Source organism: Nerophis lumbriciformis, linkage group LG15 (assembly GCF_033978685.3).
Source record: "Nerophis lumbriciformis linkage group LG15, RoL_Nlum_v2.1, whole genome shotgun sequence".
NCBI lineage: Eukaryota > Metazoa > Chordata > Actinopteri > Syngnathiformes > Syngnathidae > Nerophis > Nerophis lumbriciformis.
The window spans coordinates 22248516-22320604 of NC_084562.2; the positions used below are offsets into that span (position 1 = coordinate 22248516).

Consider the following 72089-nt stretch of genomic DNA (forward strand, 5'->3'; position numbering starts at 1 on the left):
CATTTGATCTTGGCGACCAGTAATTATGTTACAGTCGTTTATAACAGTGGTTCTCAAATGGGGGTACGCGTACCCCTGGGGGTACCTGAAGGTATGCAAAGGGGTACGTGAGATTTTTTTGAAAATGTCTGTCAAAAAGAACTGTGAAAAGAAATGCAACAATGCAATATTCAGTTTTTTGTGGACATGTTCCATAAATAAACGGAAAAGGGTGGAATGCCATCTTCGGGTTGGGGAGGAGATCTTGCCCCAAGTGGAGGAGTTCAAGTACCTCGGAGTCTTGTTCACGAGTGAGGGAAGAGTGGATCGTGAGATCGACAGGCGGATCGGTGCGGCGTCTTCAGTAATGCGGACGCTGTATCGATCCGTTGTGGTGAAGAAGGAGCTGAGCCGGAAGGCAAAGCTCTCGATTTACCGGTCGATCTACTTTCCCATCCTCACCTATGGTCATGAGCTTTGGGTTATGACCGAAAGGACAAGATCACGGGTACAAGCGGCCGAAATGAGTTTCCTCCGCCGGGTGGCGGGGCTCTCCCTTAGAGATAGGGTGAGAAGCTCTGCCATCCGGGGGGAGCTCAAAGTAAAGCCGCTGCTCCTCCACATCGAGAGGAGCCAGATGAGGTGGTTCGGGCATCTGGTCAGGATGCCACCCGATCGCCTCCCTCGGGAGGTGTTTAGGGCACGTCCGACGAGTAGGAGGCCACGGGGAAGACCCAGGACACGTTGGGAAGACTATGTCTCCCGGCTGGCCTGGGAACGCCTCGGGATCCCCCGGGAAGAACTGGACAAAGTGGCTGGGGAGAGGGAAGTCTGGGCTTCCCTGCTTAGGCTGCTGCCCCCGCGACCCGACCTCGGATAAGCGGAAGAAGATGGATGGATGGATGGATGGATGGATGGATGGATGTTCCATAAATATTGATGTTAAAGATTTCTTTTTTTGTGAAGAAATGTTTAGAATTAAGTTCAAGAATCCATTTTATATCCAATTTATATATTTACACATTGCTTTCTTGCATGCACACATCACACTGTATGGAACGGCCTCAATCTCGTTACCCTGCGTAATGACAATAAAGCTGATTCTGATTTCTGACTTCTGAGATGGATCTCTATTACAATCCCCAAAGAGGGCACTTTAAGTTGATGATTACTTCTATGTGTAGAAATCCATCCATCCATCCATCCATCTTCTTCCGCTTATCCGAGGTCGGGTCGCGGGGGCAGCAGCCTAAGCAGGGAAGCCCAGACTTCCCTCTCCCCAGCCACTTCGTCCAGCTCTTCCCGTGGGACCCCGAGGCGTTCCCAGGCCAGCCGGGAGACATAGTCTTCCCAACGTGTCCTGGGTCTTCCCCGCGGCCTCCTACCGGTCGGACGTGCCCTAAACACCTCCCTAGGGAGGCGCTCGGGTGGCATCCTGACCAGATGCCCGAACCACCTCATCTGGCTCCTCTCGATGTGGAGGAGCAGCGGCTTTACTTTGACCTCCCCCCGGATGGCAGAGCTTCTCACCCTATCTCTAAGGGAGAGCCCCGCCACCCGGCGGAGGAAACTCATTTCGGCCGCTTGTACCCGTGATCTTGTCCTTTCGGTCATAACCCAAAGCTCATGACCATAGGTGAGGATGGGAACGTAGATCGACCGGTAAATTGAGAGCTTTGCCTTCCGGCTCAGCTCCTTCTTCACCACAACGGATCGATACAGCGTCCGCATTACTGAAGACGCCGCACCGATCCGCCTGTCGATCTCACGATCCGCTCTTCCCTCACTCGTGAACAAGACTCCCAGGTACTTGAACTCCTCCACTTGGGGCAAGATCTCCTCCCCAACCCAGAGATGGCACTCCACCCCTTTCCGGGCGAGAACCATGGACTCGGACTTGGAGGTGCTGATTCTCATCCCAGTCGCTTCACACTGGGCTGCGAACCGATCCAGCGAGAGCTGAAGATCCTGGCCAGATGAAGCCATCAGGACCACATCATCCGCAAAAAGCAGAGACCTAATCCTGCAGCCACCAACCCGGATCCCCTCAACGCCTTGACTGCGCCTAGAAATTCTGTCCATAAAAGTTATGAACAGAATGGGTGACAAAGGGCAGCCTTGGCGGAGTCCAACCCTCACTGGAAACGTGTCCGACTTACTACCGGCAATGCGGACCAAGCTCTGGCACTGATCATACAGGGAGCGGACCGCCACAATCAGACAGTCCGATACCCCGCACTCTCTGAGCACTCCCCACAGGACTTCCCGAGGGACACGGTCGAATGCCTTCTCCAAGTCCACAAAGCACATGTAGACTGGTTGGGCAAACTCCCATGCACCCTCAAGGACCCTGCCGAGAGTATAGAGCTGGTCCACAGTTCCACGACCAGGACGAAAACCACACTGTTCCTCCTGAATCCGAGGTTCGACTATCCGGCGTAGCCTCCTCTCCAGTACACCTGAATAGACCTTACCGGGAAGGCTGAGGAGTGTGATCCCACGATAGTTAGAACACACCCTCCGGTTCCCCTTCTTAAAGAGAGGAACCACCACCCCGGTCTGCCAATCCAGTGGTACCGCCCCCTGATGTCCACGCGATGCTGCAGAGTCTTGTCAACCAAGACAGCCCTACAGCATCCAGAGCCTTAAGGAACTCCGGGCGGATCTCATCCACCCCCGGGGGTACATCACTGGACCACTGGTTTATAACAATACCACATTTGATCTTGGCGACCAGTAATTATGTTGTTTCTAAAAAAAAAAAAAAACTTAAGTAACGAGCCGGACTTTTGAACGGTTCTTTTAAAAGATCCGGATCCTCAAGATCCGGCTCCCTTCAAAGAGCCATAAATCTCTCTCTACTCAATACTTGACAGCTGCGAAATGTCAATAATGTGTTCTTCTAAGTGTGTCAATATTTGATCTCATGTATCTAAATAAGAATATATTACGTCAAGTGTGATTTGCTAAAAGCGAGATTCTGAAGGCTCTTAATATAGCACTTCCAGGAACAATATGCCAGCTTTTCTTTCAAAGAAGTCACACACGTATACAACTTTAGAAAAAAAAACACACCCTCATTTAATTATTATCCATTTCACTGTGACACCATGTTGAAAATACATTTATTAATCCATCCATCCATCCATCCATTTTCTACCGCTTGTCCCTTTTTGAACTAAACCAGGGGTGTCCAAAGTGCGGCCCGTAGCACAATGCTAATATTAGCATTCTAGCTTTATCGCTCATTTTGCGTCAAATATTTTGTTACTTGACAAATGATACCTATTAGCACTTCAATGTTAGCAATGTGCTATTTTTCAAGCTAATTTTCCAAGTCGTATGTTGGTACTTGATACATGCTAAGGTTAGCATGCTAGCATATTAAACCACATTTTTCAAGAACACACTTGGGGTTAGCATACAATTACAATTTTAGCATGCTAACATTAACATGCTATCTTTTTTTTTTTTAAATCTAATTTAACAGGTATACACATCAGTGTCATATTTTGGTGTTTCACTAATGCTAACTGTAAGCATGCAATCTTTGTTTAGCTCATTTTGCAAAATGTATTTATTTCACAAATAATACCTGTTAGCATGTTAACGTTAGCATTTTTTAAGGTAAAGACCTTAGAGTAAGATACTTTGGTAATTGGCGCATAGTTAGCATTTTAGCATGCTAGCTTTTTTTTGTAGCTGGTATAGACGTCAATGTCATATTTTGGTATTTCACTGATGCTAACTGTAAGCGGGCTATTGTTAGCATAGTACTGTTAGTATGCCAGCTTTTTGTAAAGCTAATTTTTAAGGTAAACACCGTAGAGTAAGATACTTTAGTAATTGGCACTTAGTTAGCATTTTAGCATGCTACCTTTTTTTTAATTTATTTTTTAGCTAATTTAGCTGGTATGGACGTCAATGTCATATTTTGGTATTTCACTGATGCTAACTGTAAGCATGCTATTGTTAGCATGCAATCTTTGTTTAACTCATTTTGCAAAATGTTTTTATTTCACAAATAAGACCTGTTAGCATGTTAACGTTAGTATTTTTTAAGGTAAAGACCTTAGAGTAAGATACTTTGGTAATTGGCGCAGAGTTAGCATTTTAGCATGCTAGCTTTTTTTTGTAGCTAATTTAGCTGGTATAGACGTCAATGTCATATTTGGGTATTTCACTGATGCTAACTGTAAGCGGGCTATTGTTAGCATAGTACTGTTAGTATGCCAGCTTTTTGTAAAGCTAATTTTTAAGGTAAACACCTTAGAGTAAGATACTTTGGTAATTGGCGCATAGTTAGCATTTTAGCATGCTAGCTTTTTTATTTTATTTTTTTAGCTAATTTAGCTGGTATGGATGTCAATGTCATATTTTGGTATTTCACTGATGCTAACTGTAAGCATGCTATTGTTAGCATGCAATCTTTGTTTAGCTCATTTTGCAAAATGTTTTTATTTCACAAATAATACCTGTTAGCATGTTAACGTTAGTATTTTTTAAGGTAAAGACCTTAGAGTAAGATACTTTGGTAATTGGCGCAGAGTTAGAATTTTAGCATGCCAGCTTTTTTTTAATAGCTAATTTAGCTGGTATAGACGTCAATGTCATATTTTGGTATTTCACTGATGCTAACTGTAAGCGTGCTATTGTTAGCATAGTACTGTTAGTATGCCAGCTTTTTGTAAAGCTAATTTTTAAGGTAAACACCTTAGAGTAAGATACTTTGGTAATTGGCGCATAGTTAGCATTTTAGCATGCTAGCTTTTTTTTTTATTTTATTTTTTTTTAGCTAATTTAGCTGGTATGGACGTCAATGTCATATTTTGGTGTTTCACTGATGCTAACTGTAAGCATGCTATTGTTAGCATGCAATCTTTGTTTAGCTCATTTTGCAAAATGTTTTTATTTCACAAATAATACCTGTTAGCATGTTAACGTTAGTATTTTTTAAGGTAAAGACCTTAGAGTAAGATACTTTGGTAATTGGCGCATAGTTAGCATTTTAGCATGCTAGCTTTTTTTTGTAGCTAATTTAGCTGGTATGGACGTCAATGTCATATTTTGGTATTTCACTGATGCTAACTGTAAGCGGGCTATTGTTAGCATAGTACTGTTAGTATGCCAGCTTTTTGTAAAGCTAATTTTTAAGGTAAACACCTTAGAGTAAGATACTTTGGTAATTGGTGCATAGTTAGCATTTTAGCATGCTAGCTTTTTTATTTTATTTTTTTAGCTAATTTAGCTGATATGGACGTCAATGTCATATTTTGGTATTTCACTGATGCTAACTGTAAGCATGCTATTGTTAGCATGCAATCTTTGTTTAGCTCATTTTGCAAAATGTTTTTATTTCACAAATAATACCTGTTAGCATGTTAACGTTAGTATTTTTTAAGGTAAAGACCTTAGAGTAAGATACTTTGGTAATTGGCGCATTGTTAGCATTTTAGCATGCTAGCTTTTTTTTGTAGCTAATTTAGCTGGTATGGACGTCAATGTCATATTTTGGTATTTCACTGATGCTAACTGTAAGCGGGCTATTGTTAGCATAGTACTGTTAGTATGCCAGCTTTTTGTAAAGCTAATTTTTAAGGTAAACACCTTAGAGTAAGATACTTTGGTAATTGGTGCATAGTTAGCATTTTAGCATGCTAGCTTTTTAAAAAAAAATTTTTTAGCTAATTTAGCTGGTATGGACGTCAATGTCATATTTTGGTATTTCACTGATGCTAACTGTAAGCATGCTATTGTTAACATGCAATCTTTGTTTAGCTCATTTTGCAAAATGTTTTTATTTCACAAATAATACCTGTTAGCATGTTAACGTTTGTATTTTTTAATGTAAAGACCTTAGAGTAAGATACTTTGGTAATTGGCACATAGTTAGCATTTTAGCATGCTAGCTTTTTTTTGTAGCTAATTTAGCTGGTATGGACGTCAATGTCATATTTTGGTATTTCACTGATGCTAACTGTAAGCGGGCTATTGTTAGCATAGTACTGTTAGTATGTCAGCTTTTTGTAAAGCTAATTTTTAAGGTAAACACCTTAGAGTAAGATACTTTGGTAATTGGCGCATAGTTAGCATTTTAGCAAGCTAGCTTTTTTTGTAGCTAATTTAGCTGGTATAGACGTCAATGTCATATTTTGGTATTTCACTGATGCTAACTGTAAGCATGCTATTGTTAACATGCAATCTTTGTTTAGCTCATTTTGCAAAATGTTTTTATTTCACAAATAATACCTGTTAGCATGTTAGCATTAGTATTTTTTAATGTAAAGACCTTAGAGTAAGATACTTTGGTAATTGGCGCATAGTTAGCATTTTCGCATGCAAGCTTTTTTTTGTAGCTAATTTAGCTGGTATAGACGTCAATGTCATATTTTGGTATTTCACTGATGCTAACTGTAAGCGGGCTATTGTTAGCATAGTACTGTTAGTATGCCAGCTTTTTGTAAAGCTAATTTTTAAGGTAAACACCGTAGAGTAAGATACTTTAGTAATTGGCACTTAGTTAGCATTTTAGCATGCTACCTTTTTTTTAATTTATTTTTTAGCTAATTTAGCTGGTATGGACGTCAATGTCATATTTTGGTATTTCACTGATGCTAACTGTAAGCATGCTATTGTTAGCATGCAATCTTTGTTTAACTCATTTTGCAAAATGTTTTTATTTCACAAATAATACCTGTTAGCATGTTAACGTTAGTATTTTTTAAGGTAAAGACCTTAGAGTAAGATACTTTGGTAATTGGCGCAGAGTTAGCATTTTAGCATGCTAGCTTTTTTTTGTAGCTAATTTAGCTGGTATAGACGTCAATGTCATATTTGGGTATTTCACTGATGCTATCTGTAAGCGGGCTATTGTTAGCATAGTACTGTTAGTATGCCAGCTTTTTGTAAAGCTAATTTTTAAGGTAAACACCTTAGAGTAAGATACTTTGGTAATTGGCGCATAGTTAGCATTTTAGCATGCTAGCTTTTTTTTTAATTTTATTTTTTTTTAGCTAATTTAGCTGGTATGGACGTCAATGTCATATTTTGGTGTTTCACTGATGCTAACTGTAAGCATGCTATTGTTAGCATGCAATCTTTGTTTAGCTCATTTTGCAAAATGTTTTTATTTCACAAATAATACCTGTTAGCATGTTAACATTAGTATTTTTTAAGGTATAAAGACCTTAGAGTAAGATACTTTGGTAATTGGCGCATACTTAGCATTTTAGCATGCTAGCTTTTTTTTGTAGCTAATTTAGCTGGTATAGACGTCAATATCATATTTGGGTATTTCACTGATGCTAACTGTAAGCGTGCTATTGTTCGCATAGTACTGTTAGTATGCCAGCTTTTTGTAAAGCTAATTTTTAAGGTAAACACCTTAGAGTAAGATACTTTGGTAATTGGCGCATAGTTAGCATTTTAGCATGCTAGCTTTTTTTCTTTCTTTTTTTTTAGCTAATTTAGCTGGTATGGACGTCAATGTCATATTTTGGTATTTCGCTGATGCTAACTGTAAGCATGCTATTGTTAACATGCAATCTTTGTTTAGCTCATTTTGCAAAATGTTTTTATTTCACAAATAATACCTGTTAGCATGTTAACATTAGTATTTTTTAAGGTAAAGACCTTAGAGTAAGATACTTTGGTAATTGGCGCATAGTTAGCATTTTAGCATGCTAGCTTTTTTTTGTAGCTAATTTAGCTGGTATAGACGTCAATGTCATATTTTGGTATTTCACTGATGCTAACTGTAAGCGGGCTATTGTTAGCATAGTACTGTTAGTATGCCAGCTTTTTGTAAAGCTATTTTTTAAGGTAAACACCTTAGAGTAAGATACTTTGGTAATTGGCGCATAGTTAGCATTTTAGCATGCTAGCTTTTTTTTAAATTTTTTTTTTAGCTAATTTAGCTGGTATGGACGTCAATGTCATATTTTGGTATTTCACTGATGCTAACTGTAAGCATGCTATTGTTAGCATGCAATCTTTGTTTAGCTCATTTTGCAAAATGTTTTTATTTCACAAATAATACCTGTTAGCATGTTAACGTTAGTATTTTTTAACGTAAAGACCTTAGAGTAAGATACTTTGGTAATTGGCGCATAGTTAGCATTTTAGCATGCTAGCTTTTAAAAAAAAATTTTTAGCTAATTTAGCTGGTATGGACGTCAATGTCATATTTTGGTATTTCACTGATGCAAACTGTAAGCGTGCTATTGTTAGCATGCAATCTTTGTTTAGCTCGTTTTGCAAAATGTTTTTATTTCACAAATAATACCTGTTAGCATGTTAACGTTAGTATTTTTTAACGTAAAGACCTTAGAGTAAGATACTTTGGTAATTGGCGCATAGTTAGCATTTTAGCATGCTAGCTTTTTTTTGTAACTAATTTAGCTGGTATAGACGTCAATGTCATATTTTGGTATTTCACTGATGCTAACTGTAAGCGGGCTATTGTTAGCATAGTACTGTTAGTATGCCAGCTTTTTGTAAAGCTAATTTTTAAGGTAAACACCTTAGAGTAAGATACTTTGGTAATTGGCGCGTAGTTAGCATTTTAGCATGCTAGCTTTAAAAAAAAAAATTTTAGCTAATTTAGCTGGTATGGACGTCAATGTCATATTTTGGTATTTCACTGATGCTAACTGTAAGCATGCTATTGTTAGCATGCAATCTTTGTTTAGCTCATTTTGCAAAATGTTTTTATTTCACAAATAATACCTGTTAGCATGTTAACGTTAGTATTTTTTAAGGTAAAGACCTTAGAGTAAGATACTTTGGTAATTGGCTCATAGTTAGCATTTTAGCATGCCAGCTTTTTTTTGTAGCTAATTTAGCTGGTATAGACGTCAATGTCATATTTTGGTATTTCACTGATGCTAACTGTAAGCGTGCTATTGTTAGCATAGTACTGTTAGTATGCCAGCTTTTTGTAAAGCTAATTTTTAAGGTAAACACCTTAGAGTAAGATACTTTGGTAATTGGCGCATAGTTAGCATTTTAGCATGCTAGCTTTTTTATTTTATTTTTTTAGCTAATTTAGCTGGTATGGACGTCAATGTCATATTTTGGTATTTCACTGATGCTAACTGTAAGCATGCTATTGTTAACATGCAATCTTTGTTTAGCTCATTTTGCAAAAGGTTTTTATTTCACAAATAATACCTGTTAGCATGTTAACGTTAGCATTTTTTAAGGTAAAGACCTTAGAGTAAGATACTTTGGTAATTGGCGCATAGTTAGCATTTTAGCATGCTAGCTTTTTTTTATTTATTTTTTTAGCTAATTTAGCTGGTATGGACGTCAATGTCATATTTTGGTATTTCACTGATGCTAACTGTAAGCATGCTATTGTTAACATGCAATCTTTGTTTAGCTCATTTTGCAAAAGGTTTTTATTTCACAAATAATACCTGTTAGCATGTTAACGTTAGCATTTTTTAAGGTAAAGACCTTAGAGTAAGATACTTTGGTAATTGGCGCATAGTTAGCATTTTAGCATGCTAGCTTTTTTGTAACTAATTTAGCTGGTATAGACGTCAATGTCATATTTTGGTATTTCACTGATGCTAACTGTAAGCGTGCTATTGTTAGCATAGCACTGTTAGTATGCCAGCTTTTTGTAAAGCTATTTATTAAGGTAAACACCTTAGAGTAAGATACTTTGGTAATTGGCGCATAGTTAGCATTTTAGCATGCTAGCTTTAAAAAAAAAATTTTTTTTTAGCTAATTTAGCTGGTATGGACGTCAATGTCATATTTTGGTATTTCACTGATGCTAACTGTAAGCATGCTATTGTTAACATGCAATCTTTGTTTAGCTCGTTTTGCAAAATGTTTTTATTTCACAAATAATACCTGTTAGCATGTTAACGTTAGTATTTCTTAAGGTAAAGACCTTAGAGTAAGATACTTTGGTAATTGGCGCATAGTTAGCATTTTAGCATGCCAGCTTTTTTTTGTAGCTAATTTAGCTGGTATAGACGTCAATGTCATATTTTGGTATTTCACTGATGCTAACTGTAAGCGGGCTATTGTTAGCATAGTACTGTTAGTATGCCAGCTTTTTGTAAAGCTAATTTTTAAGGTAAACACCTTAGAGTAAGACACTTTGGTAATTGGCGCATAGTTAGCATTTTAGCATGCTAGCTTTTTTAAAAAAAAATTTTTAGCTAATTTAGCTGGTATGGACGTCAATGTCATATTTTGGTATTTCACTGATGCTAACTGTAAGCATGCTATTGTTAACATGCAATCTTTGTTTAGCTCATTTTGCAAAATGTTTTTATTTCACAAATAATACCTGTTAGCATGTTAACGTTTGTATTTTTTAAGGTAAAGACCTTAGAGTAAGATACTTTGGTAATTGGCGCATAGTTAGCATTTTAGCATGCCAGCTTTTTTTTGTAGCTAATTTAGCTGGTATGGACGTCAATGTCATATTTTGGTATTTCACTGATGCTAACTGTAAGCGGGCTATTGTTAGCATAGTACTGTTAGTATGCCAGCTTTTTGTAAAGCTAATTTTTAAGGTAAACACCTTAGAGTAAGATACTTTGGTAATTGGCGCATAGTTAGCATTTTGGCATGCTAGCTTTTAAAAAAAAATTTTTTTAGCTAATTTAGCTGGTATGGACGTCAATGTCATATTTTGGTATTTCACTGATGCTAACTGTAAGCGGGCTATTGTTAGCATAGTACTGTTAGTATGCCAGCTTTTTGTAAAGCTAATTTTTAAGGTAAACACCGTAGAGTAAGATACTTTGGTAATTGGCGCATAGTTAGCATTTTAGCATGCTAGTTTTTTTTTTTTTTAGCTAATTTAGCTGGTATGGACATCAATGTCATATTTGGGTATTTCACTGATGCTAACTGTAAGCATGCTATTGTTAACATGCAATCTTTGTTTAGCTCATTTTGCAAAATGTTTTTATTTCACAAATAATACCTGTTAGCATGTTAACGTTAGTATTTTTTAAGGTAAAGACCTTAGAGTAAGATACTTTGGTAATTGGCGCATAGTTAGCATTTTAGCATGCTAGCTTTTTTTTGTAGCTAATTTAGCTGGTATAGACGTCAATGTCATATTTTGGTATTTCACTGATGCTAACTGTAAGCGGGCTATTGTTAGCATAGTACTGTTAGTATGCCAGCTTTTTGTAAAGCTAATTTTTAAGGTAAACACCTTAGAGTAAGATACTTTGGTAATTGGCGCATAGTTAGCATTTTAGCATGCAAGCTTTTTAAAAAAATTTTTTTTAGCTAATTTAGCTGGTATGGACGTCAATGTCATATTTTGGTATTTCACTGATGCTAACTGTAAGCATGCTATTGTTAGCATGCAATCTTTGTTTAACTCATTTTGCAAAATGTTTTTATTTCACAAATAATACCTGTTAGCATGTTAACGTTAGTATTTTTTAAGGTAAAGACCTTAGAGTAAGATACTTTGGTAATTGGCGCATAGTTAGCATTTTAGCATGCTAGCTTTTTTTTGTAGCTAATTTAGCTGGTATAGACGTCAATGTCATATTTTGGTATTTCACTGATGCTAACTGTAAGCGGGCTATTGTTAGCATAGTACTGCTAGTATGCCAGCTTTTTGTAAAGCTAATTTTTTAAGGTAAACACCTTAGAGTAAGATACTTTGGTAATTGGCGCATAGTTAGCATTTTAGCATGCTAGCTTTTTTATTTTATTTTTTTAGCTAATTTAGCTGGTATGGACGTCAATGTCATATTTTGTTATTTCACTGATGCTAACTGTAAGCATGCTATTGTTAACATGCAATCTTTGTTTAACTCATTTTGCAAAATGTTTTTATTTCACAAATAATACCTGTTAGCATGTTAACGTTAGTATTTTTTAAGGTAAAGACCTTAGAGTAAGATACTTTGGTAATTGGCGCATAGTTAGCATTTTAGCATGCCAGCTTTTTTTTGTAGCTAATTTAGCTGGTATAGACGTCAATGTCATATTTTGGTATTTCACTGATGCTAACTGTAAGCGGGCTATTGTTAGCATAGTACTGTTAGTATGCCAGCTTTTTGTAAAGCTAATTTTTAAGGTAAACACCTTAGAGTAAGATACTTTGGTAATTGGCGCATATTTAGCATTTTAGCATGCTAGCTTTTTTTTTTTAAATTTTTTTTAAAACTAATTTAGCTGGTATGGACGTCAATGTCATATTTTGGTATTTCACTGATGCTAACTGTAAGCGTAATATTGTTAGCATAGTACTGTTAGTATGCCAGCTTTTTGTAAAGCTAATTTTTAAGGTAAACACCTTAGAGTAAGATACTTTGGTAATTGGCGCATAGTTAGCATTTTAGCATGCTAGCTTTTTTTTTAATTTTATTTTTTTTTAGCTAATTTAGCTGGTATGGACGTCAATGTCATATTTTGGTGTTTCACTGATGCTAACTGTAAGCATGCTATTGTTAGCATGCAATCTTTGTTTAGCTCATTTTGCAAAATGTTTTTATTTCACAAATAATACCTGTTAGCATGTTAACATTAGTATTTTTTAAGGTATAAAGACCTTAGAGTAAGATACTTTGGTAATTGGCGCATACTTAGCATTTTAGCATGCTAGCTTTTTTTTGTAGCTAATTTAGCTGGTATAGACGTCAATATCATATTTGGGTATTTCACTGATGCTAACTGTAAGCGTGCTATTGTTCGCATAGTACTGTTAGTATGCCAGCTTTTTGTAAAGCTAATTTTTAAGGTAAACACCTTAGAGTAAGATACTTTGGTAATTGGCGCATAGTTAGCATTTTAGCATGCTAGCTTTTTTTCTTTCTTTTTTTTTAGCTAATTTAGCTGGTATGGACGTCAATGTCATATTTTGGTATTTCGCTGATGCTAACTGTAAGCATGCTATTGTTAACATGCAATCTTTGTTTAGCTCATTTTGCAAAATGTTTTTATTTCACAAATAATACCTGTTAGCATGTTAACATTAGTATTTTTTAAGGTAAAGACCTTAGAGTAAGATACTTTGGTAATTGGCGCATAGTTAGCATTTTAGCATGCTAGCTTTTTTTTGTAGCTAATTTAGCTGGTATAGACGTCAATGTCATATTTTGGTATTTCACTGATGCTAACTGTAAGCGGGCTATTGTTAGCATAGTACTGTTAGTATGCCAGCTTTTTGTAAAGCTATTTTTTAAGGTAAACACCTTAGAGTAAGATACTTTGGTAATTGGCGCATATTTAGCATTTTAGCATGCTAGCTTTTTTTTTTTAAATTTTTTTTAAAACTAATTTAGCTGGTATGGACGTCAATGTCATATTTTGGTATTTCACTGATGCTAACTGTAAGCGTAATATTGTTAGCATAGTACTGTTAGTATGCCAGCTTTTTGTAAAGCTAATTTTTAAGGTAAACACCTTAGAGTAAGATACTTTGGTAATTGGCGCATAGTTAGCATTTTAGCATGCTACCTTTTTTTTTTTTTTTTTTATAGCTAATTTAGCTGGTATGGACATCAATGTCGTATTTTGGTATTTCACTGATGCTAACTGTAAGCGTGCTATTGTTAGCATAGTACTGTTAGCATGCTAGCTTTTATAGCTTTTTTTTTTTTTTTTACTTGACGTTATCTGGCTAGCGTGTTAACTGTTAGCATTTCAGTTCGGCTTTGAATCTTTAGCATTCACAATACATTTCTACCAAAATTGCATTTTTTTAGTTCTTTGAAAAAAAAAGGTCTATATTTTGTACTGGTTTTGGAGTTGAAAATACCAAAAATGGCCCCCACATACTTTGATTTCTCAGTCTGTGGCCCTTTATGGAAAAAGCTTGGCCCCCCCTGAACTAAACTAGAATAAAATGTTTCAATAATGACCCGTGGGCTATGAGGGGAAAAAAAAGGAAAATAATTACAAACCCCGTTTCCATATGAGTTGGGAAATTGTGTTAGATGTAAATATAAACGGAATACAATGATTTGCAAATCCTTTTCAACCCATATTGTCTTGCTGAAATAAGCAGGGGCGTCCATGGTAACGTTGCTTGGATGGCAACATATGTTGCTCCAAAACCTGTATGTACCTTTTCAGCATTAATGGTGCCTTCACAGATGTGTAAGTTACCCATGTCTTGGGCACTAATACACCCCCATACCATCACACATGCTGGCTTTTACACTTTGCGCCTATAACAATTCTTTTCCTTTTCCTCTTTGGTCCGGAGGACACGACGTCCACAGTTTCCAAAAACAATTTGAAATGTGGACTCGTCAGAACCACAGAACACTTGTCCACTTTGTATCAGTCCATCTTAGATGAGCTCAGGCCCAGCGAAGCCGACGGCGTTTCTGGGTGTTGTTGATAAACAGGTTTTCGCCTTGCATAGGAGAGTATTAACTTGCACTTACAGATGTAGCGACCAACTGTAGTTACTGACAGTGGGTTTCTGAAGTGTTCCTGAGCCCATGTGGTGATATCCTTTACACACTGATGTCGCTTGTTGATGCAGTACAGCCTGAGGGATCGAAGGTCACACGGGCTTAGCTGCTTACGTGCAGTGATTTCTCCAGATTCTCTGAACACTTTGATGATATTACGGAGCGTAGATGGTGAAATCCCTAAATTCCTTGCAATAGCTGGTTGAGAAACGTTGTTCTTACCTACTCAGTGGCCTAGTGGTTAGAGTGTCCGCCCTGAGATCGGTAGGTTGTGGGTTCAAACCCCGGCCGAGTCATACCAAAGACTATACAAATGGGACCCATTGCCTCCCTGCTTGGCACTCAGCATCAAGGGTTGGAATTGGGGGTCAAATCACCAAAAATGATTCCCGGGCGCGGCCACCGCTGCTGCCCACTGCTCACCTCCCAGGGGGTGATCAAGGGGATGGGTCAAATGCAGAGGACAAATTTCACCACACCTAGTGTGTGTGTGACAATCATTGGGACTTTAACTTTAACTTGTTCTTAAACTGTTCAACAATTTGCTCGCGCATTTGTTGACAAAGTGGTGCCCCTCGCCCCATCCTTGTTTGTGAATGACTGAGCATTTCATGGAATCTACTTTGATACCCAATCATGGCACCCACCTGTTCCCAATTTGCCTGTTCACCTGTGGGATGTTCCAAATAAGTGTTTGATGAGCATTCCTCAACTTTATCAGTATTTATTGCCACCTTTCCCAACTTCTTTGTCACGTGTTGCTGGCATCAAATTCTAAAGTTAATGATTATTTGCAAAAATGTTTATCAGTTTGAACATCAAATATGTTGTCTTTGTAGCATATTCAACTGAATATGGGTTGAAAAGGATTTGCAAATCATTGTATTCCGTTTATATTTACATCTAACACCATTTCCCAACTCATATGGAAACGGGGTTTGGAATTGGACAGCACTAGTATAAAAAAATGATTTATGCATATGGTTATCATTGGTGGGAAGCATGTGAGAATTCTTTCTTTGACCAAGACACACACACACACACACACACACACACACACACACACACACACACACACACACACACACACACACACACACACAAGGCTGCAAAGTGCATGCATTGTGGTTAGTCAGCTGACACTTTCATCAATTCACGAGGGAGTGTAAAACCCCAGCAGGAACGCAGAGGCCACACTAATAGTGCTCTCCGACTCTTGTCAGAATCCTGCAACATTCTCCTCTCACATCTCGACCACATTTTAAACAGCAGACTGGCTGCCGCTTGTTTGAAAACACTTAAAAAAGCTCCTTAAAGAGCGATTTTACGCACTGCGCTGACAGCACCGACACTATTAATCATGCTGGATGCCCTAACACTTGCTTTAATAATTATAATAATAACTAGAAAATGAGCTAACCTAAAACATTACATTAAAATGTAACATTTAGCACGTGTGCTAACAATGGCATGCTAACAGTTAGCATGCCTCACATATCAAGTAACACGGCTGTAGGGTGTATGGCTGCGGAAGTAGAGGAAAAAAGTGAAAAAACAGCAAAAAAAAGTTAGCATGCTAATATTAGCTTGCTAGCATGCAATGTAACATTTAGCATGTGTGCTAACAATGGCATGCTAACAGTTAGCATGCCTCACATATCAAGTAACATGACTGTAGGGTGTATGGCTGCGGAAGTAGAGGAAAAAAGTGAAAAAACAGCAAAAAAAAAGTTAGCATGCTAATATTAGCTTGCTAGCATGCTGACTTTTGCATGCTAACGTATCACGTTATTTCTCTCTGGGGTAAACGGAAGCATATTTAGCTCAAAAAATATCATGCTTACGTTAGCATGCCAGCAAGCTAACATTAGCATGCCATCAGTTAGCCTGCGTCGAACGTAGACAAGTGTGCGAACAAAATGGGACGTTAAGAACCGAGCCACGTGAAAGTATGGCTGAGCTACAAGAGGAGGCAATCGTCCATTAAAAGGGTATGTAACCCATTAAATTGGCCCATTTTTTGTATTTATTTGCGAATAGCGTCACCGTGGTAACACGAAATGTTGCCAACTTAAAGCACCGCCGTAGTGGCGAGTGAGACCTTTCCGATGGTATAACATATGTGGGGGTTTGTTGGCCGATCCGCCTCGTATTAATCGTAAGAGAAACGTGCGGAACTATGATAACAAAAGTTGAAATATGAGGAATAATAATACGGTCTGCTTACATTGCAGCAGGCCCATAATGAAGTATACGGAATAATATGGACTGCTTGCATTGCAGCAGGCCCATAATGAAGTATGAGGAATAATAATGTGGGCTGCTTGCATTGCAGCAGGCCCATAATGAAGTATGAGGAATAATAATATGGGCTGCTTGCACTGCAGCAGGCCCATAATGAAGTATGAGGAATAATATGGGCTGCTTGCACTGTAGCAGGCCCATAATGAAGTATGAGGAATAATAATGTGGGCTGCTTGCATTACAGCAGGTCCATGATGAAGTATGAGGAATACTAATAATATGGGCTGCTTGTATTGCAGCAGGCCCATAATGAAGTATGAGGAATAATAATATGGGCTGCTTGCATTGCAGCAGGCCCGTAATGAAGTATGAGGAATAATAATATGGGCTGCTTGCATTGCAGCAGGCCCATAATGAAGTATGAGGAATAATAATATAGGATGCTTGTATTGCAGCAGGCCCATAATTAAGTATGAGGAATAATAATATGGGCTGCTTGCATTTCAGCAGGCCCATAATGAAGTATGAGGAATAATAATATGGGCTGCTTGCATTGCAGCAGGCCCATAATGAAGTATGAGGAATAATATGGGCTGCTTGCATTGCAGTAGGCCCATAATGAAGTATGAGGAATAATAATATGGGCTGCTTGTATTGCAGCAGGCCCATAATGAAGTATGAGGAATAATAATATGGGCTGCTTGCATTGCAGCAGGCCCATGAAGTATGAGGAATAATAATATGGACTGCTTGCATTTCAGCAGGCCCATAATTAAGTATTAGGAGTAATAATATGGGCTGCTTGCATTGCAGCAGGCCCATAATGAAGTATGAGGAATAATATGGGCTGCTTGCTTTGCAGCAGGCCCATAATGAAGTATGAGGAATACTAATATTGGCTGCTTGCTTTGCAGCAGGCCCATAATGAAGCATAAGGAATATTATGGGCTGCTTGCATTGCAGCAGGCCCATAATGAAGTATGAGGAATAATATGGGCTGCTTGCATTGCAGCAGGCCCATAATGAAGTATGAGGAATAATATGGGCTGCTTGCATAGCAATGGCCCATAATGAAGTATGAGGAATAATAATGTGGGCTGCTTGCATTGCAGCAGGCCCATAATGAAGTATGAGGAATAATATGGGCTGCTTGCATTGCAGCAGGCCCGTAATGAAGCATAAGGAATAATATGGGCTGCTTGCATTGCAGCAGGCCCATAATGAAGTATGAGGAATAATATGGGCTGCTTGCATTGCAGCAGGCCCATAATGAAGTATGAGGAATATGAGCTGCTTGCATTGCAGCAGGCCCATAATGAAGTATGAGGAATAATAATATGGGCTGCTTGCATTGCAGCAGGCCCATAATGAAGTATGAGGAATAATATGGGCTGCTTGCATTGCAGCAGGCCCATAATGAAGTATGAGGAATACTAATATGGGCTGCTTGCATTGCAGCAGGCCCATAATGAAGTATGAGGAATAGTAATATAGGCTGCTTGCATTGCAGCAGGCCCATAATGAAGTGAGGAATATTAATATAGGATGCTTGTATTGCAGCAGGCCCATAATGAAGTATGAGAAATAATATGGGCTGCTTGCATTGCAGCAGGCCCATAATGAAGTATGAGGAATAATATGGGCTGCTTGCATAGCAATGGCCCATAATGAAGTATGAGGAATAATAATATGGGCTGTTTGCATTGCAGCAGGCCCATAATGAAGTATGAGGAATAATAATATGGGCTGCTTGCATTGCAGCAGGCCCATAATGAAGTATGAGGAATAATATGGGCTGCTTGCATTGCAGTAGGCCCATAATGAAGTATGAGGAATAATAATATGGGTTGCTCGCATTGCAGCAGGCCCATAATGAAGTCTGAGGAATAATATGGGCTGCTTGCATTGCAACAGGCCCATAATGAAGTATGAGGAATAATAATGTGGGCTGCTTGCATTACAGCAGGCCCATAATGAAGTATGAGGAATAATAATATGGGCTGCTTGCATTTCAGCAGGCCCATAATGAAGTATGAGGAATAATATGGGCTGCTTGCATTGCAGCAGGCCCATAATGAAGTATGAGGAATACTAATATGGGCTGCTTGCATTGCAGCAGGCCCATAATGAAGTATGAGGAATATTAATATAGGATGCTTGTATTGCAGCAGGCCCATAATGAAGTATGAGAAATAATATGGGCTGCTTGCATTGCAGCAGGCCCATAATGAAGTATGAGGAATAATATGGGCTGCTTGCATAGCAATGGCCCATAATGAAGTATGAGGAATAATATGGGCTGTTTGCATTGCAGCAGGCCCATAATGAAATATGAGGAATAATATGGGCTGCTTGCATTGCAGCAGGCCCATAATGAAGTATGAGGAATAATATGGGCTGCTTGCATTGCAGTAGGCCCATAATGAAGTATGAGGAATAATAATATGGGTTGCTCGCATTGCAGCAGGCCCATAATGAAGTCTGAGGAATAATATGGGCTGCTTGCATTGCAGTAGGCCCATAATGAAGTATGAGGAATAATAATATGGGTTGCTCGCATTGCAGCAGGCCCATAATGAAGTCTGAGGAATAATATGGGCTGCTTGCATAGCAAAGGCCCATAATGAAGTATGAAGAATAATAATATGGGCTGCTTGCATTGCAGCAGGCCCATTATTAAAAAAACAAAACAAGGGCACTTGGTTGTCAACAAAGAATTAAATATCCATTTATTCGCTTTTCTCATTCTTACATAAAATACAATCTGTTCTAGGAAACAAAATGTTCAGGACATGAGAGGTCATTAGAGCAGTTTGGTTAAACAAATAACAAGCAAGACGCCCCCCAAAATAGTTCTCTTCCTTTTCCAATCCGTAAATCTCAACGGTCTCGTCACGTCTGCGACAAGCGTGCCTATAAGGAAAAGGTTCTTGGACAAAAAGAAAACACTTAAAATGTGACAAACTATAAAATGAATGATTTCAGAGCCAAAGCCGTCGAGGGAACACCAAAACGAAAGCGAAAGAAAAACGCCAGAGCGGAAAAAACAAAGCAAAGTGCGAGTCATTTTTTAACCTGGGTCCTTTCACTGCCATGACAGACCCCAGGTCAGTCAGAGACATGTCTCCTGTGTGTGACATCCAGGATGCGTTCCAGGACCAGCTGTTGGCTCGCCATGAGGGCAGCGTGGCTCGACAGTGGTGCCTCCTCAGGCAACGTAGTGGTACTGGTTGGGGGTCTCCTTGTCCCGCTCCATATAGTCTCTGTCTATGAGGGACTCGATCCGCTTCTTCAGATCGCCAGGCTGGGGAGACAAGCGGCAGTTTGATATTTTTGAGTTGAAATGATTGCATTCAAACTAAGCCTGGGCGATAATTTGATTAGATTAATACACAGGTGTCAAACTCAAGGCCCCGGGGTCAAATGTGGCCCACCACTCCATTTTATTTGGCCCTCGAAAGCCTGGAAATAATATGTATCAATAAAGTACTGTAACTTTTCTTACTAAATGTATTCTTTCTTTCTATTTTAGGGAGAAAAAAATATATGTACTTCATGTAATCCATCCATCAATCCATTTTCTACCGCTTGTCCCTTTTGGGGTCGCTGGAGCCTATCTCAGCTGCATTCGGGCGGAATGTTAACTTGAATATTGTCTAATTATGCAAAAAATATATTATCAAACATGCCAACCATTTTTTAAAATATAAATAAATAATAATTTTAAAGCAGGTTATCCATCAAATAGTGCAATGTAAAAGTAGCAAAAGATTTCATGGTAAAATTGTGAAATTTACTGTGGTTTTTACAGCATTTTTCTCTAAATGAAAAAAAAAACAGTACTCTTTTTTTACTGTAATAAACTGGTGCCGTTTTGGCATTTACAGTAATACACCAAAAAAATCTACAGTTGTTGGATTGCGGTAAAAAACAAACAAATAAACTGGCAGGTCAGGTGCCAACATTTTACTGTAAAATTGCATTATTTTTATTTACAGTAAAAAAAGAAATGTAAATTTTACAGTAAAATTCTGGCAACTGAGCTGCCTTTTTTTTTTTTTTTTTTTACCATAAAACAGCAGTACTGTTTTTCCATTTATAGTAATATACACTACATTTTGAGGTGAAATTATTGCAAATTACCATATTTTTTTTAACATTTTTTGTAAATTTTTAAATCTACTATTAAAATGCATAAAAAATTGTGTAGTAATGGTATTCAATGTTAGTAGCAGCCCTCTGGGGCCAAACATAAGTGCGATGTGGCCCTTATTAAAAACGACTTTGACACCTATGTATTAATACATTTGAGTTTTTAATTGCAAACAATTAGAGATGTCCGATAATGGCTTTTTTGCCGATATCCGATATTGTCCAACTCTTAATTACCGATTCCGATATCAACCGATACCGATATATACAGTCGTGGAATTAACACATTATTATGCCTAAGTTTGTTGTGATGCCCCGCTGGATGCATTAAACAATGTAACAAGGTTTTCCAAAATAAATCAACTCAAGTTATGTAAAAAAATGCCAACATGGCACTGCCATATTTATTATTGAAGTCACAAAGTGCATTATTCTTTTTAACATGCCTCAAAACAGCAGCTTGGAATTTGGGACATGCTCTCCCTGAGAGAGCATGAGGAGGTTGAGGTGGGCGGGGGGTGCATATTGTAGCGTCCCGGAAGAGTTAGTGCTGCAAGAGGTTCTGGGTATTTGTTCTGTTGTATTTATGTTGTGTTATGGTGTGGATGTTCTCCCGAAATGTGTTTGTCATTCTTGTTTGGTGTGGGTTCACAGTGTGGCGCATATTTGTAACAGTGTTAAAGTTGTTTATACGGCCACCCTCAGTGTGACCTGTATGGCTGTTGACCAAGTATGCCTTGCATTCACTTGTGTGTGTGAAAAGCCGGAGATATTATGTGACTGGGCCGGCACGCAAAGGCAGCGCCTTTAAGGCACACCCCCAATATTGTTGTCTGGGTGGAAATCGGGAGAAATTCGGGAGAATGGTTGCCCCGGGAGATTTTCGGGAGGGGCACTGAAATTCGGGAGTCTCCCGGGAAAATCGGGAGGGTTGGCAAGTTTGACTGGGAGACGCAACTGCTCTATACTTCTCCCTACGTCCGTGTACAAATCAATACAGCGTCGTTTTAAAAAGTCATAAATTTTACTTTTGGAAACCGATACCGATAATTTCCGACATTACATTTTAAAGCATTTATCGGCCGATAATATCGGCAGTCCGATATTACATACTTGCCAACCTTGAGACCTCCGATTTCGGGAGGTGGGGTCGTGGTTGGGGTGGGGGCGTGGTTAAGAGGGGAGGAGTATATTTACAGCTAGAATTTACCAAGTATAAATAAGAAATACTTGACTTTCAGTGAATTCTAGCTATATATATATATATATATATATATATATATATATATATATATATATATAAATAAGAGGAATACTTGAATTTCAGTGTTCATTTATTTACACATATACACACACATAACACTCATCTACTCATTGTTGAGTTAAGGGTTGAATTGTCCATCCTTGTTCTATTCTCTGTCACTATTTTTCTAACCATGCTGAACACCCTCTCTGATGATGCATTCTGCTTCGTCTCCTTGTTGTGTGCACAGTTGTGCACTCCACTCTCTAAAAGCCATAGATGTTATTGTCACATATGCGTGTACAGTAGATGGCAGTATTGTCCTGTTTAAGAGTGTCACAACATTGCTGTTTACGGCAGACGAACTGCTTTACGGTAGACGAAAACGTGACTGCTGCTGTTGTGTGTTGTTGCCGCGCTGGGAGGACGTTAATGAAACTGCCTAACAATAAACCCACATAAGAAACCAAGAACTTGCCCTCCATCATTCTACAGTTATAATGTGATTGGGCAGGCACGCTGTTTATATTGTGGGAAAGCGGACGTGAAAACAGGCTGTCGACACGTCACTCAGGTCCGCATGGAGCTGGAGGGGGCGTGGCCTCCAGCTCCGGCTGAATTTCGGGAGAAAATTTGTCCCGGGAGGTTTTCGGGAGAGGCGCTGAATTTCGGGAGTCTCCCGGAAAATCCGGAAGGCTTGGCAAGTATGCGATATTATCCGACGTCTCTAATTTAGATAATGAGGTTGAGATGAAGTCACCTTGACAGGGAACTTCAGCTGGTTGTAGAGCTCCGACACTAGTAGGTTGTGACTGAGGGTCTTCCTCATCTTCATGATGCGCACCACAGCGGCGTCAATCTGATACTGCCGGTCTTGAAACACGCGCTCCGTCGTGCTGACTTGCTCCTCGACCTACGAGGAAATGGGAATGTCACGGCGAGGAAAACATGGCTTCGGGGAATGGATGCAAGAGGGAATGTAGTTCTTACGGTTTCTTTCATTTGGATCTGGTTGATTTTGATGCGGAAAAGTTTGTGTTTGAAATCAAGGTTGAAAGTGAAATGGTCGCCATTCTCCACGTCCTTCCCTCGTGGGTTCTTGTTGAGGACGCGGGCTTTTCCACAGGCCAGGGACTGCAACGTACGCTTTAGCTCGCCCTCCTCTGCGCAGGAAGGGGAATTTCATGGAACACCAAGGCTTTCTACTGACTCACTTCGAGACACAGACGCAAGAAAAACAGCGCTGACCTATTCCTGTGGCGGTGCCGATGTCTTCCACGCTGAAATCCTCTCCCTCATTGAACATCAACAGCACTAATGTCTGGAACAGGGACACCTGTAGCTCCTTTTTTCCCTGCAGGATGATCATTGTGGCGTTCAAGGTAAGCCCAGTCGTGGAAATGATGCACGGACTTACTTCTTTAAACTCGGCCTTTAGGACAGAGTGGCCAAGTGTGGGCTGCCACTGCAGCTTCCTCCCACTGTGCTTCCCCAAGTAGAACAGCTTGAACACCTCCTGGAGTTTCACCATCTCCAAATAGATACAAAAGTACATCAGAGGTAATACTGGAACAATATGCATACAGTATTGTGTTGTTGTGATTGCAGTGGTGCAGACATTGAAACATACTAATGGTTTAACCCTCACAGTGTACTCCTCCTTACTTAATAGGAGTGTTAAAAAAAATCGGTTCACATACAAATTGCGTTTTTTATTTACCTGGTATTCCGATTGTAAATCGATTCATAATTTTCGATAATCAATTAAAACAGCGATTCTCAAACTGTGGTACTTCATCTGTGCAGGCTACCTGTAGTGTGCAGGTGTCAAACTCAAGGCCCGGGTGCCAGATGTGGTTCGCCACTTAATTTTATTTGGCCCTCGAAAGCCTGGAAATAGTATGTATCAATAAAGTACTGTAACTTTTCTTACTAAATGTATTTTTTTTTCTATTTTTGGAGAAAAAAAATATGTATACCCCATGTAATCGCAAATTACCTTAACTTAAATATTGTCTGATTATGCAAAAATATATTATCAAAGATTCAAACCAGTTTTTAAATAGAAATAAATACTAATAATAATGATCTCAAAGCAAGTTATCCATCAAATTGTGCAATGTAAAAGTAGCAATAGATTTCATGGTAAAACTGTGAAGTTTACTGTGTTTTTTTACAGCATTTTTCTCTAAATGAAAAAACAATTTTTTTTTACTGTAATAAACTGTGGTGCCATTTTGGCATTTACAGTAATACACCGAAATATCTACAGTTGTTGATTTGCAGTAAAAACAAACTGGCAGCTCAGTTGCCAAAATTTTACTGTAAAATTTTTTTTTATTTTTATTTACAGTAAAAAATAATTTTATTTTACCGTAAAATTCTGACAACTGAGCTGCCTTTTTTTTTTTTTTTTACCATAAAAACAGCAGTTTTCTATTTACAGTAATATACACTACATTTTGAGGTGAAATTCTTGCAACTTACCATTTTTTTTTTCATTTTAGTACTAAAAAAATCTATAATAAAATGCATAAAAAATTGTGTAATAATAGCATTCACTGTTATAAGCGGCCCTCTGGGGCCAAACATAACTGCGATGTGGCCCTCTTTGACACTTCTGATGAAGTGGTACGCAGAAGAATCACTTGATTAAAGAACAGTGTTTTATTTTCCTATATTCAAACAGTGTTAGTGTTTAAACTGCGTGTATTAAAAATATTAAATATACTTGGTAAAAAAAATGGTTTTTAATAAATACTACTTCACTTATGGTGGTAACTGGAGAGCCAAGTTTCTTTGTAAGGTGGTACTTAGTTAAAAAAGTTTGAGAACCTCTAGATTAAAAATACATTATCAAAAACTATTATTTTTATTGTTATTGATATTGTTTTTGTATTATATTGTGTATGTAGGTTCTCAATTACAGTGTTAATTTTTTTGACAAAAAAATGTTTGTCAAAAAACAATTTTCCCCTGACCAAAACTGGTCTTGCTGTGAATTTTGTTTTTGCAGCATAGGCCCAGTGTAAGACAGACACACTTCTACTATATCGGATTTAAGGCTTTTTAATGCCATTTAAGGCCTCGATTTTGGCTAAATCCATTTGGTGACTTTTTATGCTTTTTAATGACCCACAGAAACCCTGTAATACTTGAAGCTCGTTCTTTCAAGTCTCCGCAGCCTGGCCTTGAATTTTCCTGTGTTTAAATGTATCTGCAATATTATGTTGTATTATTACAGTTTCTCAAATCTAAATACTTTTTTTTTTTAAACAAAACATTGGCTATTTCTTGGCAAATACGTAACCTGTTCTGAATTATGTTTTTTTAATCATTCATATGTCAAATATAGCGTGATATAGATCATTGCAAGAGGCTGTACAGTAAAGTTAAAGTTAAAAAGTTAAAGTACCAATGATTGTCACACACACACTAGGTGTGGCGAAATTATTCTCTGCATTTGACCCATCACCCTTGATCACCCCCTGGGAGGTGAGGGGAGCAGTGGGCAGCAGCGGTGGCTGCGCCCGGGAATCATTTTGGTGATTTAACCCCCAATTCCAACCCTTGATGCTGAGTGCCAAGCAGGGAGGTAATGGGTCCCATTTTTAAAGTCTTTGGTATGACTCGAGGCTGTATTGATGCTAGACTGTATATTGCAATATGTATTTTAGGCCATATTGCCCCTCCCCACTCCTATCATATACAATGCAGTTCCATAGTACTACTACAAACCACAATTAGACGGTTTGTGTCACCCTAAAGTTTCCAAAATACTTACCTCTGAGGGCAAGTGGACCTCCATGGGCAAGTATGAAGGCCAGTAACCCATGGTGAGGATGTTGACTGTTAGTTCTATGTTGCTTGGCTCACTCTGGTTCTGCATGTACTGAGTACAAACACCAGAACTTCATAAAACAGGCATCGCTTGGCTGCCGGAGTGCATTTTCAAGTCACATTTTTCAAGGCAACAATATGTAGAAAGAGAATGGAAAGTACTTGTTTGAACTGAATCATAACGTCTTTGGAGAGTTCCATGTCCTTAAACATCCCTTCTAGCTTGCTGGTAAATGCTGCGCCACATTCTGCAAAATGTAGGAAATGCCTTGTTAAAAATATATTGTGACAGCAAACATGAATTATAGACAATTTACTTGTCTACTAGTTAGTCTCCCACAATCCTTTTATATACAGTTATGTGTACAGTAGAGACCCGACATTTGTGAGTTTTACATTCCAAACCCAACACAAACCAAAACACTAAAGTACTATTGTTGTATAGAGCAGTGATTCTCAAACTGTGGTATGTGTAAAGAATCACTAAATTAAATATTCAAACACAGTGTTACTGTTCAACCTGTGTGTAATGTTACAGTGGCCAAAAATATTAAACATACTTGTTAAATAAAACCTGCCTGGTTTTTAATGAATATTTACGCCTACTACTAGTGTATTTAAATGTTGATGGTACTTGGAGTGAGTTTTCTGAGGGGGTACTTGGTGAAAAACATTTGAGAACCACTGGTATAGAGGAACTTGGACCACTGTAAACACATTGGCAGATCCTTGCAGTGACAGTTTAACCTAGCTAGCAAACATCGAACAGTGGGGTCCAAACTTGTGATTGACATAACTGAGGCGTTCCTCAAGGCACCCCTTTAAGTCCTCTCCTTTTTGGCAGTAACACATTTTTTCCTATGTGATTCTTGTAACTGAGGTATTGTTGTAGCATTTTTACTTCAGACACAGTCAGTTGTTCGTCATACTACTGGCGTTCCTCACAGTTTAATTTTAGGTCCTCTCTTTTTCATTATTTTGGCCATTCAATTGTTCAGTTTTTCAACATTCTTAAAAACACTTGCACGCTGTGATGGATGATCTTTGACTGGGTTTTTTGCAGTCTTTTAACACAGCAGAGCACTTCTGTGACTCTTAACAAAATAAACAGACCAAAATAAAATGTCCAATGTAGCTGGTTCTCCGGAATATAACAAATAAGATTAACAGTAACGGGTCCAAACCACTAGTTCTTAGTTTTCTGGAAATGTGGTCCCCAAAACAATTTAGTTGAATATCACTGCTCTAAGGTCTGTAATATACCTCTAAAACAGGGGTGCTCATTACGTCGATCGCGATCTACCGGTCAATCTCGGAGGGTGTGTCAGTCGATCACCAGCCAGGCATTAAAAAAATAGTTCTAAAAATGAGCGATCATAAATCTTCACTATGACGTCACTTTCGTCACTTGATTGACATTCACGGCACCCGAGGGTCTTCTGAGATGACGCTGGCTACTGCCAGCTCATTAAAATTACCGACTGGAAGGCGAGAAACACTTTATTTCAACAGACTCTGGCGCCGTACCTGTCGTCAAAACTCCAAAGACCGACTGCACAGTTGCACAATAAAAGCTCTGCTTCATCCTGCCTGCGCTACCAAAATAAGAGTCTCAGAAAGCTGGCGTGTACAAGCTAGCAAGCTACGGAGTTTGCCGACAATGTATTTTTTTTGTAAAGTGTATACAAAGGAGTACGGAAGCTGAACAAATAAGATGCCAAAAACCAACCACTTTCATGTGGTATTGGACAGAAAGGAGGACTTTTTTTCTCCTCCATTCGAAAATGCGGACGTTATCACCACAGTCTGATTCCAATCAATGCAAGTCATCACAATCAGGTAATACACCAACTTATATTCTTGTCTTCATGAAAGAAAGGAATCTATATGTGTTAAACATGCTTGTATTATCTTTAACCACCTTTAACTTGTTAACAATGTGTTAAACATGCTTGTATTATCTTTAACCACATTTAAGTTGTTAACAATATTAACTATATGTGTTAAACATGCTTGTATTATCTTTAACCACCTTTAAGATGTTAACAATATTAACTATATGTGTTAAACATGCTTGTTTTATCTTTAACCACCTTTAAGTTGTTAACAATATTAACTATTTGTGTTAAACATGCTTGTATTATTTTTAACCACCTTTAACTTGTTAACAATATTAACTATATGTGTTAAACATGCTTGCATTATCTGTAAACACCTTTAACTTGTTAACAATATTAACTATATGTATTAAACATACTTGTATTATCATTAAACACCTTTAATGTATTAACAATATTAACTATACGTGTTAAACATGCTTGCATTATCATTAAACACCTTTAACTTGTTAACAAAAACATATATTTCATAAATAAGTAAATATAAATTATATATATGAATGAGGTAGATCCCCACGACTTGATCAATTGAAAAGTAGCTCGGCTGCAGAAAAAGTGTGAGCACCCCTGCTCTAAAAGATATCAAACACATTTTAATATTCTATTTTACACATTGGCGTACACACTATTGTACGGACTCAACGTACAGTTACACAACATCACGCCTTGTCAACGCATCTTACTGCTGGAAAATCTTTGAATGTATTGACTTCCAAGACCTTCATACTGTATCTGCAGTACTGATTCCTCTGCAGATATTGCCATCAAACCACTTTCAATTTGAGTTACCATATAAATCCAGAAAATGTTGACATTTGAACACAAATTGAAGAAATCTGAGGGAGAAAATGCTAAAGTGTGAAAAGACGGGGGGGATGTAATGTGTTGGACTAGAGTTTCACCATGTTTCAGTTTGGACAGCATTGACTTTTCAGCATCGACAGAAGCACTCTTGCCCACCAGCAGACGCTTGGCCAAGTCTTTCTTGTAAAAAGCTTCAAAAACATCTTTTCCTGCGGGGAAAAATAAGAGTAAAATAAATGTTTAGTCAATGGAGACACAGGGATGAATATCACGGCTTCTTCAGCGTGTTTGTCAAAAACAATTTCAAGCCATTTTTTAGGATTGAGAAACTGTTTTTATTGGGTATTGTACTTGTTTTTAAGTTGTTGTTACTGAAACATTTTCTACATTTTTGGCCTATCACATGTTTTCATGTTAATATACATTATGTAAGGAATTTATTTTTTAATTGTGGTTTGTGACTGCTGCTGTTTTTGTTGTTCTTCTATGTATTTCTGTAACTTTGTGTTGCTGTCCTCTTGGCCAGGCACTCTTGGAAAAGACATTTTAATCTGAATGAGTTTTTTTTTTACCTGGGTAAATTAAATTAAGAATATTGATTGACTGATTGATTGAACATGACCAAAAACTGACCTGTACACTGTGTCTTTGACCTGTGTGAAGTTTGCTGCCCTTATCATTGCAAATATTAAAATAACACTACCATTCATTTGTGCCCTGACAGTTTTTATTAGGGCTGTCAATCTTTGATTCTTGGGGGTAACGATTCGATTCAGAATTGATTCTCAATTCAAAACGATTCGATTGATCTTTTTTTGTTTTTTTCCAATAACATTGGGTGCCATTTCTATGATTAACTACATTCACCCACAAAATTGATAAACAGCTGTGATGAATTTCTACTATTTAAAAGAAAACTGGTTTTGTGTAATACAATTCTCCTCAAACATTTAATAAAGTCAAATACAAATAAAGCAACAAAAGAAGTATCCAACACTTTTCTTTTCTAAAGTAAATCTGTACAGCATATATGGACATCTACATCAACTATATGATTTGTCTGTGTGCCAGGACAGGATAAATGTAAAAAAAACTATTATTATTATTTTTTTAATCTTTTTATTTTATTTTTTTAAATCGATTAAGAATCGTTCAGGTAAGAAATAGCAATTCATTCGAAAAATAATTTTCTAACTAGTGAGGACATCCAGCCCCCCGCCTTGTCAAAACCTCCCCAAGCTTGTCTTATTCAGTTGTGCTACTTACTACATTTGGGCTGCAAACATGTTTTTGTCCAACTATTACAGTTTTTATGTTATTAACGTGTTATTATTCATAACCAGCCCCATAATATAAAAACTATAAAAGGACCAAAAAAATGTTTGCAGCCTAAATGTAAGTAGCACAACTGAATGAGACAAGTTAGGGGACATTTTTGACAAGGTGGGGGAGCTGGTTGTCCTCACCAGTCAGAAAATGTATTTTAGAATGGCATGAAAACGAGGGGTGTCCAAAAAAAAAAAAAAAGATTTTCAAATGACTCGCAATTCTTACCTGTAACGATTCTTAATCGATTTAAAAAAATTATCAAAAACAATTTTTTAAAAATTACAAAAATGTATTTGCCAAAATTGTTTGTCTCACTATTATAGTTTTTATATTATTAATGAGTTATTATTCATAACCAGCCTCATAACATAAAAACTATAATAGTTAGATATAAAATGATTGGGACAAGTTTGGGCAGGTTTTGACAAGGTGTGGGAGTGGCTATGAATCATAACATGCTAACATAAAAACTATAATAGCTTAAACGTTTTTGCAGCACAAACGTAGAAAAAAATAATGCGACAATTTGTGAGAGATTTTGACAAGTTTGGGGGGGGGGCTGGTTATGAATATCGTAGTCACACGTTAATAACTAAAACTATACTACCGTATTTTTCGGAGTATAAGTCGCTCCTGGAGTATAAGTCGCACCAGCCGAAAATGCATAATAAGGAAGGAAAAAAACATATAAGTCGCATTTTTTGGGGAAATTTATTTGATAATACCAAACACCAGGAATAGACATTTGAAAGGCAATTTAAAATAAATAAAGAATAGTGAACAACAGGCTGAATAAGTGTATGTTACTGTATATGACGCATAAATAACCAACTGAGAACGTGCCTGGTAGAGATGCGCGGATAGGCAATTATTTAATCCGCAACCGCATCACAAAAGTCGTCAACCATCCGCCATCCACCCGAACTAACATTTAATCAAAACCGCACCCGCCCGCCATCCGCCACCCGTCCGTTGTTATATATCTAATATAGACGATGCAAGGCATTAGTGAGGTTATAAAGCTTTTGCCTGTTAAAGAAAGGAGACTGATCCAATTTAGCAGAGACATTCAATGCGTGCCACGCTGTCACGGCCCAGACGCACACCAGTGCGCAATCATCTGGGAGCCGTTTGAGCGCACCTCCAAGTGCGCTCGCGCCACTCAAACTGCTGCAGGCAGCTGCGTTCTATCTTGTTTTAACATCCTGTGGCACTCTTCTGGGATCACGGCGGACGAAACTGCTCATGCTCAGGGTGTTTGTGGAGGTTCGGGGTTTTGCATAAATGTGATGCACCATGTTAGATGTCCCGGTTTTGTGACTGTCGTAGACATAAACAGCGTCGCAGCTCTTGCAAATCACGTAGCCAGCATTACTATCATCCTGATTTACAACCTCATAAAAACGAGTCCACGCTGAACTTTTTTGGCCTTTTTTTCCCCTGGTCTTTAGTATTCCCTTTTTTAGTTTGTCGCGTACCACGTTTGCTGCCGGCGTTGCCATCTCTTTTTTTTTTTCTTCTTCTGTTGTGGCGTGCTGCAGGTGCCTGCTCGTTTTTCGTATGTGGGTAACAACATTTAACTATGTATATATATTTCCGAATTGGTTTAACTGCCACCCGCCTGAATCTATTTAAAATCTAATTTTTTTTTATTTCAACCGCCCGACCCGACCCGCGGATAAAATCTAATTTTTTTTTATTTCAACCGCCCGACCCGCGGATAATCCGCGGTTGTGTCCGCAAACCTCGCATCTCTAGTGCCTGGTATGTTAACGTAACATATTATGGTAAGAGTCATTCAAATAACTATAACATATAGAACATGCTATACGTTTACCAAACAATCTGTCACTCCTAATCGCTAAATCCCATGAAATCTTTTACGTCTAGTCTCTTACGTGAATGCGCTAAATAATATTATTTGATATTTTACGGTAATGTGTTAATCATTTCACACATACAGTGGGGCAAAAAAGTATTTAGTCAGCCACCGATTGTGCAAGTTCTCCCACTTAAAATGATGACAGAGGTCTGTAATTTTCATCATAGGTACACTTCAACTGTGAGAGACAGAATGTGAAAAAAAATCCAGGAATTCACATTGTAGGATTTTTAAAGAATTTATTTGTAAATTATGGTGGAAAATAAGTATTTGGTCAATAACAAAAATTCAACTCAATAACCTTTGTTGGCAATAACAGAGGTCAAACGATTACTATAGGTCTTTACCAGGTTTGCACACACAGTAGCTGGTATTTTGGCCCATTCCTCCATGCAGATCTTCTCGAGAGCAGTGATGTTTTGGGGCTGTCGCCCAGCAACACGGACTTTCAACTCCCTCCACAGATTTTCTATGGGGTTGAGGTCTGGAGACTGGCTAGGCCACTCCAGGACTTTCAAATGCTTCTTACGGAGCCACTCCTTCGTTGCCCGGGCGGTGTGTTTGGGATCATTGTCATGCTGGAAGACCCAGCCACGTTTCATCTCCAAAGCTCTCACTGATGGAAGGAGGTTTTGGCTCAAAATCTCACGATACATGGCCCCATTCATTCTTTCCTTAACACGGATCAGTCGGCCTGTCCCCAGAGCAGAAAAACAGCCCCAAAGCATGATGTTTCCAGCCCCATGCTTCACAGTAGGTATGGTGTTCTTGGGATGCAACTCAGTATTCTTCTTCCTCCAAACACGACGAGTTGAGTTTATACCAAAAAGTTCTATTTTGGTTTCATCTGACCACATGACATTCTCCCAATCCTCTGCTGTATCATCCATGTGCTCTCTGGCAAACTTCAGACGGGCCTGGACATGCACTGGGTTAAGCAGGGGGACACGTCTGGCACTGCAGGATTTGATTCCCTGTCGGCGTAGTGTGTTACTGATGGTAACCTTTGTTACTTTGGTCCCAGCTCTCTGCAGGTCATTCACCAGGTCCCCCCATGTGGTTCTGGGATTTTTGCTCACCGTTCTCATGATCATTTTGACCCCACGGGATGAGATCTTACGTGGAGCCCCAGATCGAGGGAGATTATCAGTGGTCTTGTATGTCTTCCATTTTCTGATAATTGCTCCCACAGTTGATTTTTTCACACCAAGCTGCTTGCCTATTGTAGATTCACTCTTCACAGTCTGGTGCAGGTCTGCAATTCTTTTCCTGGTGTCCTTCGACAGCTCTTTGGTCTTGGCCATAGTGGAGTTTGGAGTCTGACTGTTTGAGGTTGTGGACAAGTGTCTTTTATACAGATAACGAGTTCAAATAGGTGCCATTAATACAGGTAACGAGTGGAAGACAGAAGAGCTTCTTAAGGAAGAAGTTACAGGTCTGTGAGAGCCAGAGATCTTCCTTGTTTGAAGTGACCAAATACTTATTTTCCACCATAATTTACAAATAAATTCTTTAAAAATCCTACAATGTGAATTCCTGGATTTTTTTTTTCACATTCTGTCTCTCACAGTTGAAGTGTACCTATGATGAAAATTACAGACCTCTGTCATCATTTTAAGTGGGAGAACTTGCACAATCGGTGGCTGACTAAATACTTTTTTGCCCCACTGTAAGTCGCTCGTGAGTATAAGCCGCACCCCCGGCCAAACTATGAAAAAAACTGCGAGTATAGTCCGAACAAAACATTTTTGCAGCACAAACGTAGAAAAAATACTGGGACAATTTTAGGGAGTTTTTGACATGGTTGGTAGGCTGGTTATCAATAATAACATGTTAATAACATAAAAACTATAATGACAAACATTTTGCAGCACAAATGATTGGGGAGGCTTTGACAAGGTGTGAGAGTGGGGGATGCTATGAACATGTTAACAGAACAACTATAATAGTTTAATAAAACATTTTTGCAGCACAAAGGTAGAAAAAAATAATGCGTAAATTTTGGGGAGATTTTGACAATTTGGTTATGAATATCGTAGTAACACATTGATAACAAAAACTAAATTGTTTAACAAAACGTTTCTGCAGCACAAATGTAGAAAACAAATGTGACAAATTTGGGGAGATTTTGACTAAATTACTATGAATATCGTGGTAACACAATTACCAAAAACTATATTAGTTTAACAAAGCATTTTTGCAGCAAAAATGTAGAAAAGAAGAGACCATTTGGGGGAAATTTTGACATAGTTGGGAGGCTGTTATGAATAATAACATGTTAATAACATAAAAACTATAATGACAAAAACATTTTGCAGCACAAATGAGTGGGACACAATGTATTTTTGAATAACAAAAACCGTGACGACACAAACAAATGGCAGTGTTATTTTAATATTTTCAATGATAAAAGGCGCCAACTTCACACAGGTGTGTCTTTGTGGTAGATTGTATCATAACTTGTTCAATGCAAAAAAAATTGAAAAACAAAATACTGGCAACTCACCATGTATGAAACGGAATATTATCATTATCTTGTCGAGAATTCTCTCCAGCTCCTCTTCTGTAGCCTCCTTGTTGCCAGCTCTTAACTTAGAATCCACATATTTAGCTGAAAAGAAACAAGTGAAATAGTTGAACAAAAAGCTGTTATAAACAAGGCTACAGTCGTGCCTGTCACAACGTGTCCATTCTGAAGGCCGACGTACCAATTAGTTCTGCGGGTTTGTTGGGCCTTTTGTTGATGAACGTCTCAAAGGCCTCCTTCATGGCATTGATGAATCCCTCGTTCCGTGTAAAGCAACACTGTGTCACATTGTCCATCTTGTCCTTAAAATCCAGCAGCTCCTGTACCATGTCCTTGTCCTTCTCTGGCGTGCAGACAATCTCTCCACCAAATGTCTACAGCGATAGGCACAACGCATTGGTAGGAACAAAGAAAGAACATCTTAAGGCTTTCCGTGACAATGACGATACCTTGATGTAGTCCCTCCAAAACTGCAGTAACGTGGGCAGTCCTCCCTTCACCTTACTAAGCAGTTGGTAAAGGAGTGCCAGCTCAGCCACTCGGTTCTCATCTAACAAAACGCTCAAACCTGTAAAATATGTCACACAAAACGTCATTATAAGCTATATTTTTAGGAATGTTTCAATAAGGATTTTATGCTGCCGATTCCGATATATAGTACAGGCCAAAAGTTTGGACACACCTTCTCATTCAATGCGTTTTCTTTATTTTCATTACCATTTACATTGTAGATTGTCCCTGAAGGCATCAAAACTATGAACTATGAACACATGTGGAGTTATGTACTTAACAAAAAAAAAGGTGAAATAACTGAAAACATCTTTTATATTCTAGTTTCTTCAAAATAGCCACTCTTTGCTCTGATTACCGCTTTGCACACTCTTGGCATTCTCTCGATGAGCTTCAAGAGGTAGTCACCTGAAATGGTTTTCACTTCACACTACAGGTGTCATAGTTGTGATGCCTTCAGTGACAATCTACAATGTAAAATAGTCATGAAAATAAAGAAAACACATTGAAATGAGAAGGTGTGTCCAAACTTCTTTCATGGGTGAGATCAGCCCATACCAATACCGATCACAAGTATCAACTGTTTATGGCCTTTTAAGAATATCAACACCATATCTAAACTACTTCCTTGTTCCCTTGTATTGCATGCAAATGTTTGGGCAAAACAAAGTAAATAGTACACAACTAAAGAAAAGCCAAAACTACCATGTAGTACTCATTGAAGTCCCTTGGTTTTTGACCTCAAAATCCTCCTCTGTCCAGGAAATTATTCCCAGAGTTTGTAAACAATAAAAAAAAATGATTTTGAGAAAATAAAAATGTCAATCCAATCAGTCAAGTCAGGCCCTTCCCTTACGGGTGGTGTACTCCTGGCTGTGACAGTACTAACACACCAACAGAGCACAGTTGTTGTTGTATTAACGTCTCTTTAATCCAGACTCTTATTTGTACTTATTAATTTCCTGTTAATAGCTACTTACTTTCTGCTGTAACGCTGTTAAATCTACACATCTTAAACTCTAAAAGTTAAAGTTAAAGTACCAATGATTGTCACACACACACTAGGTGTGGCGAGATTATTCTCTGCATTTGACCCATCACCCTTGATCACCCCCTGGGAGGTGAGGGGAGCAGTGGGCAGCAGCGGTGGCCGCGCCCGGGAATCATTTTGGTGATTTAACCCCCAATTCCAACCCTTGATGCTGAGTGCCAAGCAGGGAGGTAATGGGTCCCATTTTTATAGTCTTTGGTATGACCCGGCCGGGGTTTGAACTCACAACCTACCAATCTCAGGGCGGACACTCTAACCACTAGGCCACTGAGTAGGTCTACTAAGCACTTCAAACTAAGTTAGCGGTTAGCTTAGCTATTATCCTGGCTTGCTATCGGTGTACTTAAGACATATGCCGCAATGGAGGTGATGATTATTAACATAGGGGAGCAACCCCACAGTTACACAGGACATACACAGTTTAACGGCTAGTCACCTGTCAGCCGGGGGACGAAAAGTAAATAAAATATTAGCAAGAGGGGTTCGGTTTATGTAACTGACATTGAAAAGCATTAATCGACAAAGGCCGATCATTTACTTTTTCACGAACCAGGCCGATACTGATCGGTGGTTTGTGAACTGTGGCCCTTTGCTTCGTGTAATTGCAGCCCACATGAATGTATTCTGGCAATCTTGACTCCTACTTGACAGTAACTACACGGCATCATACCTGCCAACTTTTGAAATCAGAAAAACCTAGTAGCCAGGGTCCAGGGGCCGCAGGCCCCGGTAGGTCCAGGACAAAGTCCTGGTGGGGGGTTCAGGGAAGCCCCCCGACGCAAAATGATTACCGGTATTAGCATTCAGACAGGTTAAAATGTTGCTAAAACCATCACTGTTTGGTCGACGAAAAACGTTGAAAGTTTTCCACTTGTATCGCTAGCAACGGCATTAGACTTGTGTTTTTTTGTCCCAACGTGGTCTTTTACATCGCTAATTCCTCCGCGTCCGATCGAAAAATCTTGTCTGCACAAGGTGCAATTCGCGTAGTTTTCACCCTTTTTGGAACGGATAATTATTCCCGGATAGGCTTTTGAATATTCTTCACGGAATGACTGCAGTTTTCTTTTCGGTTTAAGACTCGTTTGCGATTTTTCTCCGGCTGATTCCATGATCGTTCGCTCGTTTGGAAACAATGGCAACTGTATGGCGTCACATTAGTGCCAAAAATCCGAGCGCATAAAAACTGTTATCGCGCGCTGATTCTCCACTTCGTGCGCGCGCGCAACACCATTTTGCGCGCGCGTGGTGCCTTTCTGCGCGCGCGTGGTGCCTTTCTGCGCGCGCTACAGATGCGCGGTTTACGGGCACAACCGCGGAGTCCGCGGACTATCCGCGGATCGGGCGGATGAAATTAAAAAAAATTAGATTTTATCCGCGGGTCGGGTCGGGCGGTTGAAATAAAAAAAAATTAGATTTTAAATAGATTCAGGCGGGTGGCAGTTAAACCAATTGGGAAATATATATACATAGTTAAATGTTGTTACCCACATACGAAAAACGAGCAGGCACCTGCTGCATATGCCACAACAGAAGAAAAAAAAGAAAAAGAGATGGACACTTTTACGGAGCGGAGAAGGGACGCCTCGCCGGGGTCCGGGACCGAGGCCCCTTCCCCCGAGAGGGCCCCACCGGGAGTCGTAGCTGAGGCGATCCGCGAGAAGGGCCCGACGCACGTCCAGGGTCACCACCGCGCCCACCGCACCGACACCCCGCCTCGTCCGCCTTCGCCGCGGCCGGCGTCACGCGCAGCAGGTAAGCAGCTTACCTGCCCGCCACCCCCGTGGCCGGGGACTCGTAACAGGGGTCACTCCGCGGGGTCACTCCGCGCGCTCCGCCCGCGCAGCTTACCTGCCCGCCACCCCTGTTGCCGGGGGCGCGTAACAGGGGTCACTCCGCGCGCAGTGCGCTCACGAAAGGGGTGGGGCTCACCCTGGTTGATATAGACAGCAGGACGGTGGCCATGGAAGTCGGAACCCGCTAAGGAGTGTGTAACAACCCACCTGCCGAATCAACTAGCCCTGAAAATGGATGGCGCTGGAGCGTCGGGCCCATACCCGGCCGTCGCCGGCAGCGAGACGCGCTTGGAGGTGCGCTCAGCGCGGCTCCCATATGATTGCGCACTGGTGTGCGTCTGGGTCGTGACAGCGTGGCACGCGAATGTCTGTGCTGCATTGGATCAGTCTCCTTTCTTTAACAGGCAAAAGCTTTATAACCTCACTAATGCCTTGCATCGTCTATATTAGATATATAAAAACGGGCGGGTGCGGTTCTGATCAAATGTTACATCGGGTGGATGGCGGATGGTTGACGACTTTCTGATGCGGTTGCGGATGAAATAATTGCCTATCCGCGCATCTCTAGCGCACGCGCGACGCCTTTCTGCGCGCTCTCTGTGTACTCCTGGCATCTCTCCTCGCGCTGTCATGTTTCTTTTTGGCACTTTGGGGGCGGGTATGCTTAGACGGCCCCTTCTTTCTGATTGGCTGTGAGCATTTTTCATATGACCAATCATTCTCCAGTGTAGCAACGTTGTAGCCATCTTACCTCGGACATCTAGCCTCAATCATTACATTGATGTCAATGGTACATGTACTAATTAAATTACCATAACTTGCTCGATTTTCGACCAATTTACAAACGGTTTGCCTTGTTACAAATCTTATTACATGTAGATATGACATAGGATGCTGTACCTGTTGAAATTACCTCTTTCGCTTTAAAAAAAAAAAGAAGACTTAATTGTGCAACATAGCTGTGTAGGGTCAGTGTTAGTCAGTTCTCTGATTATTTTAAACTGTTTCAGAATACATTATTAAAAGCTATTTTTAACATTTTAAAAACAAAATTCAAAGATTATTTCATTAATTTTATGGCTGAATCAAAAGAAATTCCATAAATTAGAAAACAAATGTTCAAGAAGAAGTGAAAATATAAAATAATGTTATGGTTGGATGTTATTGCTGGTGGACCAGTTCTGGCTGAAAGATGTGATTATGGTGTTTGTTGTCTTATTATTTATTTGGGTCACATTTTGTATTACCCTGTATTGTGTTTATGTGGTATGAAATAACCTTCATCAGCGCGCGACATTTTTTTATCCACTTCTTCCTCCGTAAATCTTGATACATATTGACGATGACCCGCCCTGCTATACTTCTGATTGGCTCTGAGCATTTTTCAGCGTTTTTCGCCTGACCAATCAGAAAGGAGGGGCCGTCTAAGCATACCCGCCCCCAAAGTGCCAAAAAGAAACATGACAGCGCAAGGAGAGATGCCAGGAGTACACAGAGAGCGCACAGAAAGGCACCGCGCGCGCGAAAAATGGTGTCGCGCGCGCGCGCACGAAGTGGAGAATCAGCGCGCGATAACAGTTTTTATGCGCTCGTATTTTTGGCACTAATGTGACGCCATACAACTGGTGCCTCGTGCTTGGCAGCGGTGCTATAAATAGCCTCGCGCATGGCATTCGGAATGGCTCGATAGGAAGTTACGGGAAGCAGTGTCGATTGTCATTGTTGTTACGCGATTTCGTGAATAAAACTTTTTTTTAAATATATTTTTTTAATTAATGAAAAACCGTATTTTTTATCACTGCAACCGTAACCCGGAATAGGTTGATGAAAACCGTACTAATTACGGGAAAACCGGAGTAGTTGGCAGGTATGCGGCATCTACGTGTGGTTTTCTAGCTGCACGGTGGCAGAGAATGAGATTACAGGGGGTCATAAACGCGGCCCAGAGGATCACCGCATGTCCTCTTACATCTCTAGAGGACCTGCATAAGAAACACTGCAACAGGAGAGCAGACAGCATCCTCAGGGACTCATCCCACCTAGGTCACCACTGGCTTGAACTCTTGCCCTCAGGGAAGCGCTATAAGACCATCAAAGCAAGGACAAATAGACTGAAAAACAGTTTCTGTTATTGCCCTAAACTCTGCACTTACCTGAAAACTCACCACTTTATTACTTGCTTACCTCTGATAAAGATCTACTGTGCAATATGTTTTTAACATTTTATTATGTTTGTTAATTTTAAATTGTTTTATTATTGTTGTTGTCTTAAGACTATTTTATGTAGGTTTGTTTTAAAAGCACTGCGCTGGATTGCTGTCCAATTTTGTTGTTTCCATACAATGACAATAAAGGTATTCTGATTCTGAACTACAATGACTGTGCAAACACAAAAATGACAAAAACTCACAGTGGGCATCACAAAGAGCAACTTCCTATAAGCAAGCTGAAGTGTCTCTGATCGCCTCGTGGGAAAAAGTTTTATAATTACATTTTACATTTATATCGACTTAAAGCTCAGGGTCACTATAGCTGCTGGTAAAAGTAGCTAACAAATCTAGTCAGGTGGGTTAAAATATGATTCTGAAGGCAATACTTAGTGTGGCCAAGCCTCATCCCGACTACCTCCAGGCCATACGTAAATTAAGTTTGAGACCCCAGCTGTAGTCCCTATGATGGCAACGGCTTATCTGCAAGCCTTGATGGAGGAAGTCCACGTAATAAGTGCTTGGTTTTTCCAAATGGTCTTATGATACTGTAGGAACAAAAATACGCAGACGAAAATATATCAGAAAACTTGGGCAGACGTACCCTTTTGCAGAATTGCAGTCATGTGCTCTCCTAAAAGTTGTTTCTCAACACAGCTAATAAGAGGTTTTCTGCAAGACAGGAAAGAAAACAAAATATAAATAAAAGCATTCAGATGTGTCAAGTCAGCAGAATTTATTAAGTCAATGATAAACAAAACAGTTTAAACCAGGGGTGTCCAAAGTGTGGCCCGTAGCTAATATTTTAACAATTGTAGCATTCTAATATTAGCATGCTATCTTTTTTTCTAATTTTGCAGGTATAGACCTCAGTGTCAGATATTTTGATACTTGAGGAATGATCTCTTTTAACATGTTGACCTTAGTATGCTGGCTTTTAAAAAAAAATCTAATACTGTAGGTTTACACCTCGGTCGTATTTTGGTACTTGATGCATGCTAATAATAATAATAATAATAATAATAATAATAATAATAATAATAATAATAAATGTTATTTGTAAAAAGCACTTTACATTGAGTAAACAACCTCAAAGTGCTACAGTGTATTAAAAAAAATAAAAATAAAAATATAATAAAAAATAAATAAATAGCTAAAACTAGTATGCATATATCTAAAAAAAAAAAAAAGGCTTTTTTAAAAAGAAGGGTTTTGAAGCATTTTTTTTAAAAGCATCTACAGTCTGTGGTGCCCTCAGGTGGTCAGGGAGAGCGTTCCACAGACTGGGAGCGGCGGAGCAGAAAGCCCGGTCTAATATTATCATGCTAGCTTTTTGCACATTTTTTATTTATTATTATTGTTTTTTTTTTTTTTTTTAAAAAGGTACACACTTGACTAATATATATTGCTAATTGACACATGTTACTGTATAGATAGCAATTTAGCATGCTAGCTTTTTTTTATAGCTAATTTAGCAGGTATAAACACCAGTGTCATATATTTAGGTATTTCACTAATGCTAACTTTAAACATGCTCTTGTTGGCGTGTTAAAATATTACTGTTAGCACGCTGGCTTTATTAGCTTATTTTGCTCATATATTTTGTTATTTGACGCTATCTGGCCAGCGTGCTAACTATAAGTATTTCAGTTCAACTTTGGCTTTTCAGCATTCACACAAAATGTATACTAAAACTGCATTGTCTCGTTCTTTGAAACAAATCTGTTTATTGTACTAATTTAGAAGGTGAAAACTAGCAAAATGGTCCTCGCACCTTAATAAATAAATGTGTGATTTGCAAGTCTGTGGCCCTCAGTGTAAAAAGTTTGGGCACCCCTGGTTTAAACTGTAATGATAACATTTGTGAACGCATACAGTACAGGCCAAAAGTTTGGACACAACTTCTCCTCATTCAATGCGTTTTCTTTATTTTCATGACTATTTGCATTGTAGATTGTCCCTGAAAGCAACAAAACTATGCAAAAAGGTGAAATAACTGAAAACATGTTTTATATTTTAGTTTCTTCAAAAATGCCACCCTTTGTGTCAGAATAATTCTATCTAAATTATCACAATACTTTGTGTTGAAATGAGTTCCTGGCAAAAAGACAAAAGCTGTCTTTGAACCTACCAAGAGTAAGGCTCGTAAAACTCCACTGTGTAGGGGGGAAGCAAGATGAAGGTGTTCCTGTTTCTTTCATGTATTATAATCAAACAGAAAGATATTGTCTGACCCAAGGACTATAAAAGCCAAGTGGAAACAGGACCAGAATCCCCTCCAGCCGACCTCTTTTTTCAACTGTTTTACGAACCCCTTTTTGAACTATTTTACGAACCTCTTTTTGAACTATTTTAAAACTTCTTCTTTGAACTGTTTTATGACCTTTTCTGTGAAGTGTTTACGACCTTTTCTTTTGAACTGTTCTGTAACCAAAGGCAACGCTGTTTACGACCCACTTCCCTTTTGGAAGCAGCTATGGTCATGTGGTCAGGGAAAGTCAAATAAAGGAGGAGGCGTACAATCTTTCACCAGAGCGTGCTGGAGACTGTACAAGAGTACAGTGTCCCGGCGTCTCTCCTCAATTGAGCCAAATTGAGTAGTCTTGGGTTCAAAACCGGGCTCGGGATCTTTCTGTGTGGAGTTTGCATGATCTCCCCGTGACTGCGCGGGTTCCCTCCGGGTACTCCGGCTTCCTCCCACCTCCAAAGACATGCACCTGGGGATAGGTTGATTGGCAACACTAAATTGGTCCTAGTGTGTGAATGTTGTCTGTCTATCTGTGTTGGCCCTGCGATGAGGTGGCGACTTGTCCAGGGTGTGCACCGCCTTCCGCCCGATTGTAGCTGAGATAGGCTCCAGCACCCCCCGCGACCCCAAAAGGGAATAAGCGGTAGAAAATGGATGGATGGATGAATTCTGTCTCTGTTTGATTCTTTGCTTCTTGTCTTGTTTAATAGATGTCATCAGTGTTTCAACCTGACACTTTGCTCTGATTACAGCTTCGCACACTCTTGGCATTCTCTCGATGAGTAGTCACCTTTTTTTGTTAAGTACATAACTCCACATGCGTTCATTCATAGTTTTGATGCCTTCAGTGACAATCTACAATGTAAATAGTCATGAAAATAAAGAAAACACATTGAATGAGAAAGTGTGTCCAAACTTTTGGCCTGTACCGGTACTGTATATTGGGAGCTAAAAAAAAAATTCTAATATATTTTTTTAAATCTCTGAATATGTTGATATTGTAAGGATGTTTTTATCCTCACAGGTGGTGAGTACCGTATTTTCCGCACCATAAGCCGCCCTGGGTTATAAGCCGCGCCTTCAATGAACGGCATATTTCAAAACTTTGTCCACCTATAAGCCGCCCCGTGTTATAAGCCGCATCTAACTGCGCTAAAGGAATGTCAAAAAAACAGTCAGATAGGTCAGTCAAACTTTAATAATATATTAAAAACCAGCGTGATGTGGGCGCGCATGGAGTCGTATATCAACATGGACGGAGCTGCGTGAAAAAAGCCACCCGGCCTCTTCGCGTAAACTTACCTTAACCACTCGCTCATCTTTTCTTCATCCATCCATCCCTTCAAGTTAGCTTTTATGATGACGCCGGCTGGAAAGGTCTCTTTTGGCAAGGTCTTCCTTTTGAATATCACCATGGGTGGAAGTTTCTGGCCATTAGCATGGCAATTTAGAACCACAGTGAAGGATGACTTCTCATTCCCTGTGGTGCGAATATTCACCGTACGTGCTCCCGTTGTATCCACAGTGCGGTTCACAGGAATATCAAAAGTCAGTGGAACCTCGTCCATGTTGATAATGTTCTCTGGCCGGATCTTTTTTTCAGCTATCTTGTTTTTACAATATGCACGGAAAGTAGCCAGCTTTTCTTGAAAGTCTTTAGGCAGTTGCTGTGAAATAGTAGTCCGTGTGCGGATGGAGAGATTGCGTCTTTTCATGAACCGGAAACCTGTCGCTTAGTAGGAGCCATTTTGTGGTCTTTACAGATGTAAACACACAAAGGAAATGAAACGTAATATCCGCGCGCTTCTTCTTCTTCTACGGGGGCGGGTGGTTGCTTACAGTAGAAGAAGAAGCGCTTCCTCTTCTATGGGGGCGGGTGCTTACCTTGGCGGTTGCTTGCGTAGAAGAAGAAGCACTTCCTCTTCTACGGGGAAAAAAGATGGCGGCTGTTTACCGTAGTTGCGAGACCGAAACTTTATGAAAATGAATCTTAATATTAATCCATATATAAAGCGCACCGGGTTATAAGCCGCACTGTCAGCTTTTGAGTAAATTTGTGGTTTTTAGGTGCGGCTAATAGTGCGGAAAATACGGTATGTGTTGCATTGAGTTTTTTAGTGGTAAGTTTGTGAGTATTACTGGGTGCTCTGGTCGAGGTAGCTCACGATACGATCATTCTCCTCCTCCAACCGACGAGCCACATGGTGCAGGTACTCAGGCACCTGGTTAGATAAAAAAAAACGTTTATATTGATGCACAAGGATAACGGCTAACATTATAGATTCTGTCACTCACATCTCTTTCTTGCATCAACCGCTGTCCCTCTGTAGCGTACAGACGATTTGTCTCGAGCAAAAATCTTTCCTCAAAAGACTCTTTATACACCTTTTAAAGACACGAGACGGTCAACGGCTCAGAGAAGAAAGAAAGTCCGAGTGCTGGTTCTATTTTCGGTCAATTGTGTACCTGTAGGTCTGAAAGCATTCCCAGCAGGCTCCTCAACAGACTGCGGTCGGCCGTCTCGCCGTGGCGCTCCAGTTCGATCTGCTCCAAAATGCCGTCGACTGTGCGCTTCTGAACGGCGCTGTCACTTACAATGTGGGTCCGGAACAGCTCCAGCCCCGTGTCCCTGCGAGACACAAACAACCTAGGTCTCCGCCATTCACCTTAACAAAGTGAGTCAGACTAACCAGATAGATGGGAGCAGCGAGCTCTGCAGCACATAAGTACGATCCAGGAAGAGAAATATGCTTCGGATCATTATCTGTGCAAAAGTCGGAGAAACAAAATTAATCGAGACGTAACATTCATGCCCGTCACGACGACGTTTGAAGTGATTATCAGACATAAAATCTTACGGTTTGCCTGCAGTGATCCTGCCAGCAGCGATTCATCCTCTTCAGGTAGGAAAAGTTGTCCAAAGACTCTGTGAGCTCCAAGTTAAGGAAACATATTCTACATATTGTACCCTCTTCAAGTATATACCTTAACTGCTTTTGCAATATTACTGACAAAAATGATGTTCCAAAATACAAGAGGATCTCTACCTTGCAACTAGGGTTGTACCGGTGCCAAAATGTATTTCGATACTTTTCTAAATAAAGGGGACCACAAAAAAATTGCATTATTGGCTTTATTTTAACAAAAAATAGTGAACATATGAGCATACTTGCCAACCTTGAGACCTCCGATTTCGGGAGGTGGGGGGTGGGGGCGTGGTCGGGGGTGGGGCGGGGCATGGTTGGGGGCGTGGTTAAGAGGGGAGGAGTATATTGACAGCTAGAATTCACCAAGTCAATTATTTCATACATATTATATATATATATATATATATATATATATATATATATATATATATATATATATATATATATATATATCTCTCTCTCTCTACATCCTGAAAATATGCAAACAAAACTGTGTTTAGATAATTGATACTTCAAACTTGCATAAATTAATATTAAGGAATATAACATAACTTGGCTTCTGAGAGTTTCAAAATTTAATGAATAAAATACTAAAGTTGTTGATAAACAAGCAATTATTTTAATAATTAAATATGGTCATTTTAAATGAATTATTATGATAATTTAAAATCATGTTTCAAGTCGCCACCTCATGCGATGAGGTGGCGACTTGTCCAGGGTGTACCCCGCCTTCCGCCCGATTGTAGCTGAGATAGGCTCCAGCGCCCCCCGCGACCCCAAAGGGAATAAGCGGTAGAAAATGGATGGATGGATGGATGGATGGAATTTAAAATCAATTATTTCAAATATGTTTATTTTAATGTATAATTCTATGGCTGGATGTAATAAGGAGTCACGAAAAAATACAAATAAAAATACAATTAATTTTGATGTTTTTAGCAAAATATAAAAAAAATGTATTTAGTTTTTGTTTTTTTTAATTAATATATATATTTATTTTTAGGTAAAAGGAACATAATAATACAATTTATCTCTAGTCTGGATGATTTAGTTCTTGTCACCCTGTTGTCCTCCCGTCATGAAAAAAGGCTGTCCTCACTCAGGTCCGCATGGAGCTGGAGGGGGCGTGGCTTCCAGCTCCGGCTGAAAATCGGGAGATTTTCGGGAGAATATTTGTCCCGGGAGGTTTTCGGGAGAGGCGCTGAATTTCGGGAGTCTCCCGGAAAATTCGGGAGGGTTGGCAAGTATGCATACGAGACAACTTTTCTTTTATTACTAAGTAAGCAAACAAATGCTTCTAATTTAGCTGCTGACTATATTGTGTCATTTTCCATTTTATTTTGTCAAAATTATTAAGGACAAGTGGTAGAAAATGATTAGGAGCATTTGTTTGCTTACTTAGTAATAAAAGAAAAGTTGTCTCGTATGTTCACTATTTTATTTAAGGACAAAACTGCAATAAGAAACATATGTTAAATGTACTCTAAGATTTTTTTGTTTAAAATAAAGCCAATAATGCAATTTTTTGTGGTCCCCTTTATTTAGAAAAGTACCGAAATACATTTTGGTACCGGTACAACACTAGTTTTTTTTTAACATGTTCTATCTACGCTTCTGTTAAAATGTAATAATCACTTATTCTTCTGTTGTTTGGATGCTTTACATTAGTTTTGGATGATAACACAAATTTGTGTATTGATCCGATACCAAGTAGTTACAGGATCATACATTGGTCATATTCAAAGTCTTCATGTGTCCATGGACATATTTCCTGAGTTTATAAACATAATATACATTTTTTTTAAAAACGAAAAAAGATTTTATGATGCTAAAAAATATCGATGTAATCATAGTATCGACTAGATACGCTCCTGTACTTGGTATCGTTACAGTGGATGTCAAGTGTAGATCCACCCATGGCGTTTGTTTACATTGTGGCGCCGGTGAGCTATTGTATCCTACTATGGTGTGTAGTGAAGCATGTTTAGCTATTCCTCGTCCTCCAGTGATAATATTACTTGTAAGAAACGTACTTTATTTGTCATCATGGAGGCGAGGATTAGTGATTTAGAAGTAGCTAAAACACTGCAGACTGCGGCTGGACGTTAGTTGCGAGCTAGCGAGCCATGTCTTAAAGCACCTCTTCCTGAGGGCGTTTCAGTGTTATAACTTCACCTTTATCGTCAGTTTTTAAGCCAAAATGCGTTTGCTCTCCCTTTTCTGTCTACACACTGTGTCTGCTTGTACTCCGTGATTGTGGGCTGCCGAACATGCTCCTCTGCTCGTAAAACCAGCGATATCGCCGTCTTTAGAGGAGGTAGAGTACCGAATATGATTCATTAGTATCGCGGTACTATACCATACCTGCCAACTTTTGAAATCAGAAAAACCTAGTAGCCAGGGTCCAGGGGCCGCAGGCCCCGGTAGGTCCAGGACAAAGTCCTGGTGGGGGGTTCAAGGCCCCCCCGACGCAAAATGATTATTAGCATTCAGACAGGTTAAAATGTTGCTAAAACCATCACTTTTCTATCAATCACAGTGACTTTTCAAAACAAAAATATTACAGCAAAAACCATATGGGTTGATTGACATGTTTATTCTGTAAGCTAACCTCAATAGTTTGAAATTATTTTGGCAGTTAATGCCAGTTATCCTGTCAACCTTTCACAAGACTTCAATTTGTTAATTGAAAGTATAAACAGTATAAACACTTTTTACAGTAAACAAATGGTAAAACAGTACTAAACAATTCCATTAAAAAAAAAATTGGTGTCATTATTAACTTTCTGTCCAAGCTTGTATAATCTACTGCCTTGTTCAATTGTAAAAAATATTCTGTGCCTAAAATTCACATTTCTATCACAATTATCATACTGTAAACATGGTAAGCTAACTTCATTAAAATTAATAGTCCTGTCAATAGCATGGAATTACAATTCAAATGTAGTTTTTTTGTAAGCCTTTCAAAAGATTTCAAAATATGAAAAATTAATGAAAATTAATTTAAGCCATCAGACACTTGAAAAGTGGCACATCACATCTCTAATGTAATCATTTTAACTTTTCAACAGAAATAGCACTGCAAAAATATTAAGGACATACTTCTGTATTTTGGTAGTTATGCTGTCAACATTTAACAAGATTTCTTCAACTTGGACTTGAAAGCATAAATAGTATAAACACTTAAAACAGTATAACAGTACTAAACAATTCCAATAGATAACATTGGTGTCATTACCTTTTTGTGGCTAAAATCCAAATGTATTCTATCAGATTGATCATACTGCAAAAATGATATGGTAACTTTATGATAAGTTTACTTAATTAAAATGTAATTCAATAGCATCATAAATAAAACTTCGGCATTTATCACATCCAAAGAATCTGTTTGGGCGACGAAAAACGTTGAAAGTTTTCCACTTGTATCGCTAGCAACGGCATTAGACTTGTGTTTTTTTTGTCCCAACGTGGTCTTTTACATCGCTAATTCCTCCGTGTCCGATCGAAAAATCTTGTCTGCACAAGGTGCAATTCGCGTAGTTTTCACCCTTTTTGGAACAGATCATTATTCCCGGATAGGCTTTTGAATATTCTTCACGGAATGACTGCAGTTTTCTTTTCGGTTTAAGACTCGTTTGCGATTTTTCTCCGGCTGATTCCATGATCGTTCGCTCGTTTGGAAACAATGGCAACTGGTGCCTCGTGCTTGGCAGCGGTGCTATAAATAGCCTCGCGCATGGCATTCGGAATGGCTCGATAGGAAGTTACGGGAAGCAGTGTCGATTGTCATTGTTGTTACGCGATTTCGTGAATAAAACTTAAAAAAAATTTTTTTTTTTAATTAATGAAAAAACGTATTTTTTATTACTGCAACCGTAACCCGGAATAGGTTGATGAAAACCGTACTAATTACGGGAAAACCGGAGTAGTTGGCAGGTATGCTATACTAACACAACCCTACTTGCAACAAACAACAGAGACAATGTTTTTGCATGTTGAGCACTTCAATTAAAATGGATATTCTCTAAACTGGTGGATCTGGGCCCGCACGTGATCCTCGCAGACTTGCCGTAACTGCTTGTACAGCGTGGGCGACACTTTATACGAACACAGGTTCTCCACAGCCTGCGAGAAGAAAAGTGAAAGGAAAAATACAATTCAATTGGACAGTACTGAAAACAATGACGACATTAATCATATGGGAGGTACAAAGATAAGTCATCAGATCATTTATAATGAAAATTTTACTTGACTAAGTTGACGGACACAATTAGTGGCGAGGATGGATAGTATCTGTTAATTGTGTACATGCCAATGAGAAGGATGCCTATCAAACTATTTGTTTAATAAATATGGCTGTAATATTGCATAATACATATTTTTGTTGTTCGCGAACCACGATTTAAAAACCACTGCTACACAGTTGTCACACTAGGGCTGGGCGATATGGCTGAAAACTGTATCACGATATAAGTGTTTTATATCGGTCGATGTCAATAATTACTGATATTTTCTATGACCTATGTGAAATAAGGAAAAATGTATGAAATGTAAACATATTTTTCCTCTGATTATAATCTCCTTAGCTAACACGGCACCAAAGAAAGGAAATGTCAACACAAGCATGGAAAACAATGTAAAAAAAATATTGTAAAATCGTATAGCTCGGTTGGTAGAGTGGCTGTGCCAGCAACTTGAGGGTTCCAGGTTCGAGCCCCGTTTCCGCCATCCTAGTGACTGCCGTTGTGTCCTTGGGCAAGACACTTTACCCACCTGCTCCCAGTGCCACCCACACTGGTTTAAATGTGACTTAGATATTGGGTTTCACTATGTAAAGCGCTTTGAGTCACTAGAGAAAAAGCGCTATATAAATATAATTCACTTCACTTCACATTTAACACTGAACAATAAGCTCTTAAAATTAAAGTGCAAAAAAAAAAAGTATGTAAGAAATGCTTAATAAAGTGTAAGAAAATAGTGCAAAGTATGAAAATGTTAACATAGAGAAACCTGAAAATAACTATTTTCTGCAGGTTTAATGCCAGAAACTTACAGCTGTGCTCTAAAGGGTGAGCATGGCTAAGGTGGTGTGGTACTAGCGGTCTTGGTGGGGACGAGCGCCTTGCATCCTTTACAGACCACATTGGTCTGACTACGGTCCCTTTGGAAAAATCCCCAAAACTGCCATAACATCCAGGTGACTTTTCCTGTTTTATCCACAATTTCTTCATTTTTAAATTCTCTTGTCACTCCATGAAGAGAATCAACTGCGCGACAACAAGACGGCGCAACCAAATTGATACTGTTACCTGATTAAAATCAGGCAAATTCTCTTCTCACTCCATGCAGAGAATCAACTGCGCGACAACAAGACGGCGCAACCAAATCGATACTGTTACCTGATTGGCTATTATCAGTGTTAGCGAGAACCTTGGTTCATGCAACCAAGCTTGCTTTGCACAACTTATATATATACTGTATATAAATATATATATATATATATATATATATATATATATAACACACACACACACACACACACACACACACACACACACACACACACACACACACACACACACACACACACACACACACACACACCAAAAGTTTGGACACACCTTCTCCTCATTCAATGCGTTTTCTTTATTTTCATGATTCTTTACATTGTAGATTGTCACTGAAGGCATCAAAACTATGAATGAACACATGTGGGGTTATGTACTTAACAAAAATAGGTGAAATAACTGAAAACATGTTTTATATTGAAGTTTCCTCAAAATAGCCACTGCTTGGTACACTCTTGGCATTCTCTCGATGAGCTTCAAGAGGTAGTCACCTGAAATGGTTTTCACTTCACAGATGTCATAGTTTTGATGCCTTCAGTGACAATCTACAATGTAAATAGTCATGATATATATATATATATATATATATATATATATATATATATATATATATCAAATTTTTAATCGAATGCATTTTTTTTTAATATCGATTAACGAGTATCACAAACATTGATATTGTTTATCGCCTAGCCCCAAGTCTAATTTAATGTCTTTATGTGCAATTACACACAACTCTTGCTGATTGAGCAGAATCTATGACTGGTTCTCAACACGTCTGATTGGCTTACATTAGTTGCTAATAAAACAAACAGCAAACCTGATAGAGCTCTTCGAGATTGTACTTAATGGAGGTGCTGTTCTGGATGGCACTGACTGCATCTCGCAGCTTCAGCCAGGTGTCCTCAGTGTAGTTCTCAGCTAGTTTTGGCCGATCTGTAATCGGGAATAAAAAGATACATATGTTGAAATACTGTCAAAAAAGTACAACATATAATACATTTGAACATTGTTGAAAAATGTAACTTTAGTCGTTATACTCAAAAAGGAAAACTCCATATCCTATAAACTCACATCCACACATGATGATTGTAGCTCACAAAACCCAAAATTCAGTACAGCAATAATTATTGTCAACTACTGATTGATGCTCAAATCAACTGTCGAACTGGTGTTTTTGGACTGAATTACATTTCACAAGTAAAATAACTTTTGCACCATATGCTAATACTGTATATTAACACGCACCTATAGAGGTTCATTTGTGTCTCTATTACAAGAGCATTTTTTTGGACAGTAAATTTATGTAACTTAATGTTTTGCTTTGAATTTAGTCAACTGAATTTTTTACATGCTGACAGTTTCATAGAATAAAAATGTGTAAGCAAAATGTGTGCTTAAAAATGTTGTTTGTTCTAAAATTCAGTGTAAAAAATTCCATTAAAAAAAAAAATTGTGTAAAAAATAAATCAGTGCAGGAAAATTCTGTGCAAAAATATTTGTTGCTTCAAAATTCAAGACTCACTTCCAGTATATTAAGACTCAAACAACTGATCCTGTCTAAGAACCAGCTAATGAGGTGCTTCGGTCTTCATTTACCGGAAATGGGCCTAGAGATTTGAAGCAACTATTTTTTTTTGCACTAAATTTTTATACACTGTATTTTGCTCACAAATTTTAATTAAATGAAATTGTCAGCATAATTCAGTGATTCTCAATTATTTTCTGTTCCCAGGAAGAAAAAAAAGTGCCCCCCACGATAGTAAAATGTTGTAAGAACACTTCTGCATACCATTGTATCCTTATTAGCATAAACAAATAGATACATTTATAACAAAGAATAACTTTATTAACATTGTTTTTTAGTCTGTGACATAACACATTTCAAGTGCATCAATGTGCCTGTAATAAAAAAAAAAGTAATTTAAACTTAGCATTTTTGACAAACCTAAACCATTTGATGTTGAATAATAAAATTAAATAAACTCAATAAATAACTTATTCAACTTGATCAGCAACATTAAGTCAGAAGCACAATATACTGTATAAAAACTAACCTAAAAAACAAAAATAAATAAAACAATGTGTTGATTTTTTTGGTTTTAATCAAAATAAGGAATTCCGGATTAAGGGCTACAACGAGCACATTTAGTTAGTGGGGTTTGAAAGCATGATACTGATAAAGCCCGCCCCACTATTCGAGAAGGGTTGGCATAATTTGTGCTCTGCCATGCACTGTCAAGTGTGGGATCTCATACAAAGACAGGTGTGTGCCTTTCCAATTCATGTCCGACCAACTGATTTTACCACAGGTGGACTCCAATTAAGCTGTAGGAAACTCTCAGGGATGACCCGTTAAAACAGGATGCCCCTGAACTCATTTTAGAGCATCATGGCAAAAGCTGTGAATACTTATGTGTACATGGGATTTCTTAGTTTTTCATTTTAAATAGATTTGATAAAAATATATTACAAAAAATACTTTTTCACATTGTCATTATAGGGTATTGTGTGTAGAATTTTGAGTCACTCCATTTTGGCATCGGATAAGTTTGAAAAAGGTAACCTGGTATAGAGACATTACTCACCGTAGATAAAATGTACCTTTATAATAAAAAACAAATGCTATTTTCGGACAACTTACTGTCACAATTGGCTTCTAATAATACAACGATTACACTGTCAACAATATAGACCCACTGCAGTGTCAGGTGTCAAGTAAAAATCTACATGTGTTGACTAACGCTTTTAAAATATATAATGACTACTGTCTTTCAAGAGGAATTAGGCCATTTTTGACATTTTGAATATAATGTACACCTGTTGGGAGGGATGCTTTGCATACATTGAGGTCCACAAGTATTTGCACACGCTGAAATTTTGCAAGTTCTCCCACTTACAAATTAAGGAGAGGTCTGAAATCTTCATCATGGATGTATTTCCACTGTTAGAGACATAATCTAAAAAGAAAAATCCAGAAATCACATTGTATGATTTTTTTTTATGATTTATTTGTATGTTACTGGGGTTCATAAGTATTTGCACACATGAGAATCCGCAAGAATTATGACTCTCAAAGAGCTGTCAGTATACCCTTGAAAAAAATCAACTTTACCCCACAACTTATCACCCATCCACCACCCCTTTGAGCTCATTAAAGTCACCTGTGCAGCCCACAGTCAGTCAAGGTCCAACTGCTACCATGGGCAAGACCAAAGAGCTGTCAAATGGGACCAGATACAAAATTGTAGAGCTCCACAAAGATGGAAATGGCTATGGGACAATTGGGAAGCAGCTTGGTGAGAATAGATCAACTGTTGCAGCAATTGTTAGAACATGGAAGATGCTATACATGACTGCTAATCTACCTCGGACTGGGGCTCCATGTAAGATCTCTCCTCGTGGGGCATCACTCATGATAAGAAAAGTGAGGAATCAGCCCAGAACTACACGGCAGGAGCTGGTGAATGACCTAAAGAGAGCTTGGACCACTGTTTCCAAGGCTACTATCAGTAGAACACTACGGCGTAGTGGCTTAAGTCAGCCCATGTCCAGGCCCGTCTGAAGTTTGCCAATGGCAATCTGGATGATCCAGAGGAGTCATGGGAGAAAGTAATTAGACCAAAATAGTAGTTTTTGGTATAAACTCCACTAGTCGGGTTTGGAGGAAAAAGAAGGACGAGTATCATCCCAAGAACACCATCCCTACAGTGAAGCGTGGATGTGCTTTTCAGCAAAGGGGACAGGACGACTGCACTGTATTAAGGAGAGGATGAACATGGCCATGTATTGTGAGATGTTGGCCAAAAAACTCCTTCCCTCAGTCAGAGCATTGAAGATGGGTCGCGACTGGGTCTTCCAACATGACAATGACCCGAAACACACAGCCAGGATAACCAAGGAGTGGCTCCGTACGAAGCATATCAAAATTCTGGAGTGGCCAAGCCAGTCTCCAGACCTAAATCAAATAAAAATATTTGAAGGGAGCTGAAACTTAGTGTTGCTCGGGGACAGCCCCGAAACCTGACAGATCCAGAGAAGATTTGTGCGGAGGAGTGGGCCAAAATCCTTGTTTGTGTGCAAACCTGGTGAAGAACTATAGGAAACGTTTGACCTCTGTAAGTGCAAACTAAATATTAACACTGATGTTCACATGTGTGGGGGCGGTATAGCTCGGTTGGTAAAGCGGCCGTGCCAGCAACTTGAGGGTTCCAGGTTCGATCCCCGCTTCTGCCAACCCAGTCACTGCCGTTGTGTCCTTGGGAAAGACACTTTACCCACCTGCTCCCAGTGCCACCCAAACTGGTTTAAATGTAACTTAAATATTGGGTTTCACTATGAAAAGCGCTTTGAGTCACTAGAGAAAAGCGCTGCCACCGCTGCTGCCCACTGCTCCCCTCACCTCCCAGGGGGTGATCAAGGGTGGTGGGTCAAATGCAGAGAATAATTTCGCCACACCTAGTGTGTGTGTGACAATCATTGGTACTTTAACTTAACTATATAAATATAATTCACTTCACTTCACAAATACGTATGAACCCCAGTAACAACAATTGATCTATTTTCACCAAGCTGCTTCCCAATTGTCCCATAGCCTTTTCCAGCTTTGTGGAGCTCTACAATTTTGTCTCTGGTCTCTTTTGACAGCTCTTTGGTCTTGCCCATGGCAGCGGTTGGACCTTGACTGACTGTGGGCTGCACAGGTGACTTTAACCCTTGTGTAGTGTTGATATTGTTGTTACTCAGCCAGCGTTTGTGGGTCTGATGGACCTGTTGCATTTCGTGGCTTTTAATGCCTCACAATCAAACACTTTTATGTTAAAATACTGAACAGATGTTTACCTTATTCCAATAAACATCTGTTCACATAAAAGTGTTTGATTGTGAGGCATTAAAAGGCACAAAATGCAACGGGTCCATCAGACCCACAAACGCCGACCGAGTAACAACAATATGAACGTTTCATGGAAAATTTCTCTGCCAGTTTCTGCATCCCACAAGGATTCTTTTTTTGTGTTTCTGCACTTGCGGTTCCCACACAAGGTTGCAACATTGTTTGTCAACACTGTCTGCTCTCATTTTCTCGCACATTTGACCCTCTGATGTTCTGTGTACCTACACTCTGTCCTCCTCCTGTCTAGGCCTGCTGTCTGTGTGTGTGTGTGTTGGTGGATGGGTGCGTGTGGTACACAGAACATCAATTTCCACACTTCTATTAGCCCCGGGTCCAGTGGACCCGGACATCTTATATGTAATAGAAATGTATAGGGGGCGGGGGGTGTATGGTGTGTGTGGTCATTAAATATGTATTCTGATATATGTTCTTCACAGAAAATGAGCCAAAGTCAGTGAGTCTCAGTTTGAAAAATTAATTAATTGTATAATTTTTCTTTTAATAAAAAATGAAAACGGTCTGTGAGCTCAAAGGGGTTGTGGGTTAAAGGTAGACTGACAGCTCTTCGAGAGTCATAATTCTTGCTGATTCTCATGTGTGCAAATACTTATGAACCCCAGTAACATACAAATAAATCATTAAAAAAAAAATCATACAATGTGATTTCCGGATTTTTCTTTTTAGCTTATGTCTCTAACAGTGGAAATGCATCTATGATGAACATTTCAGACCTCTCCCTGATTTCTAAGTGGGAGAACTTGCAGAATTGCAGGGTGTGCAAACACTTGTGGACCTCCATCCATCCATTTTCTACCGCTTGTCCCTACCAGAGGTGGGTAGTAACTCACTACATTTACTACTTTACATCTACTTGAGTAACTTTTGGGATAAATTGTACTTCTAAGAGTAGTTTTAATGCAACATACTTTTACTTGAGTATATTTATAGAGAAGAAACGCTACTTTTACTCCGCTCCATTTATCTACATTCAGCTCGCGACTCGCTACTGATTTTTATCGATCTGTTAATGCACGCTGTGTTTGTTTTGGTTTGTCAGACAGACCTTCAAAGTAGGATCTATCGCATGCCTGCGTTTCACCAATCAAATACAGTCACTGGTGACGTTTGACTCCGTTTCACCAATCAAACAGAGACCGCCGCACACACAAAGTTTCAGCGGCAAAACAACAACAAGCTTACATGAACTCAACGTCAAATTTGAGGAAGCACATCGCGGTAAGTAACGTTAGTAGATATTTTGGCTGTCAACGTAGGCTGATGTTAGCTTCCCTGCTATGAATCACTGGCAAATGTACATCGTGTGGGGACATTTATTAACGCACTGCAGCCTCATAGAGAGACAGAGACACACACACGCGCACTCACACATGCATAGAAACACCAATCAGAAGTGCACAGTGTGTTCTCAGGTGCAGCCCACACCTATCAGTTTATGGTTTGCGTAAAGGCTAACTTGTTATTTTCCTTTGTAATCTCTGCTTACTGAGCCTATGGGGCTGTTAAGTTATTGTGGCTCAAATCTGTGTTGGCCCTGCGATGAGGTGACGACTTGTCCAGGGTGTACCCCGCCTATCGCCCGATTGTAGCTGAGACAGGCTCCAGCGCCCCCGCGACCCCGAAGGGAATAAGCGGTAGGAAATGGATGGATGGATGGATGGAATTTGCCTTAATTTTTTTTATGTTAATGTATTATTATTTAATATATATTATTGTTTTAGTTCAGTGGTTCTTAACCTTGTTGGAGGTACCAAACCCCACCAGTTTCATATGCGCATTCACCGAACCCTTCTTTAGGGAAAAATAAAATGTTTTTTTTTTTCAAATTCAAGACAAAGTTATATGTTTTTGGTAACACTTTAGTATGGGGAACATATTCTAAGTAACAAAGACTTAATTTAGAGTTATTTGGACACTAGGGGAACATATTCGAAGTAATAAAGACTTAATTTAGAGTTATTTGGTTAGGGTTATAATAAGGCCATGCCGAATAAGGCATTAATAAGTAATAATAATAATAATAATAATAACTGGGATTTATATAGCGCTTTTCTAAGTACCCAAAGTCGCTTTACATGTAGAACCCATCAATCATTCACATCTGGTGGTGGTAAGCTACTTTCATAGCCACAGCTGCCCTGGGGTAGACTGACGGAAGCGTGGCTGCAATTTGCGCCAACGGCCCCTCCGACCACCACCTATCTTTCATCATTCAGTTCACCAGTGTGAGTGGCACCGCCAATATGTTACTAATTTGAATGTTGATAAGCAACTAATTAATGGTGAATATGTTCCCCATACTAAAGTGTTACCATGTTTTTTTTTACTGGTGCATAAAATGAACCATGCATGAACATCACCTTGTTCAAACAACAAAACCAACACAGTGCATAAACTCACAACAAATTACACGCCTGCAAACCAGTCAGCTGTTGCCGTATCCGTAATAGGGCAGGGCCGACATCCGGGCAACTGAGCTACATACGGGTTCTTCGAGCCATACCAACCTGACTGGCGTTGAAAACAAACCGTCGCCATTACTCTTTAACCTGTCGACCTGCGCTGATTAAACCCGTCATTCTGCCTCCAAAATGCCAAAAAAACTGTGTTGTTTTTGGTTGTGCAAACCACAACTGGAAACAGGGAAAACAAAGGTCGTATTTTGTTCTGCCAAAGCGTGCTAAAAGCCCACAGAGACGAGACAAATGGCTCGCAGCTTTACACCGGGAAAACGAGGACGGTTCTCACTGGAGTCCCCCAAAATCCCGGGCCGTGTGTTCGGATCACTTAGTTTCTGGTAAATATAAGGAACAAAAATCCACCTTCTTAACCACAACTTGGCCGTCCATGCTAATGTTGAACCCGTTGAATTTTTACTGAATAACGTTCTACAGCTGAAGTTGTTGTTGTTGCACAACAATAACATACGGTATAAAGGCTATTTTCGAAAACCGGTTTCATTTAAATTTTCACTTAACGGTTGGGTTTTTAAAAACCAATAAACCCTATAATTTTCATGTTGCCATTTAATCAACTTTTCAAGACAGTCGTAAAATGCTGTCTGCAAGTCTCCTTTGTTGTAATCAAACATTACTTGTAGTTGTAGCCCTCAAATCTCTCAATATTTTTTCATTTTTTCCCTCTCAGGACGACCTGTAAAGAATCCCATGCACCCTTGGGTGATTTAACAATTTTTATGTGATTTATTCGTTATATAACAACCGAAGCTAACAACCGACCTGGTGCGCTTGTGAGGTAGACATAAAGATTTCCAAATTCCATGTCCGGCCATTGTGTAGGATTATCAGTCCACGCATCTGCTGGAAGGCGGTTAGGGCAGTCGTTTACGGTAATCCAACTACAGAACATTTTAACTCGTATCTTAACCTAGCCTCACTGGAAAGACTATTTACATAATCATACGCCATTTAGAACAGTTTAAAATGCCGTGAAACCTCGTTAAATGCCTTTTCTGTCAATGCTGTGTTCGCTGTGAGCTGGTTTGTTTTCAACGAATTCAATATGGCGACCGGTTGCTAGGGGATTGGCAGGCGGAAGTGACGTAGGTCCGCCCTCGCCTATACGCCGATAGGGAGAAATTTGTATTTACACGTTGAGTCGGGTGTGTCTTGACCTCCGCCGAACCCCTGAGGCCGACTCACCGAACCCCTGGGGTTCGATCGAACCCAGGTTGAGAACCACTGTTTTAGTTGCTTAAGAGATATTCCTGGGTCTGAATTTGCTCATTGCTATTTTTATGATTTAGTGCATTATTTGTTGCCGTCATCATTACACGGACAGGTTACTCATCAGTTACTCAGTACTTGAGTAGTTTTTTCACAACATACTTTTTACTTTTACTCAAGTAAATATTTGGGTGACTACTCCTTACTTTTACTTGAGTAATACATCTCTAAAGTAACAGTACTCTTACTTTGAGTACAATTTCTGGCTACTCTACCCACCTCTGGTCCCTACGGTGTTTAAAAATGGCTCATTGTGGATAATCATCACGATGTCGGGCAACAGTACCTTTGAAATTTTTAATGACTAATTTCTTGGAAGTGGCACTTTTCCCCGAGGCCATGGAGGAGGTCCTGGTCATCCCGTTGGTGTCCGTTAAAGCCGAGAAGTTGGATCTCTTGTCCTGTCTGGTGTCTTCGGCCATGATGAGATTAGCTCTCTTCTGTCTTCTTAACGTGTCTTGGCTAACTTTTTCCTTGATGGCCTGTTTATTATCTAACGCCGGCTAATTCCTCAACCAAGACTCTTTGATGGCGAACAAAAGTGTCCCGAGCCTTATATAGCACATCTGCGAGCAAACATTGAATAATGTGGGGTTACTTAACCAAGAGAGAGAAAAAACAACAACAGGCAGTCAGCTAGCAAACAGTGACTGTAGCATACTCAAGCTAGTTAGCATTAGCATTAGCATCGATGCTAACCCACACAACTTTTGAAGACTTACAATGGCGAGTCGCTTCGAGTTTAACATTCTGCGGTAGCAAACGACAACGTCGGCTCGGCATGTCTGCACTTTAGCGTCGGAGGTCCATCCTATTCGTGGCTGACAAGACTTTTCTTCGACCAAGCGGGCTAGCTAGCACAACAAAATGGCTTTTCGCTTCATTTGGACAGGTGCATCTTGGGGGTAACAAAGTTGCGTTCGCGAGCGGCGGAACTTTGCGGGTTCGCGTCCGAATTGCAAAATCATGCTGCAGTTTAACAAGTGACTTTCGTTTGTGTTTGACTTACTAAGAAAAATATTAGTAGTTATGTTGGTGAAAAACGAATTAGTGATTTCTACCTTGTATTGCCCGTGCCACTAAAGGCTGAGGCGTGAGGCATACAAAAAAAACACAGTGTACAAGGGATCTTGAACGCACCCCTGGATAACCGGCATCCGGTGTAGCTCACGAAAAGAGATGGGATTTTATGGCTCTTTGTGGGAGAGCCGGAAAAGAGCCGAAGAACCGTTCTTTCTAAAGAGCCGTTTTGTATATATATATATATATATATATATATATATATATATATATATATATATATATATATATATATATACCGGTATACATGTAAATATATATATATATATATATATATATATATATATATATATATATATATATATATATATGTAAAAAAAAAAAAAAAAAAAAAAATATATATATATATATATACATATATATATATATGTATATGTAAATATATATATATATATAAATATATATATATATATATATATATAAATATATATATATAAATATATATATATATATATATATATATATATATATATATATATATATATATATATATATATATATATATATATATATATATATATGCAGGCCCGGCCCTAACCAATCTGGCGCCCTAGGCAAGATTTTAGGTGGCGCCCCCCCACATCGGCAGTGAAGTGTATATACTCATAAGAAACCGAATAGCTTTGTCTTTGACCTTTTTTTTTTACTTACAACTATATCTAAGATATAAAGGGGTGGAAAAGTGACTATTACCTGCAGGGCAAACATTAGCTAACCAGAAGGCAATAACAATGTAAACAAAAAACACCTGCTTAAAAGATCTAATACAATTGTCCCTAAGGAATGTAAGGTGGGAGTACTGTAATTACCTAACGTTACATTATTATTTTCCATAACAATTTAGCCCCCTCCACAATATTAACCCGACGTTAAAACAGATTATAGATTAGCAATTGCCGAATCATGTAACATTATCTTAATGCTAAAAAGCCAGGTTACTATCACATTCTGTAACAGACAAATCATTTCATGTAGGCTAACGTTACCTACCTGCTACCTCTGTCTTTTCTCGTTTCTCCTCCTCTTCTTTTCTGATGGACCCCTGGGGGGTCCATCAGGGGGGGGGGGGCGTAATGTTGTAACAAATAATATTTCTATTAAATAGGCTTTACTTTGCATTTTAATTAACGTGGGATTATTTTTTGTATTTAGAAATAATAGTACCAACTTTTATTTTATTTATTTTTTCTCCAACATTTGTGGCACTGGCGTGGCGCCCCCTGGTGGACGGCGCCCTTAGCATTTGCCTATACGGCCTATGCCACGGGCCGGCCCTGTATATATATATATACATATTTTTTAGAGGTGTGGGGAAAAAATCGATTCGAATTTGAATCGCGATTTTCACGTGTGATTCAGAATCGATTCTCTTTTTTTTTTTTAATCGATTTTTTTTTTTTTTTTTTTTTCCTTTTTAATTAATCAATCCAACAAAACAACACACAGCAATACCATAACAATGCAATCCAATTCCAAAACCAAACCCGACCCAGAAACACTCAGAACTGCAATAAACAGAGCAATTGAGAGGAGACACAAACACGACACAGAACAAACCAAAAGTAGTGAAACAAAAATTAATATTATCAACAACAGTATCAATATTAGTTACAATTTCAACATAGCAGTGATTAAAAATCCCTCATTGACATTATCATTAGACATTTATAAAAAAAAAAGAAAAAAGAACAATAGTGTCACAGTGGCTTACACTTGCATCACATCTCATAAGCTTGACAACACACTGTGTCCAATATTTTCACAAAAATAAAATAAGTCATATTTTTGGTTCATTTAATAGTTAAAACATCCATCCATCCATCCATCTTCTTCCGCTTATCCGAGGTCGGGTCGCGGGGGCAGCAGCCGAAGCAGGGAAGCCCAGACTTCCCTCTCCCCAGCCACTTTGTCCAGTTCTTCCCGGGAGATCCCGAGGCTTTCCCTGGTCAGCCGGGAGACATAGTCTTCCCAACGTGGCCTGGGTATTCCCCGTGGCCTCCTACCGGTCGGACGTGCCCTAAACACCTCCCTAGAGAGGCGTTCGGGTGGCATCCTGACCAGATGCCCGAACCACCTCATCTGGCTCCTCTCGATGTGGAGGAGCAGCGGCTTTACTTTGAGCTCCCCCGGATGGCAGAGCTTCTCACCCTATCTCTAAGGGAGAGCCCCGCCACCCCGCGAAGGAAATTCATTTCGGCCGCTTGTACCCGTGATCTTGTCCTTTGGGTCATAACCCAAAGCTCATGACCATAGGTGAGGATGGGAACGTAGACCGACTGGTAAATTGAGAGCTTTGCCTTGCGGCTCAGCTCCTTCTTCACCACAACGGATCGATACAGCGTCCGCATTACTGAAGACGTCGCACCGATCCGCCTGTCGATGTCACGATCCACTCTTCCCTCACTCGTGAACAAGACTCCGAGGTACTTGAACTCCTCCACTTGGGAGAATACATATTGTAAATGGGGAAAAAAACGGTTCCCAATGGAACGGCTCGCAACTGCGAATCGGTTTTTATTTTGAAAAGTGGATATTTGACTGATGCACATACTTGCCAACCTTGAGACCTCCGATTTCGGGAGGTGGGGTGTGGGGGCGTGGTCGGGGGTGGGGCGGGGCGTGGTTGGGGGCGTGGTTAAGAGGGGAGGAGTATATTGACAGCTAGAATTCAAGTCAAGTATTTCATATATATATATATATATATATATATATATATATATATATATATATATATATATATATATATATATATATATATATATGTGTGGGAAAAAAAATCACAAGACTATTTCATCTCTACAGGCCTGTTTCATGAGGGGGGGTTCCCTCAATCATCAGGAGATTTTAATGGGAGCATTCACATACCATGGTTTATATAGGGCACAGAGTGGGTGGGTACAGGCTGGCCTAGGGGCGTGGTGATTGGCTCATGTGTTACCTAGGAGGTGTTTCCGTCTGTGGCGGCATGCTGTTACAATTTCGCTGCGCTTGTTGAGGGATGACAGGTCTGGACGGTAAATAATAAACAGTTTCTCTTTCAAGCATAGGTTGCATCTTTTATTACCACTATTGTAAGGTGTGCTGGATGCAAGAATTTGCCATGTTATTGAATATTCAACATTATTGTCTTTGAGGTCCCAAATGTGTTTGCTGAGTTCTGTGGTATTCCGCAGGTTTTGGTTCCTGAAAGAAGCCTTGTGATTGTTCCATCTGGTTTTGAATTCTCCCTCGGTTAATCCTACATATGTGTCGGATGTGTTAATGTCCTTGCGTGTTACCTTAGATTGGTAGACAACTGATGTTTGTAAGCACCCCCCGTTGAGAGGGCAATCAGGTTTCTTTCGACAGTTGCAGCCTTTGTTGGTTTTGGAGTCGCTCTGTCCGGGGGCCGACGGCTCATTTGCAATTGTTTTGTTGTGGTTTGAGATAATTTGTCGTATATTGTTCATACAGCTGTAGCTCAATTTAATGTTGTTCTTGTTGTTCTTGTTATATATATATATATATATATATATATATATATATATATATATATATATATATATATATATATATATCCTGAAAATATGCAAACAAAACTGTGTTTGGATAATTGATACTTCAAACTTGCATAAATAAATATCAAGGAATATAACATAACTTGGCTTCTGAGAGTTTCAAAATGTAATGAATAAAATGCTAAAGTTGTTGATAAACAAGCAATTATTTTAATAATTAAATATGGTCATTTTAAATGAATTATTATGATAATTTAAAATCAATTATTTCAAATATGTTTATTTTAATGTATAATTCTATGGCTGGATGTAATAAGGAGTCACAAAAAAATACAACTAAAAATACAATTAATTTTGATGTTTTTAGCAAAATATAGTAAAAATGTATTTCGTTTTTTTTTTTTTTAAGTTAATAAATATATTTATTTTTAGGTAAAATAAACATAATAATGCAATTTATCTCTAGTCTGGATGATTTAGTTCTTGTCACCCTGTTGTCCTCCCGTCATGAAAAAAGGCTGTCCTCACTCAGGTCCGCATGGAGCTGGAGGGGGCGTGGCTTCCAGCTCCGGCTGAAAATCGGGAGATTTTCGGGAGAATATTTGTCCCGGGAGGTTTTCGGGAGAGGCGCTGAATTTCGGGAGTCTCACGGAAAATTCGGGAGGGTTGGCAAGTATGCTGATGCAGGTTTAATTTTTTGTAGTTTTTAATTTTAATATTATTATATATATAATTTGTGTGCGTTACTTGTTTGGGGTAGAATAAAAAAAAACATTTGACATGTGTTTAATTATATTTTTAGACTACATGTCAAAAATCCCATAAACAAATGTTTTATAAAAAAAAGCCGTTCAGAAAAGTCGACTCGTTCGCAAACGTCACATGTCTACTGGCGTCCACAGCGGCGGTAATGGGCGGTGTTTGGCGTCACTTAGCCGGACCCTGCAGCCGCCACCGTTCACGCCGTAGCCCCGTCGGCTGTGTGCCGCCTGTCAACATGGTTATCTTGACGTGGGTTCGTCGGTGTCTTCCGTGGTTATTTACCGAGGAGTCCTAGTGTGCTCCTCCGTGCCCGGCCTGCCTCGGTGAGCAGCTCCGTCTGAGCGGTAAGTTGGGCGCACTGACGCCGACAGCGTGATGAGGGGAGCCGGGGAAGCGAGTCGGTGCACATCGTCTGACGGAGAATGACAACTTTACATCATCTTACATACATTCCGCATTTAAATAAACACTTGGAAATGCAGTTTTCGCCACTTAGGCGCAACACGCCTCAAATAAACACACATGACCAGCAGTCATAATCATTAGCTCGCTAGCATAGCATTCTGTTTGTGCTAACGTATGCTCAGTTAGCTTCCTAACCAATGATTAAAATCAAACGGTGATCCCTTAACATACTTTAAATGTGCTGATAATCTGTAATAATGTGTCATAATTGTTGAACTCATATGCTGTGTTAGTCATTTGACAGGCTCGCTAGCACCAAACGTCATTAGCTGGCAACGCTTGCAGGGGCGTAGCTATTTTGTCCATAAGGGGGGTAAAGTGGCTAAAATTGTACTTAAGTAAAGGTATTGTTACTTAAGAGCAGAGGTGGGTAGAGTAGCCAGAAATTGTACTCAAGTAAGAGTACTGTTACTTTAGAGATTTATTACTCAAGTAAAAGTAAGGAGTAGTCACCCAAATATTTACTTGAGTAAAAGTAAAAAGTATGTTGTAAAAAAACTACTCAAGTACTGAGTAACTAATGAGTAACATACACACACACATGATATATATATATATATATATATATATATATATATATATATATATACACACACACACATATATACATATATATATATATGTCTTAATAAGGTTATCCAAAAAATAGTGCTCGATACCGTAGTAGAGCGCAATATATGTATGTGTGGGAAAAAAAAATCACAAGACTACTTCATCTCTACAGGCCTGTTTCATGAGGGGGTTCCCTCAATCAAATCTCCTGATGATTGAGGGAACCCCCTCATGAAACAGGCCTGTAGAGATGAAGTAGTCTTGTGATTTTCTTTCCCACACATACATATACATATATATATATATATATATATATATATATATATATATATATATATATACACACACATATATATATATATATATATATATATATATATATACACACACACACACATATATATATATATATATATATATATATATATATATATATATATATATATATATATATATATATATATATACATATATACATACATTGATATATACAGTATATAATTTATATATATATTTTTGGCCGTTTTTGTTTACATGTTAATAGTGTTTTAATGAATATACATGCATGTTTAACACATATAGATTCCTTTCTTTCATGAAGACAAGAATATAAGTTGGTGTATTACCTGATTCTGATGACTTGCATTGATTGGAATCAGACAGTAGTGATGACAAACGTCCACGTTTTCAAATGGAGGAGAAAAAAAGTTCCTCCTTTCTGTCTAATGCCACATGAAAGTGGTTGGTTTTTGGCATCTTATATGTCCAGCTTCCATATTCGTTTTTATACACTTTACAAGAAATACATTGGCGGCAAACTCCGTAGCTTGCTAGCTTGTTTGCGCAGGCTTTCGGAGACTCTTATTTTGAAAGCGCAGGCGCGATGGAGCGGCACTTTTATTGTGAAGACAGGAACTGTGCAGTCAGTCTTTAGGCTTTTGACGGGGTGTACGGTTGAAATAAAAAATTGTCTTTTTTCCTTCACACTTTTAATTGATTGATTGGAACTTTTATTAGTAGATTGCACAGTACAGTACATATTCCGTACAATTGACCACTAAATGGTAACACCCCAATAAGTTTTTCAACTTGTTTAAGTCAGGTCATGTGACCCCTGGCTCTGTTTGATTGGTCCAACGTCACCAGTGACTGCATCTGATTGGTGGAACGGAGTGAACGTCACCAGTGACTGTATTTGTTGAACCGCAGGCACTATGAAGGTCTGTCTGACAGACCAAAACAAACAAAGCGTGCATTAACAGATCGATGAAAATTAGTAGCGAGTAGCGAGCTGAATGTAGATAAAAGTAGCAGAGTAAAAGTAGCGTTTCTTCTCTATAAATATACTCAAGTAAAAGTAAAAGTATGTTGCATTAAAACTACTCTTAGAAGTACAATTTATCCCAAAAGTTACTCAAGTAGATGTAACGGAGTAAATGTAGCACGTTACTACCCACCTCTGCTTAAGAGTAGTGATGGGTTGATGAGGCGTCATGAAGCGTTTCGACACATTGCAAAACTGTATTGATACTGTGTCACTAAATACTGACATCCGCTGGACATTAAAAATCCCTACAGGCAACCTATGGACCGACTCAACTGACACTGATTTTATGACCTAGTATATACACAATAATATAAACCAAGTCATTGTATTTCATTTAGGATTATTTCATATCTTCATTTAAATAAAAATATATTTGTATCTTTTTTAGATACAGTCAATAAAAAATATGAACATGTATAATAACATGGAAATCTAAGAGAATGTGTTGTGAATGAGGATGCTTGTGGACTGGGATTTTTTTAAATTAATTTTTTACACATTTTTATTTAAAAAAAAACAGTTTTTCCAACATATTCAATTTTAGACGATTTCTTTTGTTGATTGATTGAGACTTTTATAAGTAGATTGCACAGTGAAGTAGGGATGTCCCGATCCAGGTTTTTGCACTTCTGATCCGATACCGATATTGTTTTTGCATTTCCGATCCGATACCGATACTGACCGATACTGGCCTATCCGAGCATGTATTAAAGTTTAAAGTTATTTAGCCTACTTAGTTGTCAGAATCATGTTGAAAAGGGTTTTAGTACTCTTGATAACAACTAGCCAGCTGAATTAGGGGAGTTTGAATAATACACAATGGTTGGTAACAAGAAACTGACCTGTTTATTCAAGGATAAACACAAAATAGACAAAATTATACATGACAAACAGAAATGGCATCATTGAATTAGGGCTGGGCGATATGGCCTTTTTTTAATATTGCAATATTTTAAGGCCATATTGCGATACACAATATATATCTGGATATTTTGCCTTAGCCTTGAATGAACACTTGATGCATATAATCACAGCAGTATGATGATTCTATGTGTTTTGATTGATTGATTGAGACTTGTATTAGTAGGTTGCACAGTGAAGTACATATTCCGTACAATTGACCACTAAATGGTAACACCCCAATAAGTTTTTCAACTTGTTTAAGTCGGGGTCCACTTAAATTGATTCATGATACAGATATATACTATCAGATATATACTATCATCATAATACAGTCATCACACAAGATAATCACATTGAATTATTTACATTATTTATAATCCAGGGTGTGGAGGGGGGCGCCGGATGTAAGTGTCAAAAAGACAGCCAAAAGAGTTTGATATGCGAGCACCTTAGAGGGAGCGTTGCTCGCACGGCTGCGCTAGCATCACAGCTAACGTTAGCCATGGTGCTACCTCTCTGCTGGGAGAGGACGTATACGTATGTGACGTATGTCGTGACAGTATGTGACTTGTGTAAGAAGGTGAGCTCGCTGTCTGTGAGAGGGAGACACAGGAAAGTGTGAGAAGAGCCTGTCGTGTAATGCCAGCAGCTAAAAGCAACTGCGTGAGAATTGTGGATGTGTTGAAGGTGTGCTGGAAAATGCGGAACGGAAACTACGGAGCAGCAGAAAAGTGGAATGTATTATTTAAATCGGTGCGTTGGAAAACACGGACCGGTGTTTTTTTTTAAAACTGGATCTGGATCGGCATTTTCCCATGCCTTGCCGATACGCAATTTTTGGCAAATATCGGCAGCCGATCCGATCCAAATATCGGATCGGGACATCCCTACAGTGAAGTACATATTCCGTACAATTGACCACTAAATGGTAACCCCCCAATAAGTTTTTCAACTTGTTTAGTCGGTGTCCACTTAAATTGATTAATGATACAAATATATACTAACATCATAATACAGTCATCACACAAGTTAAGCATCAGAGTATATACATTGAATTATTTAAATTATTTACAATCCGGGGTGTGGGATATAGAGGGGGTGGGGTGGGGGGGTTAAGTTTGGTTGTTATCAACACTTCAGTCGTCTCTTCTTAGTTATTATTTCCCCGGCTGTAGAAAAGACCCGCTCACAGGGCACAGAGGAGGCGGTAGTGCGACACAGTTCGCGTATCGGTCACGTGACCAAAACAGCTCATGATCGGTCACGTGACTTTCTAAAAGCGGTACGCGCACCGACACAGGGTTTCGCTCTATGAGCTCGACGCATGCGCCGATGCATCGGTGTTGCCGGACCCATCGCTACTTAAGAGTAACTTTATGTAAGTAAAAATTAAAAGTAGTCGTCCAATTAATTATTAATTGAAAAAAAACTACTGAGAAAACTTCTGGTTTATTTAGTCGCTATTTTTTAATGGTACTTACTAGGGCTGTGGGAAAAAATCGATTCGAATTCGAATCGCGATTCTCACGTTGTGCGATTCAGTATCGATTCTCATTTTTAAAAATTCGATTTTTTATTTTTTTCTTATTTATTTATTTATTTATTTATTCCCATTTTTAAATTATTTTTTTTTAATTAATCAATCCAACAAAACAACACACAGCAATACCATAACAATGCAATCCAATTCCAAAACCAAACCCGACCCAGAAACACTCAGAACTGCAATAAACAGAGCCATTGAGAGGAGACACAAACACGACACAGAACAAACCAAAAGTAGTGAAACAAAAATGAATATTATCAACAACAGTATCAATATTAGTAACAATTTCAACATAGCAGTGATTAAAAATCCCTCATTGACATTATCATTAGACATTTATAAAAATTAAAAAAAAGAACACTAGTGTCACAGTAGCTTACACTTGCATCACATCTCATAAGCTTGACAACACACTGTGTCCAATATTTTCACAAAGATAAAATAAGTCATATTTTTGGTTCATTTAATTGTAAAAACAAATTTACATAATTGCAATCAGTCGATAAAACATTGTCCTTTACAATTATAAAAGCTTTTTACAAAAATCTACTACTCTGCTTGCATGTCAGCAGACTGGGGGTAGATCCTGCTGAAATCCTATGTATTGAATGAATAGAGAATCCTTTTGAATCGGGGAAATATCGTTTTTGAATCGAGAATCGCGTTGAATCGAAAAAAAAATCGATTTAGAATTGAATCGTGACCCCAAGAATCGATATTGAATCGAATCGTGGGACACCCAAAGATTCGCAGCCCTAGTACTTAATCATATAATTGGTGTGTGTTTGTATGTGATGGAGCATATACTACAAAACATGCACATTTTACAGTCACTTATTACAAGGCCAAACCATACCAGACTAAACCAAGCTAAGTGAATTATGCACGGCCTCCCAATTTTGTCCAAGGCTGACCTAGAGATGTTGAAGTGTGATGATAATCTCTCATCGTCTCTCATTTACTGAGTGAAATCTTTTAAACGGCTCTTTTAGGTGACTGATTAGTAGAGCTGTAAAAAACAAAAAAACAAAACATTTTTAGGTTGATCGTGATTCTTATTTGTAACGATTCTTAATCGATTAAAAAAAAAGAAGCATATGTGCTGTTAAAACATAAAAAAAACTAGAACATAGTGTCAAACTCAAGGCCTCGGGGCCAAATTTGTCCCGCCCTCATCCTTTTACTGTGCCCCCACCCCCCCCCCACATCATTTTACTGTGGCGTGGCCCGCCATATCCTTTTACTGTGTCGCCCCACATCATTTGATGTGTTAGGCCACATCATTATATTGTGGCCCGCCCCATCCTTTTACTGTGTCGCCCCACATCATTTGATGTGTTAGGCCACATCATTCTAATGTGGCCCGCCCCATCATTCTAATGTGGCCCGCCCCATCCTTTTACTGTGTGTCCCCACATCATTTTATGTTTTAGGCCACATCATTCTAATGTGGCCCACCCCATCCTTTTACTGTGTGTCCCCACATCATTTTATGTGTTAGGCCACATCATTCTAATGTGGCCCGCCACATCCTTTTACTGTGTTTCCCCCACATCATTTTACTGTGGCCCCCCACATCATTTGATGTGTTAGACCACATCCTTTTACTGTGTGTCCCCACATCATTTTATGTGTTAGGCCACATCATTCTAATGTGGCCCGCCACATCATTCTAATGTGGCCCGCCACATCATTCTAATGTGGCCCGCCACATCCTTTTACTGTGTTTCCTCCACATCATTTTACTGTGGCCCCCCACATCATTTGATGTGTTAGACCACATCCTTTTACTGTGTCCCCCCACATCATTTGATGTGTTAGACCACATCCTTTTACCGTGTCCCCCCACATCATTTTATGTGTTAGGCCACATCCTTTTACTGTGTGTCCCCACATCATTTTATGTTTTAGGCCACATCCTTTTACTGTCCCCCCCCACATCATTTGATGTGTTAGGCCACATCCTTTTACTGTGTCCCCCCACATCATTTGATGTGTTAGGCCACATCCTTTTACTGTGTCCCCCCACATCATTTGATGTGGTAGACCACATCCTTTTACTGTGTCCCCCCACATTATTTGATGTGTTAGGCCACATCATTCTAAAGTGGCCCGCCCCATCCTTTTACTGTGTCCCCCCACATCATTTTATGTGTTAGGTCACTTTATTCTAATGTGGCCCGCCACGTCCTTTTACTGTGTGTCGCCACATCCTTTCACTTGGGCCACATCCTTTAACCGTGGGCCGCGACAACCTTTTACTGTGTCCCCCCACATCATTTATGTGTTAGGCCACATCCTTTTACTGTGTCCCCACATCATTTTATGTTTTAGGCCACATCATTCTAGTTGGCCCGCCCCATCCTTTTACTGTGTCCCCACATCATTCTATGTGTTAGGCCACATCATTCTAAAGTGGCCCGCCACATCCTTTTACTGTGTTTCCCCCACATAATTTTACTGTGGCCCCCCACATCATTTGATGTGTTAGACCAAATCCTTTTACTGTGTCCCCCCACATCATTTGATGTGTTAGACCACATCCTTTTACTGTGTCCCCCCACATCATTTTATGTGTTAGGCCACAACATTCTAATGTGGCCCGCCACATCCTTTTACTGTGTCTCCCCCACATCATTTTACTGTGGCCCCCACATCATTTTATGTGTTAGACCACATCCTTTTACTGTGTCCCCCCACATCCTTTTACTGTGTCCCTCCACATCATTTGATGTGTTAGGCTACTTCCTTTTACTGTGGCCCCCCACATCATTTGATGTGTTAGACCAAATCCTTTTACTGTGTCCCCCCACATCATTTGATGTGTTAGGCCACATCCTTTTACTGTGTCCCTCCACATCATTTGATGTGTTAGGCCACATCATTCTAATGTGGCC

The 72089-nt window shown here is 39.1% G+C and overlaps 2 protein-coding genes across 3 annotated transcripts in view; one reads left to right on the forward strand and one right to left on the reverse strand.

The window, feature by feature from the left end:
- Nucleotides 1-19355: 19355 nt before the first annotated feature.
- On the reverse strand, nt 19356-59970 carry cul4a (cullin 4A). Its single transcript, XM_072914804.1, has 21 exons — nt 59783-59970; nt 59347-59626; nt 51223-51338; nt 49078-49182; nt 44989-45057; nt 44821-44894; nt 44597-44759; nt 44426-44515; nt 44270-44352; nt 40487-40554; nt 34768-34886; nt 34500-34692; nt 34298-34402; nt 28679-28789; nt 26041-26126; nt 25823-25930; nt 23456-23569; nt 23287-23392; nt 23029-23201; nt 22799-22951; nt 19356-19947 (listed from the first exon to the last, which is right to left on the reverse strand). The coding sequence occupies exons 2-21, from the start codon at nt 59480-59482 to the stop codon at nt 19852-19854; spliced, it is 2268 nt and encodes a 755-aa protein (XP_072770905.1). The 5' UTR covers nt 59483-59626; nt 59783-59970; the 3' UTR covers nt 19356-19851.
- A 4554-nt stretch (nt 59971-64524) lies between these two features.
- The window catches only part of tgfbrap1 (transforming growth factor, beta receptor associated protein 1), a 47995-nt gene continuing 40430 nt past the window's right edge, over nt 64525-72089 (forward strand). For both annotated transcript variants that reach the window (XM_061974706.2, XM_061974707.2), the window contains exon 1: nt 64525-64743. The gene's annotated coding sequence lies outside the window, so the exon portion shown is untranslated. The remainder of the gene's footprint in view (nt 64744-72089) is intronic.

Coding starts and splice junctions, on each gene's coding strand:
- cul4a (XM_072914804.1), bottom strand. CDS start 59,482: ATGGCCGAAGACACCAGACAGGACAAGAGATCCAACTTCTCGGCTTTA. Junction 44,760..44,820: donor TCGCTGCTCCCATCTATCTG/GTTAGTCTGACT, acceptor TGTGTCTCGCAG/GGACACGGGGCTGGAGCTGT. Junction 23,570..25,822: donor AGGTCCACTTGCCCTCAGAG/GTAAGTATTTTG, acceptor ATCTATTTGGAG/ATGGTGAAACTCCAGGAGGT.